A 62011-nucleotide genomic window follows, 5' to 3' on the forward strand; every position below is an offset into this window, starting at 1 on the left:
TCCATGGGACACTTGCCTGCTACAGCAGGGGAAAATTGAGCTGTCTCTCTTGGCAGTAAAGGAAGGTGAAATCAGGAATCACCCCACCAACCTCCTCAAAGTTGCTGTGATGTGAAGCCAGCATGATGAGGATGACCCTCTAACCCAGAGCAAGCAACACGTGTGCATTTTGTTATCATCTATTCACCCTTCAGAGAGCAGCTGGGATTCCCCAGCTGTGACAGAACATCCGTGGAGTTATAACTTTGTAAACTCAGCTCAGCCTTTCAGGAAGAGACTTCTAATTTTATCCAGGCCATTCATCCACCCTTAATTTGCAATGAAAAAAAGAAGCTGTTGCAGGGTTATTATTAACTATTGGCCAAGACAGAATGAACTCCAGGCTTGGCTTACTCCCTCTTTGGTAGAGAGCAAGTGCGCAGACAGCAGACGCATTGCTGTTCTGCTTCCCAAACATTTCTGCTCCTGGGTGAGGATGTTTGATAGCCAAAGTAGCAGGAGAACCTTCACGTCACAGGTATAGCTGCATTGTCCAGGCTCCGCCTCAGCAAACTGGGCTTGGAGACCTTTGGCCAGCCTGCAGTGCTGCTCATAAGTGCAGCACCTTTCAGTGTTGAGCCCTTGCTCTGCTAAAATGAGTGGGAAAAGTCCCCATCAACCTCACTCAGGCTCTGACGTCAGATCTCAGACACAGGGAGGTGGGTTTCACCACCAGCTTGTGAAGTTCACAGGTCTCCACTCCCTTCAGCAGCGTGGTACCTCTGAACACTTGCTGAGGACACAATTTCTTGCAATACAGAAGGTCGTATTCAAACCACTCAGTCAAGCATGTGAGATGATCCTGGGCCCTGGTACAAGGCCAAGGAAGCAATGTGTTAGTCTGCCCCAGGCAGAGATGTAAAATGCCCTAAGCTAGAGACCCAGAGCCAGCCAGGAGAACCTCCAGCTATAGCCTAGCATCCAGTTATGCCATGCCCATGAATCAGCCTGCCTATGATGTGTTTGCAAGAGATGATTAATGACAAGTCTTCAGCTACAGGAAGTTTTTTTAATACAACAGGTAAAGTGACAAACAATAGATGAAAGAAATGGCCAGAAATCCACATCCTTATTAGTTGAGCTGCTAGCCCTAGGATTCAAAAAACCGCTCTTAACCAGGAATGTTGCAAAGGTCATTACCTGTTCCCTAAAGTCTCCTAAAAAAACAGTTACTCTTATGCCTGTCATCACAGGATTTGCCACTTGCTCCCTACTACTTTACCCCAAATTCACCCTGGGAAAAATGTTCTTGCTATCCCAGCAGGTATCCCATTGCTCCACCTGCATTTGCTTGCATTGAAGGAGGACCCATGCAGCACCAAACAGCTCTTCACCATAGACACAAATCAGTTTGCACCCAACATCTACCAAAGAACATCACCCCAGAATTTCCTACCAATCCCCCGCCAAACGAGAGGGGAGACAAACCAGGTCCCAGAAAAATTTACCCTGGACATGGGAGTGTGTAAAGCTGTAAGACAGGGGGACTTCCATGGTAACTCTATGTATAAACAGGACCAAACAGCTTGAAATAACTGCTTTCCTTGCAAGGCCAATGAACAAAGTATCTCTGTAGCTTGGCCAACACAGCAAGCTCCAGCCAAATGTAAATAGCCTGCAGGGCTTTTTGGCACTTTGCACTCTATTTTGCATACAGCTGGTAATGTTTTAAAGGCCAGGCTCAGCCAAGGGTAATGCTTCCAAGAACAGAGCAGGAAACACTTTGTGTACAGAAAAGGCTCTCAGGAGAAATCAGTGAAATCTTAAGACCTTTTGTGTTTTTTTCTCCGTCCCCAAATCAGTGTGTTTCATTTTTACACTAAAAATTTCCAGAGCTCCAGGTAGGCACCCTAGCTGCGTCTGCCATGTTTCGTGCTCTGAGTGCTTGGTGAGAAAGGTATTGGTTTGGATCCCGCAAACACATAAACACTTGCTGTGCGTAGGCAAGTCCTGCTGAGCATACCCATGACGTCTTTCAGGGGAGAATTTGCTGAAGCCGGCTGACGTGAGTGCAAAGCATGAGACATGGCATCAAGGGGGGATCTAGATTGTATCAAAGCATGTAGTGACACCCTTTGAATCTTCTACAACACCAACACCAAGGAAATACCACAATATTCCCAATTGTCTGGATATCATTCAGCCTTTCGGAAGGCATTAGCAGGACTTAGGGCTTAGGATAGGTTGTCATGATGGAGGGAGGCAGTCTCCACACCAAATGCTACTAAACTGCTCTCCAGGGGCTTGTCCTTGTCCGTGGGATGGGATTTCCCTTTTGATAGGGGGCTGAGGAACTGAGGCTCCACTATTTCGTTGGGCTTATCATCCTAGCACAACCATGTAGGGTATGAAAAGGAGAAATCTGGCTCTACTGCAGGCTCTCCCACTCCTGTCTGCTGGAGTAGAGGGCTGGGGAGGGGAGACAGATGGATCGGGCACAGCAGAGCCACACTGAGCATGCAAGGCTGAAACAGGCAGTCACATAGGATTAATACTGCAGTAGAAATTTTATTATCCTTTTGCTATCCTGTGTTTAAAATCACAGTGTACCATCACGGGCATTTTGCCCCCCTGGCCCTCTCCTTTCATCCTTATTGTGTTTGAATGTGTTTGTACATCAGGACCATCGTGTCCTAGAGGAAGACTGCCCTTCTGTTAGCTGTCCCAGTCACTTGATTATTCAGGGCTGAGTGGTGGGTGCTGGCTGAGTTAGCAGCAGTCCTTGAAGCTGGCAGCAAAAGGGAATATGTGTCAATAACTCAGAAAAGGGAAGCAGAGACGACTTGGAGAGGAGTTATCGCTACACACTCATTAAGTGAAATAGAAAGTTCTGTTTATCACAATTCAGTGCCCTTTACTTTGTATCTTACAGATGTCTGTCCTTCCACAGGTAGTTCATATGCGTAAAGCCAGATCACTGCCCTCCAGACAGGGCTGGAGCATAATGGAAGGATCACGCTGCAGAGCAGCCCCTGGGGACAGATGGTGGACTGTGTGCTGCTGTCAGATGTTACAAAGGGCTACACTGTCACGTCTTTGTATTGTGGCTGCACATCATGAGCTGACCAGGGAACAGAGAAATGGGGAAAAAAACAGAGCTGGGATCTACAATGAAAACCATGCATTTGACCTCTCTGGCTGGGGACAAAGTCTAATTCTCATTGTTGGCTTTAAAGATGACAGAATCAGGACCTCTCCGCTCAGGGCTTAGTCCCCTTCCCACTGACCAGCTTTGGCATGAGAGTGTTGGACCTTCCATGGGATGCAGAAACTCTGGTGTTGTCAGATACCAAGCAATCAAACTCTCCTTGGCAGTGGGGATATGATGATGTGCAAACATACACTTGTCCAGTCTGTAAGTTGCAACACAACTGGCTTTAAACACACTTCTTTTCGGCCTTGTTTCCAAACTGGAAAGTGTTCTGGACCTTCTGGGTGAGCACCTATCCTCCTCACCCCAGACCTTCTCCTTTCTTCTCCAGGCCAGACAAGGAACAAATTCCCACTCCTCATCTTGCTTTCTATGGGGGTTACACAGCCTAAATTGAGATCAGGACTCCCAGGAAGAGCCCCATCTCTAAAATGGTTCTAACTCCTTCCCTGAGAGAGAAGGGGTAACAGAGACAGCAGCACAGATCTCAAAAGGACATCCTGGATTAAGGGAAAAACCCGACCTTCTTATACCAAATTTCAAAATGTCCTTCTGCAGTCCCAACAACAGATTGGGACACACATAAATGTGTCTACATGTGTTCTTTAGTGAACCTGTTAGCCCGATGGAGGAGACAGGACACCTCATAGACAGCTACAGTACATGAACAAAGGCAGCAGAGAAATTGATTTCCTGGAACAAATTTGTCCTTAATAATTTTACAAGCCAAAAGGGTTGATTCCTACAACCAGTCATGGTTGCTGGAAAGTCCAAAGTGAGGGAGAAGAGGTGATGGGTTTATTCAAGGAAAATGGGAGCTCTTAATACAGGCAATAGAAACAAAAATCTATCAGGAGATACTAATCCACAGGGAAGCTGGAGACAGTGGCGCTTATAAAACTGACACCTGTCAATACTTACCTTCTTGTCATACATGAAAAGTCAAATTGTGGCATTGCAACTGCAATGAGGGGAAAAGTGGAGCCTCTCAGACATCCAGGCTTGAATCAAGGAGCAAGTCCCTTGTTTACCAGAACAGGTACTTATGGACTGCACCAGTTACAGTTCAAGACTGCTGAGCAGGTCATGTCCCAAACTGCTGAGAGAGGTTGGGCTCAATGCCACCAAGGGCCTGCAGAACCACTTGGCTTGAACCTAGAGGAAGCCAACATACAGGTCGGGTTGGTCCTCCCTGATGCCAAAAATTACTTTAGCCTGGATGTCTCCAGGGAGCAGGAGCAGAGGCACTGCTGCCCAGCATGAGCTGCGATATCAGAATCCAGCCCTTTGCTAGTCTGGGGGATTGGAGGCAGGACGGCCTTGCAAGACAGGCAAGCACAAACGGCTAACAAAGCAAGATAAATATGGGACATAAATATGTGATGGTGCAGGAGGTGGTACCATAAACTTGTTTTATTGCCACTTGTCTGCAAAGGCCAACATAACTCACTCCCTTCGCCTCGCTCTGTCATTCATGAATAATGAGATTGCCCAAACACATGCCAATAAAAACCTCCTCGCGCTCTGCACTGAGATGTGTGAACACTATCCTGGGTAAGGAAATAAAGGATTAGGGATTTTTAATAATGATCAATCCCCTGCTCTCCATATCCTGAATATCTGATGTAGTGTTTACTGATTACAAATACAATACCTGCTATTTCATGTTAGTTCCCACACAGCTGCTCTCTGACTTAATTGACTTAATCCCTATCTTAAAAGGTCCTCAGGAGCTCCTTCAGGAGTCATATGAGTACAGCTGAACCCAGCTCCTGCAGGCAGAGGTCCACAGTGTTTCGTAAGCAGCTCACAGCAAGTGCAGCCCATGCTCTGGGCTGAGCAGGTCTGTGCACATGCAGTCAGCACGATGCCGTTACACAAGCAAGCATCCTGGGGGCTGAATTAGTCTACCCTGCCTCTCTGCAGGGTTAATGTGGCTTTTGACTTGTTTTGGCTTGCCACAAGCTGTGCAGGCATACTTGCAGAGCCAGGCTGTGCCCAGAGGCGCTAACAAGGGCTTGACCCATGCCTCCAGTGGGAGCAGGGAATCTGCCTTGTGGTTTTGGAGATCCATGTTGAATAGCTAGCACCTAGTGCCTCGGGTACTGGCAGATGAGAGGTTAATACTTTCGCTGAACATCAGCTTCTTCTCACCTGCCCCAGAGGACCTTGAATTTGGGTGGTGTCCCCCTACCTCCCTGCCCTGGCCAGCCACATCCCCACAGCCCTCTCCAAGCCCTGTGAAAGCCAACATCCACCAGGAAACGTGACAGGGGAGTCGTGTGTGGGACTGACTGTGCCAGAGCCAGAGGGGAGGGAGCTGGATCAGGCTTGTGGATATGCAAAGCCACGGAGTGAGGTTTCTGCTGCCTGCGGTGGGGCTGTGCTCCACAGCCCATCACTCCGGCGCACGGATGTGTGGGCATGCCAGAGCCCACATCAACGCAGCCTCTGCCTCCCGAGGGGAAAGCCACTTCAGAGACGGGATGTCTCTTCCCCTGCACTCACAGCCCGAGCCCTGCCAAGCAGCCTTCGTAGGAGGCAGAGCCGGGGTCATGCACTCCCTGCCTCTCCCTCTCTGCCGAAGGGCAGAGCAAGGAAAAGACAACGAAACCAGGAACATGGGTCAGCAGAGAGAGCCAGAGCCTTTTTCCAGAGCCCACGAAGGAAAATCACTGTTGCCCCGTGCACAGGATATCGATGGGCAGTAGGATGTGTGCTGTACGATGCACAGGCAGAGAGCTGGTCCCCAGAGCTAATCCTCTTCCCTCCTGTTATGGACTGGCGATCCTGGGTCACCATGGTCACAGGGAAAAAAGAAAGCAGACAGTTCTCGTTGTCTCTACGTTACTGGGTAACAGCAACTTTCTCCAGCTTGCATGGGCTGCATTGGCCAATACCATTGCTGCACTGCTTCACCTGGGCTGAGAGCTGGAAGCTGCAAATCAAGGTGTCTGGTGGAAGTCGTAAGGGGATAAAGCATCCACAGTAAAATCTCTCTGACAAGTAGTCACAGCTGAGATATCACTTGATGAATGGCAGAAAAAACCCCAATGTAAGGCAATGGATTCTCCATGGCTCCAAGCAGCCTGAACTCTCTTATGCCTCAGAGCTTTAGGACGTCTGCCACTTCACCAGGTATGTGTGAGGACATACTCAGCCCAAACCCTACACCACTCTCAGCAAGAGCAGCACAGCTAGCTTTCTCTTCCAGTTGCCTCCAGCTTCACTTTGTCATTAAGCCATCAAGCACAGAGGCATCAGTTTTAGTCTCACCTTGGGCGTTTTGCTCTTCTCCGCTTCCCGGTCCACATAGGTAAAAAAGAAATAGGTATTTTCTTCATCTATCTAGGGTGATTTCTCCAGGGCAGAGCCTACAGACAGTACTAGTCACAATGGGGCCTCAAAATGGTTTAATCTCTCTAGATGGGTATACAATAAATTACAGAACAGTGTTAAAAAAGTGGATAAGCAGGGACCGTGACATCTACACCAGATACCAGGACATGGGGCACTCACCTTATCAGATTGTGTGCCCTAGAACTGGAGCCAACACTTATGCTGACCTCTGTGGCTTCCCAATCCCTCAGGATGGGCTGGTTCCCAGGGATGAGCTCAAGAGATACAGGAGAGAGGTCATGTCCTGATTAAAGCCAAGCACCCCCAGGGTTATTTTCAGGATGGTGGGAATGTCCTCCATCTCCTGGGACAACCTCTAGCCAAATCAGGATGTACAACCATCCTGTAATAAATACTCATCCTCATTTATGACTTGATCATAAATGTTGCAGCAGGAGCTGTAACAGAGAAAATAGTACCAGATATGGCTTGGAAAAAAAATAAACAGGGCTGAGCTTTCCATTTCTCTTTGGTTTCCTTGAGATACCAGGAATTTCAAGAGATGAGGCACATCTCTAACATATCCTGGTACGCTGCATGCTGAGCATCAGCCCTAAGAATTATTGGGCCATGAGAACTGAGGTTGTCATGGGCAGCTTCCCAGAACTAAAAAATTGCATCTCAAGTACAAAACCACTTACAGTATCTCAAAAATAAAATACAGGTGCCTAAATCCACTCAACTGGAGTAGTTATAGGGCTGGGTTTACTTTGTTTGTTGGTTTTCTACCTTGAAACTTTTCAAATAAAATATAAATTGTGGTTTTAGTGAAAGATTTCTAGGGAAATTTGGGGGATTTCGGCAAAGGTTCCTGCTTTTGAGATTTTGTCAGCCCTGTACTGAGCAGGACACTGGTGGTTCTCACTGGCAAAAGGAAACAATACATCGCGGAGTCCATTGCTCATGGCACATAGTTGGGTTGTGTATCTCAGCCCACAGAGTGGGGGAAGGAGCAAAATACAACCCTCCAAAAAATACCACAGCTTCAGACCTGTTCAGACCTGTGCATTGAATGAGCAACTTCGAATAAATGAGTCTTGTCACAGGTAGACCCGAGTTTCCAACACTGCACTATGGTCCATTTTTTTCCCAGCTTCATGTGCCACACAAAACTCAATGGCCTGACCCCTAATGCTCCATCTGGGGGGCACCAGTACCTGGCACTGCCTGGACAGAGAGGTACCACTAGCAGCTTGTTCTTGCCTAGATACAGTACCATGACCCTGACCTAGTCATGTCATGAACATGCCCATGTTGCTCTTATCAGACCCAACATAGAATTGTGTTATATATCAGGGAGGAAGATTCCTGAGGTGAGTGAGTCCTATTTTTCAGCTCAAGATCTCAGTGCTCAGCATATGTGTTTAATGAAAGACAGGAATTTATACAAAAAACTGTTTCTTCTCACAAAAAAAAAAAAAAAAAAAAAAAAAAAAAAAAAAAAAAAAAAGTATGTTTAAACCTCATTTCTGCTTGGAAAAGACCCTGTCTCATTTTGTGACTGGTGGTGGATGATGCATAACTCAAGCATGCTGGAAAACCAGTCTGGCTGCACCAAGGGAGAAAAATGTACGTTACAATTGAGGACTTTCCACCCATATCTCCCTTTCTGCAAGGCCCAGCCACAGAACAGAATATCACTGTGTCATACAATACAGCCACACACCATTCAGAGTCTACATGCTATGCTGAAATTCTGCAAACAGCCAGCACATAGCAAAAGGTTATAATGAACACTACTACACAACAATCCCATTCAGTTCAGTGAGACTTTCCTCAAAGAAAGCAAAAAAGATTCCAGAGATGAAGGAAGAACTACTCAGACTAAGATGACACTTGGATCACGTCCTATTTTAGGTTCTGTTTGCAGCAGCTCTTGGCTGCGATGAGATTCCTCTACACACGCACCACCCAACACGGAACGTGTCTGTCTGACCGTGCAGCCACCTGGGTGTGGATGTGTTAAAAAAGTCTCAGCTGCCTCCAGAGAGGGTTTCATTGTCAGAGCAGCCAAAGCACACAGTGATGAAGGGAACAGCGCGTGCGTTTGCTGTGCCAGGGGTTTGTGTCGCTACAAGTGACCTGGCCAATTCACCCCAAGAGATTCCCTTTGATGTCATTTGGATGAGGTCTTACTTTAGGTTCTGTTTGATGGAGCAGAGATCTAGGCTGCATTGTGTGATGCCCAGATAAAGGACCTTTTGAAGAGCGTGGAAGTCACTGCTGGAGTGCCATGAGCTTCTAAGCGATGTCTAGGAACTACAATAAGTTACCAAGACTCCTCAGCTCTCTTTCCCTCCTTTCCCAGATCAGGACAAACTTTGTAGAGGACTGAACTGACCCTGTACTTCCATCCCTTAGTCTTCAGATCTCACTATGCCCTTCCCTGCTTAAGGTACCAATCAACAGTGACAGCACATACTTTAAGCCAGGGGAAGGGTGACTTTTCCTAAGCATTCTTACTTTCTGAGATTTTATACAGATGACAAACCTCATCAGGATGAAACCCCGGGCTTTCTTGTGCATGACCCGAAAACAGTGCAGGTGGTTTTGAGAGCTACCCCACTAAAGCTCCTTATTTTCTAAACTCATCTGGAGGCTGCCACTTCTACCTTAGCAGGTGGACTAACACCCTCTAGGGACAAAAATACTCCCTGCTGCGGCCACAATAAGAGCTATACAACTGGGAGCATAACAGACTCACATCCCTGGCAGAGGGGACACAGAGGTGGAATTGTTAGCAAGCACCAAGCAGGGGTTAGAGCACTCGGAGTCCTCAAAGAGCCCCTGCTGGTGTAATAGCCACCTCCTTGGTGAACACCAGCTCAGGGAGCTGAGATGCGTGAACATCTAAGACAGGGATCAGCTCAGGCACTCAGGAGGATCTCGGCTGTGCTTCACAGCAGGCAATACTGGAGAATTACATCCTTTTGACAGACATAGAGTCAGACCTGTAATCCAAAAGCTGTCACTGCTACAGAAACTGCTCCACAGGAAAAAAAGTCACGCGGCTGTTACCCTTTAGCACTTAGGCTTTATCTTCACAGTAACTTGCCTTCCTGTTAATATAGATTAGATCAACACTGACAAGGAGCATGATGGAGTCTAACAATGTCAGACAGTTGGAGTGCTGCTCTGATGATGTTTAAACCACCCAGGTCAATGTTCTGGTTTTGGTTTAATGCAGAGGACAAGGCCAACCCAAAGCAAATGGGAATAAGGAAGAGCTGGCAATCTCCAAGCATCTTTACCTATATCTGTATAATTTCCCATGCATTGAAAGTCTGCAGCCAAAGTGGGAAATTTCTAGAAATGCCTTTTACCTTTAACATCTTACAAATGCAATCACTATCTTCACGGTATTTTTGCCTGTCCAGGATCACATCAGCAGCTGGAGTATCTGTAGCTACACTTATATCCCACTGCAGATGCAGACCCGATCCCCTTCAGTATCAGAAAGATTGGCTTGTAACAGTAAATTCACACATACTGCGTACCAAACACAGAGGGTGGTCTTTCCTTTCGTGCATTAAAAGTGTCCTGAGCTCTTTGATGGGATCTGCATCTCCTACTGTAAGTCAAACACTCCAGTGAAGTCAAACAGTTGCTGTCTTCAGAAGGGGTGACTGCAGTAACCAGCCTTGAAGATACAGCTGCCACTTCCCAGATGGTGGAAGAGGTTGTCAGAGATGGTCATCTCTAAAGTGTCCATTCAAGGGGGTTTGCCTGAGCTGGGCTTCTGAAAATGCTTCAATGCTTTCCTTGGACTTTAGACACTAAAGAGAAGATCCAGGTTGGCACTACTGTACTGTTGTTACTGTGCCAGGTGGCCTTGGTAAACTCATCCAACATTTTTTCTGCCCCATCTCATTCACAAGATGAAGATTGGACTAATCTGTCTTTCCAAGATTTGTCCTCTTTCAGTGTTAGGTTTTATTATCGTTGATACTTCTCCTGTATTGTCAGGTAAAATGTTAAAAGGCTACATCTTGGAGAAAGAAGGGGCAAAGTGTGAGGACCCTGATCTTAGGTTTATAACTTCTTACATACTCAACAATTGGTGTAATTTAAATAAAAGATGGAGCTGAAGGAGAATTCCAGCCTAATTACACATTACAATGGTGGTGTGCTGCTTCTGGGAGAGCAGCCAGGCATCTGGAAAGAGGTTCAGCTCCCAGCAGGGGGGAGCTGACAGGACAAAGGAGAGAAGGCTGGGGAATAAGTGGGACAGAAAATACAACTAGAGGAGGGTGGCCCAGCTTCAACCAGGAAATGGCAACATTACGAACACCAGGCAGCATGGACACAGCAGCCACATGGCCAATCTCAGAGGTAAATCTGGGCCATAGCAGTTTGAATCCAGGTGCCTCAGACTGCCCCTTAACCTTGCTGAGAGCCCTACACTAGGAGTACACACAATTGATGGCTGAGCTTCTCAATTGCCATGGGCCACCTTGGAGGCCCTTTCAAAGTGCCATCCCAACATGCTGCCTAAGAGCTCTGGTACCTTTGGGCCACCTTGGAGGTCACGTCAAAGAGTCACCCTGTGGAAGGATATTTACGAAATAAGGGACATGTGAACAATCCAGCTTTTCCAGAGAATCTGAGCTGGGATGTACCGGAACTGCTGAAAGCATAAGCAACTCCCGGTGCAGGGGGCATGAACATCTTACTGGTGCAGGAGAAGAGACAGCCGCCATTAATGACGCGGTTTTAATTTCTTGAAGAAGATGGGTGTGAACATTTGTGAACGTGACTTGAACATGACTCACAATGTGGCCGATCAGGTTGGACTATGGGCCGTTATTTGCGATGAAGCCAATCAGTATTTATTCGGTGTGGTCGAGGGTTATAAATTGCACTGGAAACATGGAAATAAAGGTTCACTTGTTAGATCACATTGATCGTGTCAGTGTCCTCACTCAGCTCCCGCATCACCCCAACAGAATGCCTAAGAGCTCTGCTTCTTCTCCCATCAACGCAACAGTTCTGCACATTCTGTGGGAACAGGCCTTGTCTGCACCTCACTCACTTCCAAGATGCTGTTAAAATCGTCTCCCAGCTTCTTCCTCTTGGGCAGATCACCACTCCTTCTTGCACAAATTCCCAGGGCAGAGGTGGGACTGCAGGAGCACCTTCCCCACATTTCTCCTGCATCTGTGAGGCTTCCCTGGCCAAGAGCAGCAGCTGGGAATGCTTAGTAGACGTTGAACTCATGTCCCTTGCAGACAAGGGGTGGTCTTCTCTTTTTTGGCATACAAAGCAGCAGAGGAGGGTGCCCTGGCAGCTGCTGTTTGAAAACACTGCTTAAGTGACTGTGAAGAGCCAGATGGACTTCAGCCCTGAAGACTTGAGTGCCCTATTTAGCCACAGAGTGAGGATGCAGCGAGTGACTGCAGATTTTGTGTGCAGGCTGTCTCAGTGTTCTCCAGCCCTGGTTTGGAGAACTCCATCCAGGCTTGATGCACAGACCCATTCAGACCTGCCAACAAACTGCCGGAACAAGCTTGGGGAGCTAAACAGCGAGAAGCCAACACATTTCACCAGCCTTCAGATGGTAACAATCCTTCCCAGCCCATGAGCCTGCAAGCAGAGTTGGGGAAAGGCTCCAGATTTCATTCTTAATCCTTCAAGTTATTCATACTACCCCTGTTCCCCAGCATTAGGAAGGGTAACGTTCCCTTATATGGTCAAGAAATAGTGGAGAATATCTGCAATACATTCTCACATCTGCGTTCAGCTGAGCCTGGCCAGGATGTCCCTGTGAATGCAGAGGTCGTAACTGCCAAGAGCTGTGGAGCAAAATGCCTCCGCCTTGCTGTGAAAAGGCAGGCAAGGGGGATAAACAGATACGGGTGGAAACATTGCAAAATGGATTGCATTAAGCAATGCTGTTCATGGGTTTATGGTATCTGAGCCGGGATGTTTTCCTGTGCAAGTCTGGAGCCCAGTGGGAAAAGGCAACTTGCAAATGTGAAAACAACAGTAAGAAAATGCTGCAAGGCCAAGTCCCGGAAAAGTAACTAAAATGGAGCATGTAGACCCCCAAAGGACCCAGAAGAAAACTGGTGCTGCTTACTAAGACAAATAGATGCAAGTTCCCCTAATGAAATTCTCCAACATCTTCCTGCCTGATAGGAAGGTCAAGCTTTTAAACTGTGGAGGTTTAAAAGAAAGAAGGAGGGTTCAGACAGGCTCTTCAGCGAAGAAGGGACAAGACCATTGGGAAGATCCTTTAAACAGACAGCATTAGGGCTATAAAGAGGGAGATGTTCCCACGTTTCTCTACCGATGCACAAGAGCATGACCTATCTGAAAGGTTGCCCAGTCAGTGTTTGTTCGATGATCAAGTTCTTAACCACATTGAATCCTTCCACCTAGATGTCCTACTTCCTTTCAGAAATGATCAGATGTTCAATGGATGGGTTTAGGTTTTGCAGGACCATTGTATGCACATTAAGGAGAACCAAACATGTTTTTAAGTGTCTGAGAGGCCTCTGGCCTAATAAAAAATCAGTCTGTAGTCCTGAAGCCACGGCATATATCGCATCCATTTAGTGAAACCCAGAGTAATGTGGCCACATCCAAACCAGACTCAAGCATTTCCTGGGGTCATGCTACCCCAGGCCAAAACAGTGCCATGGTGCATGCTGCTGATAAAAATGTGCTTAGTTGTGATCTGCTGGTCTTGAAAAAGGGTCTTACCAGGACACAAGATGTCTTGCTCTGCCCTCCTACTACCTCGGCCTTGTCTCTGCAGTCAAAATCCCCCAAGGCGATGGTGCAGGGAGGAGACCATTAGGCACCAGGACAGCAAGGTGGGCCCAAAGACACTTTGGGTTTCCTTCCTGCCTCCCACCTCCAGCCCCACCAGAGGATGATCCAGGCCCAAGGACCAGAGGTTGCCAAGGTTGGACTGGGGCTGAGGAAGGAGGCTGAGGCATGGAGAGGAGGAAACAGTCACAACCTCATCCTGATTGCCCCAAATTTCTTTCTTTTGGTGAACATTTGGATGCAACCTGGGATGAGACAGTGGAGAAGAATGATCTGTTTAAGTCGCTTGTAGCTGGCTGAAAAGGAAGCACACAGTTTCAGAGCCTGGCAGTGCTGCTCACAAGCCTGCTCACCAACTCCAGCCCCAAGAAGCTATGAATGCTCTGGAAATCAGAGCCTTTCTGTGCCAAGCCCCAGTTTTGAAGACCTGATTTTCAGTGGTGCCAAGCACCTTTACTTTCTTTTTCCCCTAATGGCTTTTGTTGCTCCTTTAATACAGAAACACTTTAAAAAATCCTTTAACATGTAATTAGTGTTTGGGAAGCATCCTATTCCAGAGGACAGCTTTACACAACAGAAAATGGTCTGATTTTCAGGAAAGGCGTTTCCTCCCATATAGCAGTTTCTGCAAGACAGGCATCTTAAAAGCATCTTGATTTAAAAAAAAAAATACCAGGCAGTAACTCATCCAATCCCACTCAGTACTCAGAAAAAAAACTACTATCCTAGAGATCATGCAGCCCTAGGAAAACCTGAAGCCCTACTGTCATGATGAAAAAAAACCCAGTGCTTTGATTTTCTCCTGAAGGTTGTATGAAGAGATGTTGCCAGCATCAGGCTCTGTGCCCTTTTCCAGGTCATCCCTGCTCTTGCTAGGAACATTTTGCCCCTTTCTGCCAGCTCTGTAGCAAAAGCAACCCTGTCCAAACAAAAGGAGGAAAAACTGCTTTCCCCATGTTGAAACAGAGGTGATGGGACAAAGACGCACGGGAAAAGCTGGACATGGGCACTGGCTCTGTTTATGAGTAGGTAATTAGGTGCAGTTGCAATACTCCCTGCTCTCATAGCTGTAAGGAGAGACAAAACATGTTCCCATCGCAAGGATGTCGCTTAACTCTGTGGTCCTCTGGGGACAGCCTGTCTGGAAACAACCTTACAGCATCCCTTGAAGGGGGATGAAGGAAGGAAAGCAGACTCACAGGAGGCTACAGCCAGTTCCCAAGAGTGAGTCAACACAGGAAGGGAATATCAAGACTGTCTGTATACCATCACTGCTGTGCAGCTTGGACATCCAGGTCATTGTTCAGATAGCAGGTATGGAGCCCTTGGATATAGCAGACACCTCTTACTGCCAGTGTCTTGATGTTTCTGTGCACTGAAAGTCAGCCTGGAGGTGAGGGGTCCTGTGGTCTTCATCTCTAGAGCATGCCCGGGATGCAGCCAACAGCAGGTAACAACCTTCTCATCAAAAGAACACTAGGGAGAAAGTACCTTTATTAAATGGACACAGACAGGGTGGTTTCCCAGCCTCTGGCAGCCTTCTTACCTGTTCTACCTTCTCCTTGGTGGTGAGGAGACCAGAAGTTTGATAGGCTCACTGCACCCCCTCTGCTGCTGCAGCCTCTGGGGCAGTGAGCACAAAAACTGCCCCCTCTCCCTTCACAGGCTCCCACCTCCTATTTTGAAACCAATTTTCCCCTGGATCCATCAATTCTCAGAGAGGATCCCAGCATGCCATTTTGATATGTCTGTGTTACTCACAGTGAATGATGAAAACCATTGAGGTATCTCAGAGCCAAGGTTCTCTGAGACATCCTCTGAAAATCTACCACATCCTGAAGTGGAGACACCCCCTATTTTGTATGCATAAATATGATTTAATTACTCTGTGGGAGGCTCTGGAAATCCTGCAAGGATGAAACTCCCTTCAGCTGACTGCCTTCCAAACACATAAGGAGACAAGTTCCCCGCTTCAAAGACCTTCACCCAACCTTCTACAGCTGATGGGGCGAAGAGCAGAGAAATGTCTGCAAATGAGGAAATGTTCCCAAAAAGTAAGGTGGAAGCGCCCTCTTGTGTCCTCGGAGGAGGCCAAGTGGGTTTGTCATACGAAAATAAGTGGGTGCACGTTCCTCTTCAGATCGTTTTGCACAAGGTGGGAACACCATTGCTACCTAAAGGGCAGAAGATGGGGGAACAGGGAGGTCTCGCAGCGTGACACCGCGGTCCTGGGAAAAGCTCCATCTCTTGCTGTAAACGAAGTGGGAAAGACCGTGCAGAGGCAACATGGAAACTGGTGCTATCACACCATCAGGAAACCCAGCACAGAGCCCGCCACGCTTCACCGACATGTCCTCAGGCAGAGAGTTTTGGGGAGGAAAATGCCAAATGGAGGACAGCAGTGAAGGGATATGGGAAAATAAACTGCACAGAATGTTAAAATTAACTGGAAGGTTTTTTTAAAAAACAGTGTATTTTTGCCTTCTAGATCCTTTCCAGAATGGGATGCGGTTGAGAGACTGGCTTAGAGCATCTTCCAAGAGAGCTTTTATGTCTGAACAAGCCAAGGTGTTTTGGTGCTTCCCTAGATATTTCCCCTCTGCTTGGCATGATGCTCCTCTGAGGACAAGGACAGCAGAGAAGTGTATGACACCAACAATATCCATCCATGGAAAAGCGCTCCGACCAAGGTGCCTTGTCCCTGGACACACACATTTTTGCAAGTAGAACCCTTGAGCCTGAGAAAAAATATCTCTTGGGCTCTGCCCCCTTTGCTTACCCAACTGTGGGTGAAAAGCACCAGGGTGAGCAGGTAGCTCTGGGAAGGTGGTTCAGGACAACCCCCACAGAAAAAAAAATCTACTTGGAACACAACTATTTGGAAATAATAATTCAGGAGTCACCTAAACCCACCATCCTTCATAGACTGCCTTCTTTGGGCAAAATCCCTCAATGCACTTCGAGTGTACCCTTGGCCATGCCACAATAGACCACTGAAGTCAGGGGAGTAGTGAATGCTCGGTCCTTCAGGGTAAAGGGATTACAGCAACCCATAGGGAAGAAAAGTACTGATTCTGGAAAACACATGCAAACTGCTTGACGAACACAGTATTTAGAGTATTTACCTTCAAAGACGTGAAGACAAGACAGGGAACAAGGCTGTAAACAAAGAAATGAAGCTCAGAAATGCAAAGAGGTCACATGCAAGGAGAGGAGAGAACACAGCAGGGGTTTGAGCCTCTTCAGCTGAGTGTTTATGCACACAACATCTGTCCACAGGTAATCCTGGGCTTGCCGTACAGACAGCAAAAGCAGCTGGTTGAGTAGACAGCAGCATCGCCAAAGCTACCCCCTCCCCACTACCACCACCACGTGTGATCTGTGCTCACTGATTCCTCTCCATCAACAGCCTGCAGTTCCCACGGGGTTTTGACTTGGCAGAGGCACGTTAAGCTCCCGAGGGCACATGCTGTACCTCGCTCACCAACACACTCTTCCATATGTCCCCATGTTGCTGTAGACAGATGACCTCTCTCCTGGTGGGGATGTCCCCAGGGCTCCACGTGTTTGACAGCTGTGGGATGCACACAGGCATCCTTTAATACATCTGAATCCTTTAATACACCATTTCTCATAGCTGGAGATCACTTTCTGTATTTTGAGGAAGTAGTGGTACCATGGGCTGGGAGCTTTCAGGCTTCACAAATCTCTCTTTACAGGAAAAGAAGGGCTGGAAGAGTTCTCTTGTTTCCTTGGGACTACCTTTCCTGCCTTTCAAAGACTAGCAGAAGCACTCCGCTGTTAATAATAACAATAATACTGAATAAATCTCACTCGGATCCCACTTTGGTATGCAAATGTTTCCTCCTTATTTGCATCTTTCCAAAGGATCATTCAGATATGAAGCTAGATCTGCTTCTTAGCAATCACGCCAAGCTGGCAATGTAAAGACTTTCAAGATAAATACATAGGGCTCAGGAACTCAGCTCCTCAGTAAGGACCTGCAGGCACTAAAGTGTAATAAAACTGGTACCCAGTTCACCTACAGCCTGCGAGCCGCAAAAAAAAAAAAAAACGCAGCACATATCTGCACCTTTCAACCTACAGTTCATTCTGGTGTCTGATTTTGAAGGTCAAACTAGGCCTGGTGGGAAAAAAAAAAAAGCTTGTTTTAAGGCTAACAAGAGCAGTTTGGAGTCCTGACACATGCAAGACTGATGCAATTCTGCCCCATTCCCAATCTCCTGGCCCAAAACCCTTTCCCCGCTCCTAACCGCACACCAGGAGGGAACTCAGCCCAGGGACCGAGAGGAGGCGATGACAGCTGCCAAGCGCCCCAGCCAGCTGGAAAGAGGCTGAAGATGGAGCAGGGCTGTCTGGGCTGGGCCCTGGGGAGGTGCCCCACCACCCCCCAGCACCGCTGGGTCCTCATGCAGCCGTTATGCTCCAGATACGCTCTTGGGCCAGACCCCCGGCTGAAAGCGATGGAGTGACACACGTTTTCCTCCGCCAAGAATCGGAGACGAGTAGAACTGGCTTGCTGCTTGCATACAGCGTGGGTTTCAGCAGCAGTGCATGATGCAGGACTTGAGCTGCTTCTTGGCCCCTCACCCACTCTGCTGAGCCCGAAGCAGGGAGTATCTCCCCCTCACCTAGACTAGTACTTGCTCACGTTCCCAAGACAGATCTTAGCAGATTTCCCACGCATCTGCTGCAAGGCTCATTCAGCCGCCTCCCCCTGCGCTGCTCTGCAGTGGTCCCTTTCCTTTGAGTCAACATTTTCAGGTACAAAAGTTTGCAGTGCCAAGAGCCTCTAGTGCAGGCACAGAGAAAAAAGTCACCCTAATGGTCACCAAACCTCTGCACATCTTCCAAATAACCCAAAAATACGCTGCAAAAAGTACATGAGGGTTCATTTGCCAGGCAGGAGAGGGCAGAGATGTTGAGGGCTTGCTGTTGTCTTTTACTTTCCTCTAGCATCAATCAGGGTGGTGTGTATTCTCCAGGTCGTTATAAAAAAGGGGGTAAAGCAGAAGATTTTGCCCTGTGTTATGGCTGCGCCCAGCTCTGATGTATGCCCACAGAGTACAACAGCACAGAATATATACACTGTGTAGTCTGCAGGCACACACAGAGCCCCGCAGTGTCTTAGAGGCAGCCGGGAAATATTTCCTCCTCACAAGAAATGTATTTTTGCTGGTTTTAATTTTCAGAGCTTCCCAGGGGGGGAAAAAAGATACTTTTCAATGAGAAACTGAAGCCTGAACAATCTGCGGTTTTGCATTTTGCTGGGGAGGGTGGAAGAAACATCCACCTCCAAACACTTTCATAAAACCATCATCTCAGGCAATCATCCCCTTTCACAGGGAAAAGCCTGTGAACAGAAAATCTGATCAGCCCAGAGGGACATTGAAGTCCTGTGCAGTCAGAATAGGATGGTTTATACACTACAGATTGAAAAGACAAAGTCTTTCCTTGAAGAAAAAGCAGTGCACGGGACAAGCAGAGTGCACAGGGAGATTCGCACAGCTTTCAGTTGCATGGGCTTATTTGTGTTCAAAAACTAAAGGTAGCTCTAGTTCTTCCCTTTCTTCCTTCCTTCCTTCCTTTCTTCCTTGCTTTCTTTCTCTTTCTTTCTTTCTTTCTTTCTTTCTTTCTTTCTTTCTTTCTTTCTTTCTTTCTTTCTTTCTTTCTTTCTTTCTTTCTTTTCTTTCCCTCCTTTCTTTCTTTCCCTCCTTTCTTTCTTTCTCTCCTTTCTTTCTTTCTCTCCTTTCCTTCCTTCTTTCTTTCTTTCCACCTTTATCCCACTCCAGCATTCACTTTTCACGGCCACATAAATGGGTAGTTTCTCTTTCATGATAAACAAGCGAAATGAAGAGTTAGGGGATATGGCTTGTACCCAAGTCAGGGGAACTTTGGGGACTGTCATTTGCCTTTGAGAGCAGTTCGGGAAAGCCTGGGGCACTGCTCTACAGGCATGGCTGCAATGGTGTGTCCTGCTCTGTGGGGAAAAACTCATGTGCCCCTCCCCAGCATCAGCATGGGGGTTCGATGGTGTGGCCGGTCACATTACTCGGTCCAAGTGAGGTGGAGTCAGCTCAGGATTCCCCCAGATGGAGACAGCTATGGGGACAGGCACAGAATCTGCCTGGGAACATGACAAAGCCCATTTTGAGCAGCAGCATTTTGGGGAGATGAGTCACATCCTAAAGAGGGGAGCTCACACCCCTGTGGTTCAGGTGCACCACAAAAGGCTGTGAGCATTGAGAGGAGCCCATCGAGGTGCAGCATCTGGCCACGGTGTAGATGACTTCAGGATGTTTCATGCAGAGGGGGGTGCTGCAGTGCATCACAGGGAGACCATCATCAAGTATTGCTTGAGGACCGCTCTGCTCCTTGGGGAGGCAGTGGGCTGTGTCTGAGTGCAACCCCTAGCCAGGAAACACAGCCCTGCTGCTACTCCTCAGCTTGGTCCCCTGTGTGTCACAAGACAGTCAGCTCCAGGCAGCAGTTCAGGGTGCTTTCTACCCACAAACCCCATCAGGTTCTACAGGCTATGTCAGTGTTATTCTCAAAATCAGACCCTAAAACCCTCAATGAAGGTCATCAGAAGCCTCCTCTGCTTCTGAGTATGTTGGGCCCAGTGTTTCACTTTCTTACAGTCCAGGGTGAATTTCATCTTCACACACTCTGCAGTGGTGGGTGAGCTTCCCTATGACAATGCTGATGTCCTGAGGGCCACATCTTAACTCCACTGAAGTCCAAGATTTGCTGTGCTTCATGAGAAGGTCTCTGAGAAAGCTGAGGCCAAGCAGGAGCTGGACTTGGCTTTCAATGTCCCTGCACCCTGAGCCCTACAACCTTGGCCATCTCTGCAGCTCAACCTCCACCTGAACTTGAGACTGAATTCTGAAAAACTTCAACTTTTGGATCTTTTTGTTTCCTTAAGGAAACCAGAGGCCATTCTACTTCTTAAAGTGGAAATTATGGAATATCCTGCCATGGTATTTCCAGGCATCACAAAACCCAGCCGCTAGAGAGGTCTCCCAAGAAAAGCCAGTCTCCCCTGCTTTCCGCTCTGAATGTAAAAAATCAGAAAAAAAGACTTGGCAATCTGCAGCAGGGAGGATTCCAGGGGAGCATGCATGCACAGAGGCTCTTGCAGCAGTTTTCCCCCACTTGCCCCTGCAGACCACCCGTTCATGTTTCAGCATGACGGGATGAAACAAGAGCCCCATGGTCCTGGGGGGCACAGGCAGCCCAGGGTGGTGCGCAGGTGAGCCCCCTCCCCAGTACATGCCGATGCTCTGGAAGCTCATTAAAATGGACTGAAGGATGCGCCAGCTGCAATTGCAAAGACAGGTCTTTTCAAATAAGTCCCATTAGTTCCACATGTGCGTTTGATAGATAATTTTTTGGTTACTTAACATGAAACCAATAATTATGGAAATGACTGCAAGGATCCAGATACTCTCCACAAGAAAATGATGGAGAGCAGAGAGAGAGCAATACCAGAGACTTTGCAAGGATTTTTCCTCCCCCAATGCACCCATCCTTAGTAAACTGCTAGTGCAGAGCCCTACCCAGCAGACCAAAGGAAAGAAATTGGCTCTGCCAGCTGCACAGTGCCTTCAGCTACAGGATTAAACACTTGCTACATAGACACATACACAACCCTGATGCCACCCAGGCAAACGCCTCCTTGCCCCACAAAAAAATGGGAAGAACATGCTGTGGAGAGTGTAAAATCTGTGTGTAGCACTGCTTGTAGCCAGCTTGCTGTAAATTCCCTGACAGGGGATCAAATCTAGAGGAGATGCACAGCACAACCAGTATTTTTCAGAAAATCTTTTACACATCAATCTGTTTATAACAAATAACAGATCTCTTCACACCCAGACTGATTTATTCCCTCTCGTGCTTGCTTGTACCCTGCACCATCCCACCATCCCCGCACACAGCCATCTGACAAGCAGGGCACAAATGTGCGTGCAGCAAAGGAGCACAGGATGGGCACATGGCGGGAAAGAAAGAGAAACACACACATTTTTAGTGGGAATACAGCTATCAAAACAACATTATACAACTGGAAAAGGAAAAAAAAAAAAAAAAAGAAGAAAAAAAAATAGAGGTGGTTATGTAAACTGCTGTCCCTGTCTGGTCAGCACAAATCTCATGTGGGCTTAGGTCAGTCCATTTGACACAGCTAGAAATAATTGTCCGTGTTAACTATTAGTAGCTCCCGGTTCAAAGTTCCCCGCTAGCTGCCTCTGTGCCTGCCTGTGCTCCCTACGTGTGCTTCACATGGCTGCCTGCCTCCTGCCTACTGCCCAGACAAGATGCAGGCAGCGTTGCCCACCCCTGCCCCTGTCCATGCTGGAGAGCTCAGCACCTTGGCAGGGTGAGACACCAAACTGCACCTTCTAGCCTGGATGCTCCTGGGTGCTCTGCCCCAGCCAGCCAAACCAAGTGCCCTTGGTGTCCCACAGGGTGTCTGACCATAGCAAACAAAACCAAAAAGCAGACTTTACTGTTTCTAGTGTGGTGGTCAGGAGATATCCTGGGCAGGCAATAATGACTCGTAGTTCCTGGACTAAAATTCCAGCCCCTACCCTGGAGAAGGCCCACATTTCAATCACAGGACAAGGAAGGGTGGATGGCCTCAACAGGTAGAACAGAGGAACATGCCAGTGGCATCACTTTGCTGTCCAGGCCTGTGGAAACATCTGGAGGACTTTCGAGATCCCTTCTCATTTTTTGCAGGGAAATTCCCATTGCTGGAGGGAGAAGGATGTGATTTGGCTGTTTATCACAGTAAGAAGAGAAAGGGAAGCTTGGCTTCTTAAAACATCTCAGCCATCTTCTCACCCAGGGTGAGGCCCCTTGGAGGGGCCCTTGGAATGGAGGCTCACATAAGTAACATGATTGTTCCCACCTTTCTGCAGGAAGCAGAGGAGTATTTGTGGCTGGCCAACACATTTTATTTAGAGTTAAGGACACCTGGAAAGGCCCTTCCAGGAGCATAGTCAGTGCTGAGCTGTTTGCCTCCCTTGGAGAGCAGGAGCAAAGCAGCCAAAACAAAACCTGTGCTTCAAACAAGGCAAATGTTGCTTGAGCTGATGACTAGAAAGAGCATTTGAGAGCCACAGAGCCCCATGAACAGAAGAGTCCTTGCAGCACCTCTTTACCCCATCTTCTCCACCTGGGAAAACTGCTGAAGCTCAAAAATGATGTCCCAACAAAGCTTCTGATTTCTCTTCCAATTTCTCACAAGGCAAGACGAAAAACCCTGAGTCTTGAAGAATAATGACTTCCCTTCCTTGGCTGTGGGAGGGAAAGGTCTTTTGACAACTGGTACATTCAGTCCCTCCATCCTCTAACTAGTCCCGGCTGAGGTGATTTGGTGCCTGGACATAAGTCAACCTGATTCAGGCACCTTTCCCTGCAAAAAAGTGGAGCTACTTACAGCATGAAAATAATGCAACTAGAGGAGAAGCAAGGAATAGGTGAGTTTGTTCCTAGGCAGCAGGGACCAAGAGGGCCAGACAGGGCAGCTCAGCAGTGTGCAGGCATGCAAAGCTCTAACCCAGCAGGTATTTCTCTCTCTCTGGACTGGGATCCACTTTTCAGCTCACAGAAACTCCTCGGAATGAAGAATTCATTCCCATCTTCCCACAGAGGCTTTCCAACAGAGCAAACCCAGTGCACTGCTAATCATGAAGACTAAAATCGCTGTGAGCTGAGCAAGGCCCCCAGCAGAGACAGTAGTGGAAGAACCAGCCTAAGGCACTGTAATTCTGGCAAAAACGATTTCAAAACACGCTTTATCTAGCGAGTGAGCCTTGGAGCTATGCAGAGAATTGTTTCATGCAGCCTTTTTATGGAGAGAGGAGCTGGATAGCAGTAGTCCCCAAAATAATTCACGGGTCTTTTAGCAGACTCTATTACTCACTATCGGATTGACCGCAATGTTCATTGTTTCATTCTGCCAGCCAAATCCTTCTCCTCTAAATCAAATAGCTAGCAAGGATGCATCCCAGATCCATAGCCTTGTTTTGCCCATGCAATTAAAAATCCTTCTAGTCCCATTAAACTCGTATCTTGATAGCCCGGGAGCTACTAAAGTCACTGGTGTTTTCTCATTACGGTGCAGGGTGTCCTACAAAGTACTCCAAGAACTGACTCTTGCTCAGTGGAAAACATCCAGCAGGTCAGAGAGACCCTGGGAGCACAGGAGAAGAGAGAAGGATTCAAGTCTGGCACAAATCTGAGTATGTACAAAGCTGGGGCTGTGTTCTAGGCTGGTCCTTAGGCACTGCTGCAACAAAGATCACTGGTAGCACAGGAAGAGTCTACCATATGAAATCAAAGTCTCTGTACTCACATGGTAGAGAATTAAAATCCTTATTGCTTCTCAGCTACTTTTAGGTGCTAGAATAAAAGCTCAATAAAGAGTTTTTGTTTCAGTGAGGGTTGAATCGGAACACATGGAGAAGTGTAGCTTACTATTTTGTAAAGCAATGACAGAGACAGTCAGTTTGTTTATCCAGATCTCTGCTTTGCCTTAGCTCACCTGCTTCTCGTGTCAAAGGTTTCTTGCTTAGCTTAGGCATTTGTGGGTAAATTATTTTCCAGCTTTTGATGTGAAATGCAGCCCTTCTTGTTCATTATAAGCCTGTTACCTGCTCTTATTTGTCCACTGTCTTTGTTGCTTGGTCAAACTTTCAGCGTGCGCAGAATAAATCCCTAGAAAGGACTTCGTAGAAACGCTGTTATTGTTAGGTGCAAAAGCAGCTCTGTTTGTGGCCATGATGCTTTTTGAGGGGGGCTAAGAGGTTACCTTTGAAAAACCCCAATTTTAATTAGACTTAGACATTGTGTAAATTGGATCCTCTCAGCCAGTCCTGCCTTTCTTGCCCCCAATAGTGAAGTACTTCATTTCATCCAGACCCTGCCTCCCTTAAAGCCTGTCCTGCCTTTCATTTTTGCCAGGAGGAGCAGCGTATTCCCAAGAGCTGTTAACACCCAGGAGAGAAGCTCTCTCCTGCAGCTCATGCAAAACCTCCCCAGCGAAACCACAAGCACAGAGGACCATAAGCTAAGCTGAAAAAACTCGCTGGTTTGGAGGATGAGTACACGAACTGTGCCAGAATCATCTGTTTAAAAATCCCCATGCAGAGGAGCTCATTTCTGCTCCACCTGGGACAAGGTGGGGAGATGGATTCCAGCAGATTTCCAGCCAAATCAGAATCTAGCTTTGGGTCTAGATGACTATTAGTGTCCTAGCTGGGATCTGAACTTACCCGATGCTTTTATGGGGAAGAATGAGACCTCAATAATTGGCAACAGGCTGACAGGAGCAGGGAGGAGGCTTCATCTCCTCCGCTCTTCAGTGCCAGCTCTCCAATTCACACCATCCCCATTTGCACATCAGCTTTTAATATTTAATTGCAGCTTTGCCAAGGGACTTTGCCTCCTGTCTTGTAAAGAAGGGGGAAAGGAAGGAGTCAGAAGCGTGGTACTGAAAAGCCCCAAGGAGACTATCAAATGGCAGATCTCGGGTGGAGGAAAGCACTCTAGCATGTAAGTGATTTTACACAAAAACCCTCCCAGATCACAGAAGATGGAATGAATTAATATCAGAAAAATCCTGCAAACCCTTAGCAACTGGGGGATGCTGTGCTGATTGTGGGAACTGTTCGGGGTGGGCTGAGAAGACTATTTCCACCTACTGCCTGTACTGTATTTAAGGAAAAGGGGGGATATAAATGGAAAATCAGGCAACACTTCCCTTCCAACAAGCTCATTCCATCACAGAGTAAATCCCTCAAGGGCTCTTCACCTGGAATTGTTTATTGTTAGACACTACCGCAAAAATGGGAAACAATCCCTGGACTGTAGGAGGTGGGAGCCTGTGATCTAACAAATCTGTCTTTTCTCTAACATTGTGGGAAATGACCTGGAAAACAAAAAAAGAGTAAAATTCTAAAGCAACTAATGAGAAATATATCTCCCTCACTCTGGTCTTGTTTTCAGATGTCTTAAAGGCATAAGAGGGGAGGCAGAGATTCATAAACTGCTGAATGCCACCCTTATCACCTAGAAAATCTGCCCCTCTTGAGTGCACCTGGAAGTGGACACCTAAATACATGTGGACAATGGCTCTGGGCACAGCCCAACACTCAGGCCAGTGCAACAGAAATCATTTATGAAAAGTATTTTGCAAGCAACGTGGCTTTTAAGACAAGTACTTTCGAAATCTAAATACAAGTATCTAATAATCCCATAGTTTGAATGTCTGTGTCAGTAATTAAAGAGCAATTACATATAACTTGTAGATCCCTAGAGCTCTGCCTAAATTCAGAAAATGAACCCCAGATGACCTAATGTACTTCCAAGTGTCAGATCAGTCATGGCAAATCCAATGCCTGAGACTTCTGCTGCAAATTTCTGAAGCCTGAAAAACAAGAACATTTGTGGCAGAAGAGGCCAAAAGGTGCTTAATTCTCCAGTTACTGCCTGAATTCAGAGCTGGTTCACGTCTATGCAACATTGAAAACCTAAGAAAATTTTAACTAATGAGGCATATAAAAAAATTTCCATCGAATAATTTTTCCATTGTTTAAAGCTAATTGTTCTTTAGGTTCCTTCCCTCTCCCTGTCACAGAGATGAGCTGGGTGATCTAAGAAAATGAGAAAAGTGGTAGGCAGGGGTGGAAAAAACCCATTACCTCCATTAGAAGTAATTTAATTTAAATTCTGTCTTCTTTAACCCTATTTTATTTTTTCAAAAGTGAATTTATGTGATGAGGTTTGCAGATGTATCAGTGAAGACAGCATTTGTTCCACGGCCCTTTACTGATGCACTGATCCCATGAGTGGAGATGGATGCACTAATTGTTGGCCTCTTTTCCCTGGATCATCACATCCAGCACTGTAACCTTTGCTCTCTTGCTCTGATGCCAGCAGACAGTGAACATGGAAAAAACTGGGAAGCTGAGGCCAGCTCAGTCCTTTCCTTTTCTGTGCCATTCTCCAAGGAGCAGTCCAGAGCGCAGAGCAATTTCTCTGAGAAAATCTGTGTCCGTCTCTGAACTGGTTGCCAGGTGGGTGGTTAATCTGTGGTTGCAGTTCCCCTTAGATGTGCGGGGCTTCCAGGGTGGATTCTCCCTCTCCCATCTCCATGACAAACAAATACCACTCAGACAAGGTCTTTCCCCAGCACAGCACCCCAGCGTGTCAGGTCTCAAGCTAAAGGCAAGTACTTTTCTGCTGTAAGTGCTCTTAGCTTTTATATATTTTCAATGCATTATTAAGTCTGGGAACACAAGCCCTGATTTAAAAGCCAGACACACTCAACAAACTTCCCCAAATACAATGACACAGAGGAATTTGCCCTCGACCCCAATGACTGGAGCATTCCCAGATGGATAATTAAAGCTTTTAATCTTGATAGTCTCTAAGGTGCCACAAGGGAAACCCGCAAATGCTGGAGAGATGAGCTGATGAGGAGACAGGAGGGGTACGGGCATCTCATCCCCTCCTGGTTTGTCTCAACTGTCTCTAACCAAAACGCTCCAGGGACAGTCACATTTCAACCCAAGCCCTTTAAGGGCTAATTTCTCTTCTGGTTATAACCCATAACTGAGATCAGACCACAATGCTGCCAAGAGTGAGACAAATAAGATTAGCAACAGAACCCCAAGTACATCTCCCTCAACATAAGAATGACAGAGTAGCTGTCAAGACTGTCTGTCTCCTGAACTTCCCCTTGGGACAGTTTAGTTCCGAATATCCCAAACTTGGTCAGTTTTCACTGTAAATACTCATCTGACAGGGTCTTTAGAGAAATCTGAAACTGCACTCCCTACAGCAAGGAAGAGAAGGGTTGGACTAGATGATCTTTTGAGGTCCCTCCCAGCCCCTAACATTCTGTGATGCTGTGAAGGTGGTTTCTTCTGCAAAGGTCTCACTCATCACTGGTGTTATATTAGGTCAGCTACTGACTAGATAAATCCCTTTACATTAGGTTAAAGCTGAATATATAAACAATGCATTGACCTTCTGGAAAGCCTGACTTCAGCTGCAAGCCACGTATCAGCAAATTGCAGTAATACACCACGTTCAAGCAACATAACCCCCCAGCAAACCCACCGGCAGTGGGGAGATGGGGTGCTCCAGCGACACATCTGCACGGAGCTTGGGAGGAGAGGGCTCAAGCTGGATCTAGTAGCACTGCACTGAACTAATCTTTTAGACCTAAAACCAGTCCTCTTTGGGGATTTTTCACATCTCACTCTTCAAGAATGCTTTTGAAGTCTATTGGGTTTGATATTTTCCAGGTGGTAGGGAAAGGCAGAAGGACTCTGTCTACTATATGGAAAAATACATTCAGACTAAGAAGGGGTTAAGGTGCCATCTCCTGTCTTCCCTGCAGGTACCAGAGTGTCTTGGACTGTGAAAGCAGCATGTCTAAGCAAGAACATCCCAAGGTGAGAGCCAAAGGCTCAGACCAGGTGGAACAGAGCATAACCTAACAACATAATTCTCCGGTTCTTGGCAATTAGAAACAAATTAAAACCTAGCAATTTTTTCAATATCTGGTGCTGTTCTGAGGACATCCCAGGGCAGGTCTGATCCAATTGCCTTTCAGTACGTACAGATGGACTGACACATGTAAGATGCTCCAGGATGGGACGGAAGTTTCATGTATAACATTCAGATTGTCTGGAGTGAATAAATTCTGGGGTTAGAGACTAATAGAAGACCATCAAGAGGTGTAGGAGCCAGCAGAGGATTTAGCACTGGTTAGAAATTGAGGGAAAGATCCAGCCTGAGGCAAAGGCACACAAAGTCATCAAGGCACCCCAGTCAGCCACACTGGGCTGGCAGATACGACACTGAGGCATCTCTTCCCTCCTGCACCAGCAGTTGGAGGTTTTTGAGGTTACCCTGTGTTTCTCAGATGACATTAAGCACCTAGCAAAGAAGGTAGGTGCTTAGTGTCATTTCTGTCATTCTGCCCTCGGGTGCAGCAATCACTTTCTTGGCAGTTTCGACTGTAACGGGACTTAGATATCAAGCTCACAAGTAGATTTTGCTCATTTAGATGTCCACAGTTCAGCGTCCTAAACCAAATTACCCCTAACTACAAGCTGTGACTACTGTTCTTACATCATGGCAAAGGCGCACCTCCCACCTATCAGTGTCCCTTATATCGTATTTTGATTGCAAACTCATTGGCATAAGGTGCAGTTCTCGGCTCTGTGTTTGCATGTTGGGTCCTGCTTTGTGACAAGGGCCTCTTACAACCTGGAATAACAATGATAAAATCACACACTGGAAGCCAGATACTGTGGACTTCATCCCATTTCCCTTCTGAAGACAGGGCTGATTCCCACTGACCAGAGAAAGCTGAATTTCACCTCATTAAAAAGAAGGCACATCTGAAAATATTTATATCCAGTCCAGGTTTTTAAGATGAGGTTTCCTATGAAATGACAGAGAGAGATATTTCCTGGCTATTTGGAAAGACAATTTCCTAGAGGAAGAGGATAGAGATGGGGCTAAAACGATGGTCCAAGAGGGAAGGCAACCAGTCATTGTATTTTTTCTACTCTAAGGCTTCCTTGCATGACCATGGACAAATCAGGAAGATGCACTGGAAATAGGCAAGACCGAAATTTCTTTCACACTTCAAAAAGGGCTAAAGTTTAGATAGTGTCCCTGACATTTACTTCAGAGAACATAGAGGAGAAAGTGATGGGACACTCTTTCATCCCAAAGAGTTAGAAGCTCAACAGATGTGATATTTGGAGAAAGAGCAGGAAATAAAAATTTCAGAAGATTTATTATTGAAGCTTAGATATGAACTTATATTGATGTTTGTTTGGGTTTTTTTAGCTCATGGAGAGAAGATATCTGTCACAGACTAATGTCAGTTCAATGCGGAAAAACTATGCCTTATCTCAAAGCCATCCCAGTGATAAGTTCTCAAGCAAGTCCATGGAGGATCTTCCCATCCCAAACATCAGTGCCCCAACAAGGAATCTCAGAGGACTCCTGGCCAACTTTGACACTCCTAAAGCCACTCCACGGTGTAAGAGTTTACATTTAGCTCCACTGAAGACACCATCTTCCGACGGCATTTTGAGGAAGAAGGAGGCTGATGGCAGAATCATGACAACAGTCCAACCCCTGAGCATGGAGACCAAACCCCATAAAGATTCATCCTTCCCTAACTCTCTTCAGAGCATCCCGAGGAAGGCAAAGTGGAGCCCTGACACCATCAAATGGAAGGAGACTCCTGCAAAGGTTAGTAAGTGCTCTCCTTTGAAAGCCCCTGGCAATTCATTTTCTTTGGGTGTCCAGAGTCATTCTTAATAGCTCTTGGGCTTCATGGTGGTGCTTCATCATCCACTGATGCCAATCCCCAGGAATGGGAGCTTCCCTGTGGAAGCCTAACCTTCTACAGTTAGGAAACAAGGAGCAGGTTTACAGGGGAGCCACGTTGTGACATCAGAGCTACCGTCAGGATAGAGCTTGCTCCAAGATGTAGAGAAGGTGAGCGGCAGAGCTTACCGCGTAAAACCCCTTGGCACATCACCTCCCTGCAGCATGGAAGCCACCTCTCTTTCTGTATTATTAAAAGCTGGCAGACACACCACCAGATCCTCAAAGGCATGCTGGGTCTCCCTTAGGCCAGGTTCTGCAGTGCCACAGCAGTGGAAGAGGGGCACTGTGTGCTGTGACAACTGAAAGATAAACCTGACTCTACTATTAAATACTAAAGCACTAAAGGAGCTGGGAATGGCTGTAAATGCCAATTCTTGCAAGCAGCTAACAATGGCGGGAGCCAGGCAACATCTAAAAGCAAGCACAAATTTATAATCACCTGTGGCTTAAACTTTCTTCCAGCCCTGCTACTCTACCCACACACAACACCACATCTCCTTGGCCCAGTCCTCTCAATCCAGACACCCATATTTCTTTCTGTGTTCCCACATAGGTTATCTCTAGTCCCATCCAGCTCTGGGTGATTTAGTGGTGTTGCGGCACAGCTGATATGTTCAACAAATTATTCCTTGCCACAATCCTTTTTCTGGAGGGACGGAGTTGGTAGGAATGGGCAGCCTGGATTGGAGGGAGACCTACATCAAGGAAACAAGACAGTCCCATGAAGTCATTATCATCTGGAATATTAGTTGTGGATGAGATCCTGTCTGAAATGGTCATGTCCATCCCACCACTGTAGGATACCACCCCAGTGACTGCTGCTCCATAGGAGGCCTCTTGAAAGCCTCCGGTGCAGCCACCTTCCCCATGCTGGGGCTCTGTGAAGTTTCTTTCCTCTATTTATGGGAATTTACCTGTTTTCCCACTGTCATTCCCACACAGGAAGGGAAGATATCCCATGACAGGCAGGAGACCATCTCCTTGGTGCCAGATGCAGCCAAGGACTCAGCCCCAGGCAGAAGCTGTAAGTTGGATTTATTTTGGTTACCAGTCATCATTGCTAATCTACTGCCAGCTCTGTAGTTGCCACTGGGAAGGATCTATGTGTTCCTTGTGTAAATTTCTATTTCCCACATAATCCCATAGCAGAGACTGACTGGGGATCAGGAGGGTACTGCCAGGAGTGTGGCCGAGGATAGGGAGTGCAGAGAGCAGACGACCCCACGACTGCAGCCAGCCCTGATCGGTCCCATTGCACGGAGCTGGCAAATCCCAACACAGCTGGGATCTGGGCCAGTGATAAGTCCACAGAGCCACACTGACTCTTCCTATGCTGTTATTCCAGCATTTAAAAATAGCTGGTATTAAACAGCAAGGCAGAGGTACGTCCATGTTTAGTTTGGGATCAGTAATATCTCCTTGCACCTCAGCCTTGAGGACAGGAAAAGGGAAAGGTTCCTTTGTACCTAACTAAGGAGTCTTGGCTGGGCTCCTTTTTGGATTTGGCAGTGGTGGTGTATCAGACACAGTCATCCCTGGCTTAAGATAGCACATGTAAGTGATCCCTAACGCTATGATATCATCGGGACTAAAGCAGGTCAGGGATATTTCAAGGCAAGAAGCATCTGTGAATAGTGAGAGATCCAAACCGAAGCTTCGCATGGGAAAGGGTTGAATTTTATCAGACTTTGCTGTCAGGGAGGTTTCATGGATCTGGGACAGAAAAAAACAACTCTCCAACAATGCCATAATGACTGGATTTGAGACCAAGGGGACCATCCTGCCAGCTTTGGGCCTGGATCAGGAATCCAGGGATGCCATAGCCCACCTGTCTAGGGTTTGTTCTCTTTCCTTTTTGTTTCTTCCTTTTCTTTCACAGAAGGGGGGGAACACCACACATTGCCTGGATTTGAGATACTATATTTAATTACCCAGCTGCATAAGAAAATAAGTCTTTTATATGACCACACAGACAAATGAAGGAGCTGAAGTTTCCACAGCATTACTGGGATAGTATTTTAATGTCAAAGCATGTGAAGTCACCATTCTATCTTACTAAACACAATCACAGTATTAGCTGCAGGGTGATTTTTACAGCGTGAAGAACATCTTTTCCTCTGTTTGGCGAACGATGAATCATGGTCTATCTTAGAGCCTTACACCACTCTCCAGCTCCTGACTCAAAGACCTTGTAATAGCAAAGACTTCATGTCGTCTTTGGCACTGCTTCTTTGGTAGGGCTGGGCTTCATGTGGTGTGGGGTCCTTCTGGGGAGGCAATTGCAGCCAGGGAGCTGGGAATATGACAGCTACCTCTGATGTCAGTGCTGGATTTGCTCGGAGACAGGAGTTTTAATGCTTCCTAAAAAAGTCCAGCTGTTCCGTCTCTCTTCTGGGACAGGACATATCTGGGACTATACCTGTGCTGTGCTTGGTCATTCCCATGGAGCAAGAGAGACATTAGTGCTCCACAAGCCCCAGCAGTGGCCAGGGCAGGTCACAGGATCCTCCTCAATATCACCCAGGGGCTTCCCCACAGACCTTTCTGAGGACTGAGGAGGGGACACCCAGCCAATGCAGTGACCTGGGATGGGGAAGGCAGAGTGTTGAGCAGTTTAAAGCCACATAACATTGCAACATTAGGCACAGAGCACGGTTCTCAGGTCTGGGACGGTGTAATAGGGAGGACAACCGCTTGGCAGTATGTAAGACAGCTCTGCTGATTGGCATTTGGCTTATCAACAAACACGTGTTCATGCAACAGTTCAGAGCTGAGTAACTGCACATGGCACCAAAGCACCGGTTGCTGTACCTCCTTCCAGATACAGCGTAGTCACTGCTGAGACACTGCTGGAGTCCTGAGCATTGCTTGAAGGGGAAGGCTGCCACACCCGTTAGAAAAGCCCCTTCCCAGACAGCTAAACCAGCCAGGCTACATCCCCAGCCACGCTGACAATATCAGATGATCCAGAGGAAGCTGCCACGAAAGACATCACCAACTAAAGAGGTCCAAGCGGCTGTAGTTAGCAGTAATGAGATTAAACTGAGCAGTGGAAGACTTACACGACAGAACAAAATACTTCCTAGGAAGGAAGATGGTAAATCAAGGAACCGTTTTCCCCGAAGGGAAATGATTGAAAGCTTGAGTCCTTTAATATTAAAGAGGAGAAGGCATCCGCTAGTTTGCTGCAGGTAGAGCCTCCTGAGTACTCTCTGTTTAAAAATTAACAACTTCTAGATGAATTTTGGCAATGAGAAAAAGGAAAATCATGGCCAAGAAAGAGAAAAGAGGGGCATGCATGCCATTCCCTCACCTCGCACACATACATATGCTTGTGCATGTATGTATTAATATATCTCCATTATTCAGTGCTTTCAGCTGAAGGGCACACGAGGATGTTACCTCGGTGCAGTGCAAAGACAAAACAGGAGCCTGACGTGACTGCAAATTACAGAGCAACCAGACAGCCTCCAAAATGCATTTAATTCCCTCCTCCCTCTCCCCTTTTCTATTCTGTATTCGTTTCGACCTTTACCCACAGGGAATTTTCAAAGCGAGGAGACAAAGGAGAGGGCAGAAAACAGTTGGCTCCCCCATCCTTCGTGCAGGAAGACCCAGGCTTGGTTGCAACGCTTGCTTGGCAGGGGATGGTTTTCCCCCTGCTCGCTGTAGCACCCGCACTTTCTCCTGCAAGGGGGTGCGGTGCCATCTAGCGACAATGAAACCGTCCCACTTCGGTTCCAAAATTGGTCTCCGCAAGGATGCTGCCGCACAGCAGCCAACCGGGCACCGTGTCTCAGCCCCAGCGGCGGAGGGAGGCTGTCACCCTCCATCTCTTTATGACCTGGGGCCTTGCAGCCAGCATCCCCCCTTCTGCAGCAGCCTGTTCAACAGACAGGTTTGGGAAAACATCACTGGTGAACTGGAAACATCTGAAAGGCAGGGGGAAAGTGCTGATCTAAGATAAAAGGCTGTGGTTGTGCTACAGACAGCTCTGAGTTCAAGGCAGCTCTGGCGCTTGCAACGATAGAGGCTCTGCAGTCAAAATAATCCTTAAAAGCTCATTTCCCTTTCAGCAGTTGTTTTTCATGAGCATGACAAGCAGGAGTTGAATGTCGGGACTCCTGTAAGTGGCCGATCTGTTCAGCTCTAAGTGCCTTGTTGCTCTGTGACTCAGACAGGAGGGAAACTTGGCATGTTTAAGCGTGAGATCCATCTGCCCCCTGACTTCACCACTCCCACCCCCTGTGACAGCCAGTTGGGGACGCTGGGATCACAGGCACCTTTTTTGGGGCTGCCGTGGCAGCGTGCAGAAGTTCCTAGGCTGTTATGGAGGGCAGCGGAGCGATCTCCCTCTGCTCACACCTGGCCAAGCTCTGCCAGAAGCTGGGCTGGCTGCAGTGGTCAAAGCAGGCAGGCTGGTCCCTTCTGGTTTGCTTTTCCTGCAAGCTCTAGTCTGTGCTCTCACCAGATCTAACTTAAAGAGCTTTTCCCCTGCTGAACCCTTCTGCCCTCTCCTCTTGGGTCCCAACAAGAGTCACCCCATCTCACTCAAGGGCTCAGGGCTGCCCTCTGCTCCAGACACCACACTCCCAGGCTGCTGGTCTCCCCCTCTAACACTTTCTGTGCCTCTCAAAAAAGCCCAAAGCCACATTGATTTTTTTTTTTTTTTTTTTTTTTTTTTTTTTTTCATTTCCTGCTTTCTAACTAGTTGCTATCTTCCAGACAGGAGGAGAAAAATCCTTCCCCAGGGGCTGTGCAGAGAGAGCTGTCAGGTAGCTCAGGTCTTGCAGCCTTGCACAGAGTGCTTGTAGGAGCAGTTTGCAGGGACACTGATGGGGGGACACAAGGGGGGAGTCACAACCTGTAGCAGACCAGCTCCTCCACCTAGGGATGGACAGAGAGACAGCAGGAGAATGAACAGACCACCATGCACGCAGAGAGATCATCCCCTCTGCATGTTATATGTTGCAGCTAGACAGAGACAGGCAAATATATGTTGCAGCTGAAGAGAGAGCTCCATGTAAATATATGCACGCACCCTGTGTGCTCCTGCGGGGCACATGCACTCCACAAGGACACACGCGTGCCTGCCGTGAGCTGCTGACTGAATTGGTATGCTCTGCCCTTCACCTCCTGCCTTTATGTCCCTCCACCCATACAGAGTAAATAAGATACCTCTGTCCCCAGCCTGCCACTGTGTTTGCTGACACCCCTGCCACCCAGTTCGTGCTACCTGAGCGTGTGTTTTTGCTGACAGCCCCTTCCATTTCCAGCCCTCTGACTCACGGGCTGGCTGTTGACCAAAGACCTGTCTATCACCTTTGTAACAACATCCCTTGCTTTTCTGCTCCACATCACAGGGTATACTCAGCAGGGGCCACATCTGCTTAGTGCTGCCTCGCTCACAGCCATCACTCACAATGTACAGTCTCTTCCACAGCACATAGCAGTAACAAGGGTGGCTGTATTTCCCCTCTCCGCAAGGTGGTTAAATTTCAGCCCATTCTAGTTTAGCTCTTTTCTCTGGTCCTCATTTAATGAAGGAAGCAACAAAGAACACAGAGACCATTTCAGAAGAAGGGATGATGATCTTCCTAGGCCCTGGGCTTAACATAGACAGCAGAGGACTGGTAATTTGTAGCCTTGCAGGACGTTTAAGGAAAGTGGGCTATGGTTAGGGAGGAGCTGGGCCCTTCCAGGAGCCTCAGTGAAAGCACATTGTCACCTGGAGCTGGATGGGATGGGATGGGATGGGATGGGATGGGATGGGATGGGATGGGATGGGATAGGATAGGATGGGATGGGATGGGATGTGGTGTGATGTGGTGTGATGTTGGCGAGGAAACCTCATCGCATGCTGAACTGCAGCCAGGTTGATGTGTAGCATCCTCTCCAGGATCTGATGCCTGCAGATCCATAGGGAAAAAGGAGGGATAGCAGCCCATCCAAACACACCTGTAAAACTCCAGCAAAAGTATTCAAGAGGAGGGAACTAAAAAATTTATGCATCTCAAGCTGGAAAATCAACAGCAGTGAGTTGCTTGGCCCTTTAGAACAAAGAGCATGGAGTCCCTTTGGGGACTGGGGTCATACTTCACCAACTCAGCACAATGCTGCTGAGATCTTTATGTGACCAACGAGCTCAGCCGAAACAGAGATGTCCCTGTGATACACACTGTGCAAACACATTGCAGAGAGGCTAAAAGACCTTGGAGAAGTACTCCTACCCTGTATTTCTGACAGTGCGTTGGTGGACAGGATAGCCTCTTTGTTGGCAGATAAAATAGATAAGATTTTTGCCTCAAGACCATCTGGTCCGGCACAGCTCACATCCATGCATCTCTCTGCCCCTTGCTGCAGTCCCATGTTGTCTGGCATTGGGTGCTGTGGCACATGGGCATGGCCTGGGAGGGTAAAAGCAGGGCAGGACCAAGCATGGGTCTCTTGCAGCCCTCGCCCTGTGTTTTGTGATCCTAAGCACCTCTGAGTGAGTGTTTTGTCTCAGGTGATGGTGACTTCTGGTACTGGCATAGCCAACCCACATCCCCTTTCATCGCCACATGGTGATTTACCCAAACGTACGCTCTCTAAAGGTGTCAGAAAAGTGAACCAAAGAGAGCACAGCTGGATCCCCCCCCTCAGCGTAAGACATGATTCTGCTCAAGCGGGTCCAGAGGATGACCACGAATATGATCAGGGGCTGGAGCACCTCCCCTATGAGGACAAGCTGAGAGAGCTGGGGCTGTTCAGCCTGGAGAAATGAAGGCTCCAGGGAGACCGTACAGTGGCCTTCCAGTGCTGAAAGGGGGCTACAGGGAAGATGGAAAGGGACTCTTTACCAGGGAGGGTAGTGATAGGACAAGGGGTAACGGTTTCAAACTGAAAGAGGGGAGATTTAGACTAGATATTAGGAAGAAATTCTTTACTGTGAGGGTGATGAGGCACTGGAACAGGTTGCCCAGAGAAGCTGTGGCTGCCCCCTCCCTGGCAGTGCTCAAGGCCAGGCTGGATGGGGCTGGGAGCAACCTGGTCTAGTGGAAGGTGTCCCAGTCCAGGGCTGGGGGACTGGAAGGAGGTGATCTTTAAGGTCCCTTCCAACCCAAACCATTCTATGATTCTATGACCTGAGTCAAACATTACTGGGTACCTCAGCGTGGTAAAGCTGGACTGTTAAAATAAGCCCCAAAGCCATTGGTTATGATTGTGTTTGTGAATCAGCGTGGCCAGGCTAAGGTCCCCAGCTCTGTCGCACAGTTATTATCCACCATTAACATGCAAAAAATAGCACCCATTGCCCAGCTGAGCTTTGAGGGCATCAAGAGCCCTCCAGGGCAGAGTGCTTTATTGTTATCCTTCTCCAAACGCCTCCCAGAGAGCTACCTGCAGCACCGCATTGCTAACAGGAGGACTGCAAGGATGGGGGCCATTCCCAGCTGACCATAAAGCAAATAGCTCGATCGTCCTTCTTGGCATACACACTTCCCCGCATTTTCCTAAAAGAGTTTTTTTTCTTTCTTGCTTCTAAAATATTGGAACTGATGAGGAAATAGGGAACCAGAAAACATAGCTCATACCTGTCACCTTCCCAGCTTTTCCCTTAAAAATTTGGCTGTGGCCAGAGGTGCAGGGGGCCTGGCCATGCAGATCACAACCCGAGGACATGACAGTGAGTCAGGGAAATGCCTCTTCCCCATTGCACCACTGCCTGGAAGCATCCCCTATCCCATACCAGATTACACCAGGGGTATTTTGAATGAATAAGTTCTGAAAATAAGCCAGGCCCCCAGACTTTCCCAGCCTCTGTGTAGGATTGCTAAAACTTGTGATTGACTCAGACTGGTGGAAGAGCAATTTCACTCTTGCCTAAAAATAGACCAAGTGGTTCATCCTCTCAACATAGCCCAGTGCTCGGTGATAAAACCAGCTGCCAGAGACCACTGGGAGGCAGTGAACAGGACCGAGGGTGTGGGGAGTGGAGCCGGGCTCCTTGTAGGATACGCTAAGGGCTGCCCACCTGTGAGTTTCACATAGATTTTCCACGGGGGGCTGTCTACGTCGTGACACAACTTTTGGGACTACCAAGACCTCCCTGTAAGTAATTTTGGGGTAGATTAGAGCGGGGTGAAATGTTGCATGAATATGAACTCAGACTGATGTTAAACGCAGGGCAGATGAGGATGTTTAGTACCTCCATGAGCAGTGTTGCAGCTCATGGAAAGCCATGGATTTTATTTCGTTGGCCCAGAGCCTGGTGAATCCCACCCTCTGCTGCAGAAGGTGCTGTCTCTGTGTTCCACAGATGATGGCTTCGATCTGGTTTGGCACCGTCATCTAGGGTGCTTGGGTATGTTCAAGGCATAAACGGAGCATTGTACATGTGTGCTTTGCCCCTGTCCTGAAATATTGAAGTTCCTGGCTTTGAGGCTTAAATTCGTGGGGCCAGATCTCAGTGTCTACTTGCTCCACAAAAATTACTGTTATTTACCACGACTTTGGTCACCATAACCAGCAATAGGGGAAAGAACCTGTACAGGATTCAGTTGAGCCAGATGGATGCTGGGGGTGGAGGGGACATCTTCCTGATCAAAACCATGTTCGGGACTGGTAGGCAGCAAAATGTGGACTGTTCAGAGGGAAAGGAGATTTGCTTCATCTTACATCCACAGAGAACAGGAGGCAGAGTAGGATTAGTTAAGAGGGAATTCCTTTTCCTCCCTCTCTTCTCCTGAGCTCTAGGGAGGGATGAGATATGTGGTTGTGACCCTGACCCGAATAAAGGGCTTCAGGATCCTCTTGGGTTGGCAGCATTAATGTGGCCATACCACTCTCTATTTATACTCACATATGGAAAGTAAATCCAAAAAACCTGCATTGTTCTGTAAGACGGAGCAGAAATATACCCCTCTGTGTGCATGTGTGTGTCTCATACCTAATTATCCATCTGCTGAAGCCTTTTAGCTCTAAGTTCTGTGTCATGGCCAGCAGAAGAGAACCAGGTCCAGGACTCAGTGCTGCCCTTCAGTCACTGTGTGTAGGGCCTGATCCCCAACGGCCTGAGCTGAAAGCAGTATTTTTCAGCTCACGCATTCGGTGGTGGTGAACATTTCCTTCTGAGATCCACATCCTGCTGATTGCTGTGAGAATAACAGGAATTCTTTAACTTTCCCCAATTCCCTCCAGGTCTCCAGTTTTCACCCAAATCTTTGCTGAAAAATATGTGAAGTAGTTTTAGATTTTTGTTAGAAAACAGGGATTTGGGGAGAGATAGTTGGAGTTGATGCCTCAGGCACAGATATCACTTGATGAGAAGAGGCAAAATATGAAAGCGCGTGTTCTTGTTCAGACAAAGTGATAGATAATCCACTAGTGGCACTTAAGGGATCCAGCATGGGTGGAAACTTGTAGGAACATCCTACAAAAGCTGTTTTCAGCCCTTAAACAGATGCAATATTTTGCAGGATATGAAAGCTTCCTTTTGGGGGGAAACCAGGCAAGGATGCCCTAATGCAGATGCTAGGAGGATGAAAATTCTCCTTTGGCTCTGGCGAAAAGCCCAGGTCTGAGTCTGAACACGGTAGCAGGAATCTCTGCATTAAGTACTCTGTGACCTGGTATTTGACTCTTTTAAAGCCAACCATTTCTCTCCTCCCCCGTATTCTCACTGACAACTTGCCTCATTCAGAAACACATGGAAATGCCAGGGAAACTCAATAGCTACAAGTGAGTTAGGGTTTTCTCTTTAAAGGATACTGCTAAAGGATACTTTTTTTTGGCTATGACTGTTTCTTCCAAAACAGTATTAAGTTTGCTTGGCTGTCAGTGATAAAGAGCTGACAGCAGCATGGAAACACCATGATAAGAATAGAAAGCAAAGGCAGGGTCTCAACAGCTCCTCAGATCCGCGTGGTATCCGTGCAATGCCCCCACGTAAACACCATGGCATGGCAAATAAATGCTTCAAGACGCACGCCACAGCCCTGATCCCGGCTGTGCTCTGCATCCCAGGCGGGATGTGTGGCCGGCGATGCTCACAGGGCTGGTGCCTGCACAAACATTCCCAAGGTATCTCTTCACCGTGATTAGAGAGGGCTTCCCTTAAAAGGCCTGGTATTCGTGGCACGCTGAGAAGCCCTCTCCCCCGGCAGAGGTTATTCCAGTGGGTAGCTGGGTGTTGCTTTCCCTGGGGAAGGGGATTTTAGAAGGAGGGAAGGTGCTATCATGAATGGTCAACCTGCACTGCAGTCTGTAGGGGCTGAGATGCTGCTCCACGGGAGAAGGTAGAGCACGCAGAGGACACGGAGCCTGGCGGGGGGGTAAGGGATAAAAATAGTCCTGCTCCAGCCGGTGTTCAGGTGAAACAGAGAAACAGGGAAGAAAACCAGCTCTCGCTGGATGTCAAGCAGGGGTGTTTATCACCATTTCAGTGAAAACCCCCTGTCTAAATAACAGATAAAGAGTTACAGGAGGGTACAAGAATGGTGCCGGCGTGAGCAGGGTGTGATACACGATCCCCAGCGTGTCAGAGGGCAGTGCTGGATATCGAGATCCCGGTGACACACCACCCAGGGCAGTGATCTATGAAACGTCTGCTCGGCCTTTGTTAACCCTTTGCAAATAGCAGAGGAAGATGGAGAACGAGGCAAGTCTGAGCAGACAGTCAAGGCTGCGTCTGCCTTGTCTAGGCACTTTGTATCCTAAAAATGTGATGTGGAAGGCCCTCTCTAAGGAAAGACAACCCCACAGCAGTTGGTCCACTCGGGAAGGACACGTCCCCAACCAGCAACGCCACTCGCAGCTGTCTCTCAGCAGAGCTTCTTGGCATTTTTTTGGTACCAGGAATAGAGTCCTCCACATTCCTGGATTTTTGCAAAGCCCAGAAATAGCCCCGAGCTGCCTTGGGGCAGATACTGAGCTCTGCCTGAGGCTAAATTTTCCTGAGTCTTCTCGGGAGCTGTTTAAATTACCTGGGGACTGTGATGTCGCTCCTGCAAACAAAAGTCCAGCTGACACTGAGGAGCCAAAAACATTTGCAGAAGTGACTAAAAATCGTGAACATTTAGTTTAGATGTGCTGGAAATTGTAGAGAGATTTGATTTTGAAACTTAAGTTTCAAACTTAAGGAAAAGGAAACCAAACACTCTTCAGTAGCTGTTTTTTCCTTCACCCCCTCCCACTCCCTCAGATTTGCAAATGCAACTCTATGCATGTGCAAAACGTTAACTGTTTGACTATATTCAGTAGACAATTCTTAAAGCATGAAATGGTATTTTAAATCTTATTTCCTCTTCAACACAGCTTCTCTTTAGTTACATTATTTTATTTTACTTTTTTGTTTAGCACCTTCCTCTGGTTCTGGCCCTTTTCTTTTCAGCCCATTTCCCTCCCCAGAACTCATATATTAGCTCAATGCACCAAAGCTGCTCAAGTGATTGCAACATATATCTTGCAGACAGAGCAAAATCTTTCTTAAACCCTTTCAAAAGAGGGTGATTTACATTTTTTTGATGTGTGTTAGTCATTACGATCTAGACTAGAGGTGCCCCCAACCTCCAAATCAGGGATCTATTGTACATGATACTGTAGAAACTTCTTTGAAAGGACATCTACTCATGAAAGTTTGGAATCAGTAAAAGAGTGTTGTTAAGTTTTACAATTTTTGTTAGCTATTTGACTGTAATCAGTGGTATTGTTCTATACGAGTTGGTTAGGTAAGCATGTGAAAATCTCAGTTCTCACTTTTAAAGGTCAATCCCTAGCCCATGTAGTTCTAAAAAAAAAGATAAGTTGGACCAAAACACTCCGAAAACAGATGACTTCTTTTAAAAGAAAAAAACATTTACAATTGCCACTCTCTCACATAGTTGGTCAATCTATGGCAAAAAGAAAAAGCTTGAATTTCAAATCCCTGCTGTCTTTTGTAGAACTGAAAATGAGAGAAAACACTGCAGTTTGCAAACAGAGCAAAAGAACAAAGTGTGATCCAGGGGTCAGGAGGGAGTACCCATGCGGATATGCAGGATGGTTTATAGCATCACTGGTCCTCACCTCTTACTAGAGGCTGCCTAAAACCCTGTTGATGCTCCCTGCTGCAACCTTGTCCCATCTTTTTTCCCCTTCCTTTGGAAAAAACAGCACGTGACATTTTAACATGCACTAAAGCCTCAAGAGCAGGTCAGGAGGCCAATGAGAAATAGCTAGAGATGCTCTCTGCTCCCCAAACCCTCACCCTCCCTGGACACCCTTCACTGCACACCCTTCACTGCAGCATTCCGGGACCACTCACCCTTTTGGCAGCCTCCGAACTGGGGCAGCAAGGAGCCTGCCTGGCTTCCCGCACATCCTTCGGCATGCGTCTCCTCCGGCAGAGCTTTCCCGTGGACCAGGGCCACTGGCACAGGGGTTGGGGGAAGAGATTTAAACCTTTCCCCGCTGACTGAGCAGCCCCAATGGGCTGCCAGGCTCCTGGATTAAGCAGCAGCACTGGTTTCAGAGCCAGCTTTTATGGGTGCTTACCCACCCATGTAAATTCCCCCAGCCCAGCCATGGAGCAGTGCTGGTATTTAGCAGCCCCTTTTGTCAGAGGACCGATACTCTGGAGGGCAAAGCTGGGAGGAGGTTGGGGCAGGTGCGATTCAGCACATGCAGCTCCCACATTCAGGGACAGAGGCACTTAGAAACGGGGCCCCCATCTGCAGGGATGGGCTTCCAGGAGAGGGACAGTGAGTCGATGAGGTTTCACCAACATGGACACCAGGGACAAGCAGATGGGAAAGGTGACACACGTCCAGCCACACAGCGTAAGTCAGGAGACTGAGCTGGTAGTGACCATCTGATTGGGAGTAACCCACGACCCATCCCAGGCAGGGAGGAACAGCAGAAATGGCCCCAAATTCCCAGGAAACAGCCATCCCAGAGCACCACAAACCCAGGAGCATTTCCACGTCTGTTCACCTCCATCCCCTTGGAAAACAAAGTCACTTTCATAATGTGAAGAAATTGCTGTTTTCCTGCCCTGGTTTCCCTGGTGCTAAGGAGCTCCAGGACATGGGTTCCTTTGCTCCCACTTGCCTTTGAGTATTTGGTGTCGGGTCCTGCACTGCGGGATACACCGAACACCTCACAGCACCCGAGCCGTGGCACAGACAAGGGGTGAGACCATAACATGTCTGTGCTCCACGGCACAGGACATGACCGGTCCAGCAGCCGTCATGGCAAACCCTAAGCTGATCTGCGGAGGAGCAATGTCAGGCAGCCACTGAGCAGGTGATGGAGGATGCTGGATTCGACTGGCTGGGATGGGATGCTCTGCGGAGCACCGCTCCCTTCAGCGAGTGATGGAGGGGGACGGGACCCTGTCACAACTTGCTCCCTCCAGCTCGTGCGAGCCCTGTGTGAGTCCCCAGCTGATCTCAGGCCCCGTTACACAACCCCCAGCTCACGGACTGCCGTGGGGTGCACACGGCGACACAAAGGGCTTTGCTTAGCAGCTGTGTTTGCTCAGGGCGGCTGATTTTGGGAGCAAAGCCGATGACATGTGGTTGGCCAGGCGACCCGGGAGACTGGTGCTGAGCTTGCAGCTTCCTTTTTTAATAGGTGACTCAGGCACTCAGTAGCTCACTGGGGTTGGTGGCAGGATCCGGGCTGCAAAGGAGTGCCAGCAGCAGAGGTGGTGGACACCAACAGGTGGGTAGCGTTGTTTCTCTATAGGATAGAGTGGTTTAAATAGAAAGCAGAGCAAGCTGGACCTGCTGTTACTGGTGAGATGGGGTTTTCTCAGGGGAAGGAGGGGGAAGGGGTTTTGTCAGTGATTTGTTTTGCACTTGTTGGGAGTTGGCTGTCAGATGTAACACAATTACAGTTCAAGAGACCTGTAATATTATCTTCAGCAGGAGACAGAGAAGTTGAGTGATTTATGGGCAATAACTGAAGAGGAAGTGAGTGAATTTTTAGGTGAATGTTTAAGAGTCTTTTTCCCCCTGTTGCCTTGCGGTTTTCCCCCATGTCTAGAAAGATCAGTGAGTACAAATGAATATGAGGAACGATTTTCCCCCATTGCAAGTTTCCAGGTCCTGCAGCCCTCTCTCCCTGCCTGGGGTGCAGTTTATGGGGCAAAGAAGCTGTAAACTGACCCTGAGCTGCACATACATGGGGCAAGGAAAGAGCAAAAGAAACCCCAACAGCTGCTCCCTATGGACAGTCCTAACATTGCAGCCCCTCACATGAAATGTGCAGATTCATCTGGCGCCAGACACTGGCATGAAGGACATTTTGCCAACAAACCCCAGTGGGGAGGAGCATTCCCCTATCCCTCACTTAGGCAGCAGTGCTGTCAGCCGCCGTGCCAGCCGCTGAGTGGGACGGGAGGAGGGGGTTCTCAGGAGCTCTTCTATTTTAGCTCAGGGAGGGGGGATGCTTTAATGTTTGAAGTATCAGGTTTAAAATCCCTGGGGCTGCAGTCAGTGCTAGTCAATCAGCGCCACGCAGGATGCCTCACTCAGCGCTGGAATGGATGCCAAACGTGCCAGAGGAGCCCTTTGGCTCAGCAAGGCAGAAACGTGGAGCCCGGCACAGGTCTCAAACTGGACTTTCATGCCCTCCATCTAATACATGACAAATAACACCCTAAGCCCAGTCTGCATAACATCCTTTGGCTTTGCTTTAGCATCCCCAGCTGGGAAGTTCCCCCCTCCCTCCCAGGGAAAGCTGTGCAGTGGCACCACGCTCGCAACTCTTGAGATGTCCTAGGTGCTGCTTGGATGCCGTTAGCTGCACGCACGTGACAGCTTGGCTTTCTTGTTAGCAGAATGAACTGTTGTTCTTTTGCTCTTATCTATAATTAGCAATTTAGAGGGTGGCAGCAGCCTATTCCGTCAGGCAGAGCCGTGTGGAGAGACCAGACTTCCCGCAAGCGCAGAGCCAGCCGCCCGCCCGGCGGGTTTGAGCAGCCCCTATCTAAGGCAGGCTGTTTTGTGAGAAGCGATAAGAAAACAGAGGGCTGTGCACAGCCTGTGCACTGCAAAAATGTCAAAAAGGAGAAGAAAAAAAAAAAAAAGAAAACAAAGACAGTGATAAGGGGAAGGCTTCAACAAAAGCCTTGTATCTAATTATATCTGTCATTAAAACAGAAGCCCTGTGGCCTTTCATCCATCCAAGCTAACGGATGAAGGACTAGGCAGCACTGAGGCTGTGCTATTTTCCACTGCATGGACTGGAAATCTTCCTTCGGCTTCATTATTCATTCTTGGCTGGAGGGGCGCATTGCTCTTATTTGTGCAGCATCTTGACCCATGGGCCCATGGGCCAATACAAATTATATCAGCTCAGTGGTAAAACCCATAGCCTGGGGTGGGAGGAGACCATTAAACATCACCAGCCCAGCTCTAGGTCATGGGGTTGCTTTTGCTGAACACTTAGCACTGAAATGGTTAAGGGCAGCAGTGCTGTGTCAGCCGAGGCAGGGTCCCTGCCTTGCTGTGAAGTGCTCCCATCTCCTAGAGGTATTTTTTTAAGAGGTATTTTTCAGCACAGCCGTGCCTTTGCCAAGAGCTTGTGTTCACTTTCCCAACCAAAAAGGCTGCGAATCTGTGCTTGGTTTTCTTTCTGATTTAAAGCTATCAAGGCTGACTCTCCCCAGCTCTCCCCATTGCTCTTACTGGGAGGCTTAGCCCAACCTCATTACCTTGCAAGGAAGAAAGCTTCCGTTTTTCCAGACTGATTGTACCCCTTTTGCCTTTCCAGTAGGTAATTCAGCAATGTAGGAGAAAAGGAAATGATTCCAAGACAAGATTTTTCAAAGCCCTCTTCAAAGCTTTCTGCAGCTAATTCAGCACGTGCTTCAATGCTCTTCTCACAGGGTATGGCCATAATAAGGAAAAACCTTGAAATCAGAAGTATCTTTGCTAGAAATTACTTAATTTTCCATTTTTATAAATTAGACCCCTTCAAATGCATGCCTCAAGCCTCCAGATGAAGGGAGAAGCCCACTGCAGCAGACAGAGGGGCTTGTGTGAGCAGATATCATCGGCACCAGCTCCTGTAAAAGTGGTGTCTCAGGAATGCCTTGACCCTCTCCTCCCCATTTCCAAGGTGCTGATCATCTCAAAAAGCCGGGGATGTGGTCGAAGTTTGGAGTCTCTTGAGCAGATGGGGAAAAAGTGGAGCAATCAGAGGGTGGTTGCAACCTAGCAGCCTATCTTAAGGTGCGCCAAATCTGCCGTAGCTGTGCCATCGTCTCCACTGGCTGTAGATGGATGATTCTTTTTGACTCGGTGATTAAGCTGTGGACAGCAGAAATCAGGCAGAGAGGTCCCATATTTACATGGTGACTTAGCAAAAAAAGCATTAAGGAAATATCTTCTGTTTCCTCTCCTGGTGTCCTAGTGACCTCTGGCAGAACTGGGCAGCTAAATATGTATTTCATTCCACTGCTTCCTCATGTATCCAGCCTCAGTTCTGCATCAAAATGCCTGAGCATCTGCAGGAGCATCTGGAACCAAGAACAAAAGAAACCTTGGGGTTTGGCACCTTCCAGCAGCACTCTGGCAAGTTCACTGTGGCCCCTCTGCTCTTATCTTTATGGCTTTTTGGGGCATATTTGTCCCTGTAGGAACTGATATTTCTTTTGAAGCACCAGCTGCTGGAATCCTGTTAGTGTATAACATTAGCTGTTGTCACTTTAGAATAAAAATCTCCTTCAGTGTTCTAGAGAAAAGCTTGAAAATCTGAACTCAAAATGCAGAAAACAAAGAAAAAGGGTCATTAAGTTTGTTATTTACAAAATCCCATGATTTGGGGATTGAGATTTGAGTGCAAAGAATGCTAGAATTGCTGCAGTGCTTCTAATGTGCACATATTAAAAAGTACATCAGCCCTTTCCTGGCTGTGCAATAGCTGGATTTGTGGAGAGAGAGCCCATTGTTCAAACAGAAAGCATTGCAAATACCGCACTAAATCCGAATGCAGCAGTGCAAGTCTGCAGATGAAAGGAGAACCTTCTCGTGTTTTTGCAGTGGTAACAGAGAAATTACAGCCCTGACTAACCTGGAGGACTAAGATTCATCATATAGGTGTAAAGCTCTGTATACATCTGTGATGGGAGGTGGAGATGGCCATCCTGCTCACAGCTAGCAGAGTAATGCAGAAAGAAAACGCACTGCTAGAATTTGGAGTTGCCTCTTTCTTTGAAAACTGAAGCCATCTGCATTACAGCCCTTAGTTTCAACACAAACCTCTCTCGAGGATAGACACAGCTTTCATTCTCAGAGGGAGGGGAAGTCCACGCTGTTTAGAGGGATGAGGACCAAGGGGGACTGAGTATACCAGGTGGGAGTGAGGGAGAATGACCTGAGCATCACCCGAAAATGTGTGACAGCTCCAACCATGTAGTCCCTCTGTGTACACCTCAGCAGGTCTGGCTAATAGATCACCTCCTCCCAGAGCAGCTATTTCTCCATGAAACAGATAGGGACATCCTCAGCTGAAGTCATCTCCATGGGAGGCATCTGAACAAAGGTAGGAGGAATGCTGAACAGCTTGAACATCTCAGCAATGCCACGCTGGACCCCAGTGGGGGCCCCATGGGAGCTGGTGCAGCTCAAAACATCAGATTTCTAAACTAAGAGTAGAGTTCGGTCCTCTGGGTCTGTCAAAGACTACCTGCTACATCCTTGGGCGAGTCTTGTAGCCTCTTCTTCTCTCTATTCCCTGAAACGGGCTCCCAGGGAGGGAGGTAAAGATAAATGGATATAACTGCTTGTAAGGCACGCCAATAGGAAAGTGGTGTGGCCATGAAGCAAAAAAAAAGTGGGAATTTGTTCAAATTGAACATGCATAGCTCCTTCATGTCCTCCAGCTCACTCATGTTTGATGACAGCCTTGTCCAGGGATGCAGGAAGGGGTATAGATGCCACCGGCAGGATGGTGGCATCATGTCACTGCCCAATGCGTTGCTCTCATCCAGGCTCAAAGGCCATTTCAGCCATGAAAGAAGTGGAAAAGTCCATGTTTTCTCCCTGAATCAAAAGGGCATGATGTTAAGTTTGGGGGGACCCGGGTGGGGGCTGCCAGGGAGAGCAGTGTGCAGACGGGCCCAGCAGAGCCCTCGGTAAGCGATGCTCATGCTCCAGGCTGGCCGTGCCCTTGCGCCTTTGGCACATAGCTCACCGCGCACGTCTGTCCCTGTTTCAGATGAGAGGACGCAGTCATTTTTAGCCACATCAGACACCACCAGCCACATACTTCAGCAAGGACGAGGGAGGTCCTCTGCGCCCTCCGTGAAGGAGCTGTCGGCTCGCTATCTCTCCCAGACAGCTGCTGCTGCTGCTCACGCCGGCAGCCCCGCACAGCCGGTAAGCACCACGCGCCGCCGTCCTCCCCCTCCCAAATCACCAGTGGCATCCGAACAATGTCCCGTCCCAGCAAGTGGTTGTAAGAGGGTGAGAGAGAACGTGTCTGGTTCTGTAAATCGGGAGAAACACTGCATTTGGTTTTCCAAAGGTGGCCAGTTTTCCCTTGTAATTTGCAAATATTGCTACCAGAGGCGCTGATATGTATGTATACGAGGTATAAGCTGTGGATACATACACACACACGCATATACACACATTATATTCACACATGCACCCACATACCAAAGGCACATACACACACACCAAACACACACACACATCGACATCCACTAGCCCATACAAACCGTTTATTCAATATGTCAAATTTCCCCTTTATTTGCACGTGTATATTTACACCCATCCATGGAGGAAATATTCAGCACGCAGCAATGCATACATCTCCATGCTATGCACATTCCAGTGCACACACATATATACATCCATATATGTCACATTCAGGCATAACTTTACAGTGCAACCTCCCCGTGTTCCTCTGTTTATAGTCCTTAGCCTGGGATCCAGGGATTTAGTCACTTGCTCCAGGCTAATCATCAGGTCATGGGATAATTCAGGTTATAAGTGTTATGAGGCATGGAGCTACCTTTTTTCCGGCTTCCCCAGCTCCACTGGTGATCCAGGAGTAATGTGGGATGTGATTTCACAACTGGACCTTTCCCAGAGGCGCGTTCATGCTCCCTCCCACTCTTAATTGTTTGCAGGGTCCCTGCCCGGAGATGCAGTCTCTCGAGCGTGTATCAGGGCTCTGTACTGGAGGAGTCTAGACTGAAGCAGTCCCAGCTGAAATAAATGGGAAAATAAATGACTGTAGACTGTAATTGGAAAATTGCAAGTGGTTAGAAGTCTAAGGAAGAAAAAAAAAAAAAAGAAAAGCAATTTCAAAACAATTAATTACATAATCCATAGTGCAATTATAAATGTAGATCAGTTTTATTTTTAAAATACTGTGGTGTAAATGAAAATATAGGTTAAATAAAACTTTGGAGAAATCAGTGCTCGTTTTGTTTTTCCCTCCACTCTAAACAAATGTGTTTGGGGGTTTTGTTTGGTGGCTGAGACTTTTGGAGGCAAATATTTCTGATCAACCTAGAATAAGATTGTTTTTCCCAGCTATAGAGAACTGCCAGTGAACCAAAAAAACCCTTCATCTGTAATGGTTTTCAGGTTTCTGTAGCTGATACATATATATGTGTCTGTGTGTGTGTATATATATATATATATATATATACATATATATACACACACAGATAATTTGTCTTCCTGTGCAGTTTGATGTCATTTTTCCTCCTGTCTTTTCCAGAGTACTGTGAAGGACAACTCCATTCACTCTCCCCAAAGACAGAAAGAAAGTAAGGTAAGAAATGTTAAAGATAAGCACTGTTATCTAACCAAATATTTGTGGACTGCGGTGGAGTGTGATTTAAATACCCACACAAGGCAGCGAGGAGCACTTTCTTACTGAATATAGCTATCAGCTGCTCGGTCGCCCTTCCCCGTGTTCAGAAGTTCTTCACAGATGCCAAAAAAACCCTCTTATTTTAAAAAGCTCATTCAAAGTATCAGTTGGCTTATGTGAAAGATTTGCATTTTACACTTGCTGCAAAATATGCTGATTTTGGTATTCTGGGGTGGGTTTTTTTACTAATGTTCAATACTTATTTTTAGCCAGAACAATCTGCCTGTAACAGAGTGAAATAACACTGCGTGCCATTGCTTTGAGCAACAACTAATAATATTCCAGGCATAACTCTACAGATGTAACTCCACAGGCATGCCAAGGGTCAGCAGATCTGTTTACTGAAAGGAAAGCCACCCGGATTACAGTGTCTTTTAGATAATTATTCTAGGCCTCAGCTACCTTCCCTTTGGATAAAAGCCAAGCCAGCGCAGGCTGCAGGTATTCACTTCAGCAATCGGTGCCCAGGCTTCCCAATCTAAGGAGAAAAAAATGCAGAAAGTGAGGATCAAAGGCAGGCTAAACAACCACAATCCTCCCCATCATGACTGCACCCTCTATTCACTTCTGTACTAACGCTGCTCTGAGTTTGAGCTGAGCTCAGGCTGACTGAGTCCAGACAGGTCTATCTTTCACTGGCCCTCAGCTACGGGTGTTACCTCAACCTCTAGTCGCTCAGCCTTGCTTTTTCCTCCTGACAGAGCACAGAATGTGGCCTGCTAATTCCAGCAGTTTGTAAACCCCAGTTAGCTGCATACCTGTACCAGTCTGCAAGTCAAAAGAGCTTTGTCTAAGTCTCTAATTGTATAATGGTGAGTCTATTCTTATGCAAATGATGACATGGGGTACGCTCGTGAGTCCAACAGAAGGAATCATTAATCAGAAAAATCTCCTTCCCCAAGCCCTCACTCCATGGCAGCTACCAAAAGCCCATCATGCTAGCTCAATATCCAAAAATAGGCTGTCCTCGTCAGCTCAGTTGGACACTTTGGTTTGGTTCCCTCTCCCCATTTTCTTCTTGAGAACTCTTCATAAACCGCTCCTTGGCTTTCTCCTACATCCATATCCTATGTTCCCAGATTCTTTGCAGGTCCTCACACTGCCCTGGACACTTGGGAGCAGGAAGGAGAAGTTAACTTTTAGCTCACTAAGACAACCTTCTTCATGTTATTCTTGTGGTTACTCTCTCGTGCTGACACGGTCCAAACGGGGCATCTCTGTTACGCTATAGCTGGACTGAACCCTGGGGAACTGTAGCCTAGCCAACACACATGCCTGGATTAGAGACCTTGCTTTAGAGCACGTTGCTGTGGAACCAGAGCTAACACCAAGCCTGGAGTGTGTGCAGTGGTGTGATGCTTTGGAGTGCTGTGTGCTACTGAACCAAAGGTATGGAGCTTAGTAGGTGCATGGATTTCCCTTGTTGGCTGGCTTTTTCCTTTGCCGTTCTCACTACTAACGGCCACGGGGTTGGGGGGGGGGGGGGTGTTAGACATGATGCTGACGTTTAAAACTGTTTCCCTAAAGATGTCAGAAGCTCAGAAATCATCTAAAGTTGCCATCAAGAAAATGGAAGATGACTTACCTCCCCCTCCCGCCCTTGGCTCAGTCCAGGTCATCGCTCCAGGGAGCCAGGATCTCAACCCACTCCCTGTGCCTCCTCCAAAGCAAGCCTTCTCCAAGTTCTACCAGCAGCGCCAAGTGAATGAATTAAAGAGGCTCTACAGACACATGCATCCTGAGCTCAGGAAGAACTTGGAAGAAGCTGTGACTGAGGACCTAGCAGAAATGCTTAATACTGAAGATCCCAATGCACAGGCATCTGTGAATCTGGACAAAGTTCTGCCAGGCGAGGTTCAGTCCATGCGCTGGATTTTTGAGAACTGGGCACTTGACTCCATTGGGGACCACCAAGCCACAAAGAAGCTAGCAGAAGAAGAGATCATTCCCGGTGGGGATGTGAAAAGTACTTCCCTGAGGTTTGAAAGCCAGTCAATCAACGGGGACAGTCTGTCAACATCAGCCAAGATATCAGAAACAGATCTTGCCAGAGGGGATGTGCATACTGCCCGGTGGCTGTTTGAAACCCAGCCACTAGATTCATTAAACAAACTGTATTCAGATGAAACCGACTTGCAGGAGGCGGTTCTCAAGGAGCCTGTCCAGGGAGGTGATGTGAAAGGTGCCAGACAGCTCTTCGAAGCACAGTCCTTGGATGCTATAGGACGCTGCTGCTCAGTGGAGGAGAAGAGCATCCTACAACTCAAGTCAGAAATCCAGGAGCTGAAAGGTGATGTTAAGAAGACTGTCAGGCTCTTCCAAACAGAGCCCCTCTGTGCCATCAGAGACAAAACTGGGAACATCCATGAAATCAAGTCTGTGTGCCGAGAAGAAATTCAGAGCAATGCAGTCAGAACGGCTCGCTGGCTGTTTGAGACTCAGCCCCTGGATACCATCAATAAGGACACTTCCAAAGTGCAAATAATCCGTGGTATTTCGTTGGAAGAAATTGGAAGGCCAGACGTTAGTGGAGCAAGGTGGATATTTGAAACTCAGCCTCTGGATGCCATCAGAGAAATCACAGTTGAAGAACAGGATTTCAAGGCTTCAACAGATTTTGTCACAGGGGCAGATGTCAGTAAGCAGCGAATGCTCTTTGAGACCCAGACTCTTGATTCTCTGAAAGGAGAAGCTTCAGAAAGCATTGTAGCCAAAGAACAGGTCATTGGAGGTGATGTGAAATCTACACTCTGGCTATTTGAAACCCAGCCAATGGAAACCCTGAAAGACAATTTTGAGGTAGGGCGTTTAAAGAAAATAGAGCTTTCAGCAGAGGAGAAGGGAGATGTGAAGCAAAGAAAACATGTCTTTGAGACCTGTCCCCTTGGCAGCATCTCCAAGGCATTTGAGGAAGAAATTCCAGCTACCAGCATGGAAGAGGTAGTGAAAGGGGATGTGAAGTCTTTCAAGACCCTGTTTGAGACTCTCCCCTTAGACAGCATTAAGCAGGCTGATGCTGAGTCCATCACCAAAGAAGAGGAGAAGTTTCCAGCTGGCAATGTCAAAGCCAACCAAATCCTGTTTGAGACAACACCTCTGTATGCCATCAAGGATAGCTTTGGCAATTTCCATGAAGTCACCTCTGTAAGCAGAGAGCAAATCATCAGTGGTGATGTCAAGAACTACAAATGGATGTTTGAAACCAGGCCCCTGGACCAGTTTGATGAAAGCACCAAGAAAGTGGATATAATACGTGGGATCACAAAACAAGAGGTGGTGGCTGGTGATGTCAGAACAGCCAAGTGGCTCTTTGAAACTCAGCCCATGGATGTCATTCATCACCAAGCCATGCAAGGGGAAGGTCAACCCCCAGTGAAGCGTGAGATCTCCCAGAGGGGGGATGTGAAGACCTGCAGGTGGCTTTTTGAGACCCAGCCCGTCCACACCCTGTACGAGAAGGCTGAAAAGAAGCAGGAGGAGGATGACAGTATGCCCCAAGCTGATGTGAAGTCATACACATGGATGTTTGAGACTCAGCCCCTGGACTCCCTGAAAGGGCAGGAGGAGCAGTATTTACAAGTCAGTAAGGCATACAGTCAGGAGGAACTACAGGGAGTTGATGTCAAAACAGTCCGGCACCTCTTTGAGACTGAACCCTTGGGCAGCAGTGTTGTTGGTGAAGCTGACCGAAAAAAAACCATGCGGTACTCCAGTCGTGTGGAGATACAGTCTGGGGAAGTGTCCAGAGTGAAGGAGTTCTTCGAAGCTAAGCCCTTAGATACAGCCACCAAATCAACATCCCAGAAGGATGATGGGACAATTGAAGCAGGATCCGTGCACAAGTTCACTTGGCTTTTTGAGAACTACCCCATGGACACCCTGAAGGACAGCTCTGAGGGCATCCAGGAAATCCCTCCAGAGAAGGGTATCAAGGGGGGAGATGTTGGAGGCAAAAGGTTCGTATTTGAGACCTATTCCCTAGACCAAATCCATGACAAAGTGGATGAGACGGAGCTCCAGAAGATCCAGAAAGACACCATGAGCAAAGCTAATGTCAAGTCCTGCACAATGCTCTTTGAAAGCCAACCCTTATATGCCATCCAGGACAAAGAGGGAGGATACCATGAGGTCACCTCAGTGCAGAAAGAAGAAATTATGAAAGGCGATGTGAAAGGCGCCCGGTGGTTGTTTGAAACGAAGCCCCTGGATCAGATCAAGAAGGAAGAAGAGGTGTTTGTGATTAGGGCTGTCACCCAAGAGGACATCAAGAAAGGAGATGTCCAGGCTGCCCGGTGGAGGTTTGAGACAGAGCCTCTTGACACCTTTTCAGGGGGAAAGATGTCTGTGCCCAGAACAGTAGATGATGTGCAGAAGGGTGACGTTCAGTCCAACAAGCAGCTCTTTGAGTCCCAGCAAGTGGGCCAGAAGAAGTATGTGAGGATGGTCAGTGTCAGTGATGTTCAGCGGGGTGATGTGAGGACATCCACTTGGCTTTTTGAAAACCAGCCTGTGGACTCCCTCTATGGGGATGCGGAGAGAGGCTCATCTATCAGTACAGTGCAGAGAGAGGACAGCCAGAAGGGGGATGTAAAACGCTGCACCTGGTTGTTTGAAACCCAGCCGATGGACACCCTTAAGGACCCAGAGGTGACCGTCAGTGCTGGGGCCCAAGAAGCGATCCCTCGTGCAGATGTGAAAAGTACAACGTGGCTCTTTGAGAGCACACCTTTGGATAAACTTAGTGCTTCTGAAAGTAGTATAGAAACAGAACTGAAAGAAAGGACCATGAAGGAGACTTTAGAGACACTCTGTACTTGCCAGGCTATTCAGCTTGATGGGATCCTCATTGAAGCCAATGATACAGAGAGTGTGAAGATGGTGAAGTACCAGCTCAGCAGTCCAGGTGCTCCAGAGATCTTGAAAGAGGAGGTTGTGGGAGGCCATTTGCAAAGGATCATGCTGCAGCTTCTGCACAGAACCAATGTGGAAGCACAGAGTGTGCTGGTGGAGGAGGACAGAGAGGGAAAGATCAAAGTAAGCCCACTGCAGCTACTGGACCAGAGTGAAGCTGTCAAAGGCAAAGAGGACTTGAGTGGAAATGTAGCTAAGGCTTTACAGGGTCTCCTCAGTCAAGACGCTTCCATCAAGAAAGGGATGGTCTTACAGGAGACAAAGTCAGGATCAGTGAAGATGACTCTCTACTCCCTCCTGTTCCATTCTGTGCAGCAGAAAGTTGTCAAGGGGGATGTAAAGTCAACGATAGGAAACCTGTTGGCTTCTTCTCAGGAGCAGAAAGCAACAGCAACCATTAAACGTGAGGACAATGAGAAAGGAAATGTCCAGCTTTTCGCGAGCTGCATTGAGAAGGGAGATCTAGACTATCTGAAGAATCTCCAGCAGGAGTCAGAGATACAATCCCTCATCTCTTCCCAAGCAGAGCAGGGGGCAGATGAGAGTGCCCCACAGGTTGTGCAGGCGGCTAAGATACATATCTTACCAAACAAAGAACAAATAGAGAAAGTAATTGCAGAGGGTGAGCCAGGGGCTATGGTGGGAGCGAAAAATGTATTCACGTGTGAAAGCATGGGCAAAGAGGGTGCATTAGAGAGAGGAGCTATGCATGCAGCGGGTGTGACAGGCACCACTGTGCAATGTCTTGGGAAGTCCCTGCCCACAGTGATGGGAAAGGAAGAAATTCTGTCAGGAGGGCTTAAGGTGACTACAAAGTCAATCCAAAGGGTTGCAGATGTCAGCAAGAAGGCAGAGAAGGAAAAAGCCACCATTGCCAGTTTGAAGGAACCCAAAGCTATAACGCAAGGCAAATTTCCAACCCAAGTGATGGCTCAGAGGGGAGAAGTGGCTGGGAAACAGCAGAGTTTGGTGACTGGGGAAGCCAGCCAGATGCAGCCAGAAGAAAAGGCCCTTGGGGGTGATCTTCAGGCTGCAATGCAAAGCCTGAGGCTAGCAACAGCAGAAGCAAAAAACATTCAGCACCATGTCCAAAGCAAGCTACAGAGGAACAGGGAAGAGGTCCACATGGCCTGCAGGCAGCAGGCAGCCAGCGCACAGGGGACAGTGACCCTTCAATCAACCGTACGCCAACAAAACTCTGCATCCACGGCGCAGGAGAGCACCAGCAGTGCCATCAGGACCACCACCACTAGAGTCCAGGAGGCATCCAAGACACACACAAGCGTGTCTCAGAAGAGCATAGCATCACACAAAAAGGTCAGTGCTTCAGAGGAAGTACAGGGAGGACAACTATTGAGCCAGGAAAGCCAAGTTGTGCCTAGTAGAGATTTTAGCATTAAGGATGGCCTTTATACTGCCACACCCGTGAAAACGTATATAAACCCTTTTGTTGAGTCTGATTACAAAGAGCAATCAGTGCAAGAAGAAAGAGATATTATCAGAGGGGATGTACAGACAGCTATCAGAGCACTGCAAAGTGCCGCCACAGAACAGCGCCTGGTAGAAAAGGAGGACGTTGTCCGAGGTAATTTAAAAGCCACACTTCAGTCGCTGGAAAAGTCTAACGTTAATGTCTCCAGAGGGGATTTTAAAGCCGCTATGATATACAGAAATGCAGGGCAGTCCTATTCTGTGTGTAAAAAGAAAACTGAGACTCAAGTCGTTAGTAACCAGACTGCTGTAGTGGCTTCAGGGTCACAGGCTGATAATGACTTTCCTCCTCCTCCCTCAGTTGCTGTGATGAAAACAGAGCATTGCCCACCCTCAACTAAAGCAACAAGAGAAGGTGCCCTTCCACTACCAACGAGCAAAGATGAAGCCCCAGGATGTTCTGCACCACTCCAGACCCCACTTCTTGCACTCCCTTCTCTGTCCTGCAAACCCAGTGATCAGAGTCCTGCAGAGAAGCCCAGGACTCCTCCAAAACCAGAAATTACTGCTCCACCCAGGAAAAAACCTGTTCCCCCTCCAAAACCTGAGCACCTTTTATACGAGGCACATTCTGTCTCTGCAAATAACAGCGCAAGCAGATCAACCAAACCCATCCCTCCACCTCTGCCTCCGAAACCTCCAGGTCTGTGGGAGATCAGCAAGCCAAAGCCTCCCCCCACTGACCTGGGATTTAGCTGCATGGAGGTCTGTGAACAACCAGGCCATGGGGAGGTTCAGGCAAAACCCTGCACTTTGGAGACATCTGTGAACAAACCTGTCACAGTGCAGGGTATGAGCCCTGAAAGAAAGCTGCAAAAAAACACTACCAAAACCCCTCTTCAAATGGCAGAGGAAAGGTACAAGGCCAGCAAAGGAGGACAAGGAAAGGTGGAATCAGACAGTGCTAAAACTTCAAAGCCAGTAAAAAATGGAGTGGTTAGTTCTGAAGTTGAGCAGGGAATGATGGGCAGGAAAGCAGCAGCTCCAAGCAGATGCCCAGATGAGGTGTTTCAGAGACATATAGAGCCGTGCCAAGATGAGAAGAGGTGCTCTTCAGCATCACATCCAAACTGTTCTGGTAGAGCACAGATATCTAATGTGCCAGGACAGACTGAGCCAAGCACCTCCCCTGTGGGTCACACCACTCCTCCAAAGAGAGGAGATGACACTGCAAAAAATGCCTCATCCAAGGTGGAAAGGGAAAGTGTGTCTAATTCTTATGGATCGTGGGATAGTCAGAGTGTCGTGCAGCAGGTGAATGAGAGAAGGCAAATGTGTCATTCAATGTCCTTCCATCAGCAGCCAATGAACTCCTTTGAGGACCAACAGCAGGGGAATAGTAGGCAATTGAAATGTCCTGATGGGGAGGCAGAGACACCTGCCGAGGAGAAGCCAGTGGTTGTTATGAGAGAAAAAAACAAGAGAGAAACAGAAGATGAGCGTCGGAAGAGGCTGTCAGTACACAAAGAGGAGATCATGAAAGGCAATGTCAAGGAGGCTATGGAGATCTTTGAGAACCTCAGGAGACAGGAGGAGCTGCAAGAGATCTTAACTCGGGTGAGGGAGTTTGAGGAGGAGACAAGCAAAGTGGACGTGAAAGCTCTGAAGAGCTTCTTTGAGAAGGTCCCTGACTGGGTTGTTCAGCAGAAAGTCCACCAGACCAAGCAACAGGACAGAGCTGAGACAATGGCAAAAGAAGACACTGACAGTGTCTCCTCAGTGCAGCTGGTTTTTGGGGACCTGGAACGAGCGAGTGCTGAGATTACCCACCTGAAGGAGCAGACACTTGCCCGGCTCCTGGACATCGAGGAGGCCATCAAGAAAGCTCTTTATTCTGTCTCTAGTCTCAAGTCTGAGTCAGACATAGCTGGGCTCTCGGGGCTGTTCAAGGAGTCTCTGGGGAACACCCAAAGTTCTGTGAGCAGTAGCAATATCCGTAAAATCAGTATTGTCTCAAGTAAAGCCAAGCAGGAAGGAACCACACTTGAGACAGGGCAAGCAGCATCTGTGGAAGGTGCAAAGGTGGCAGAAAAGACCGAAGTATCCAAGGCAGAGCTAGAGGTCCCCCGTCTCATTCAGTCTCGCGTCAGCTCTCCCTCCTCACCTTCCTACATCTCCATTGAGTCTGCTGCGAGGAAACCAGCAGAATCACCCAGGACAGCACATTGTCCCTGGGATGTCCCTTCACCAGACTGTCATGACACTTCAGGAAAGAAGGATGCTTTTGCTCAGAACAGCTTTAGCTCCTTTAACCATCCCTCAGCAGGGTCTACTGCTCATGACATGACTCCCTTTGAGAAGAGACTAGAGTCCACCCAAACAAATGTTGGGCTGAACTCAATCAAACAGCACACCCTTGGCAATGCCAACCATCCCATCAGTGAGAAAGAGAGGTGCCCTCTGGACACCTCCAAAGGCAACTGCCACTGTGGGATGAAAGGAGGCTTTTCAGACTACTGCTCCCTGAATGCCCCCAGCCCACAAAATCCACGGAGGCAGAAAAGCATCTTGGAGCTGCAGACAGGGCCTGATGGGTCCAAACTCTATGGAGCCACCCGGACTGTCATGGAGCAGTATGAGGAAATGGACCAGTTTGGAAACAAAATCATCACTTCGTCCACCACAGTCACCAAGCAATCTGAGACACAAACATCTTCCACGTGTGATGTGGCCTCTCATCCCCAGTATGAGGTAACTGCCTCACCCGTGTTTCGGAGGTACTTGAAGAGCCCAGGCGAAGACTTCCACACCAATGGCAGTTTTCAGGAGCCAGGAGTGGTCTTTGTCACCTTTGGCAACTCCAAGCCAAAGAAATAGGAGATTCTATAGAGCAAGAGAGAACTGTGTAAGACAAAAAAGAAACTCCATGACAAAAAAATCTCCTGGTTTATCCACGCTACACACAGGGATTCACATCTACACCCTAAGGACTTCTCAGGGTCATCGTCTTGGTGTTTGCATACAGACAGGACAAATGCAGTCTGCCTTGACATTGGAGGAAAACAGCCAACCCAACAGACTTGGTGCTGCACCACAACCCAGAGCTCTGACACTGTTAGAAGCACAAGGGAAAAATCCATCCATGGGCACCTTAGGGTAGCTTCTTCCCCCTAGACTGTTGGGGGTGAGGATGGGGGGCAGGGGTTGTATCGGGCTTCTCTGAACTAATACAGAAGAAAGGATAGGTAGGATCAATTAAGGAACCAACCAACCTGCTCATAGGCAAATACCTTTAAACCACCTTCTTTTTCTAATTTCAATACAGATTTTCCAAGAAGGGCATCCTAAGCACATATGTACACATGCTCATGTTGATGGGTGGGTTGGATAGGTTTTATCTTAGCCATTAATGAAAGAAAAGGAAAAAAACTTCTCAAATTGCTGTCACTGTTGGGGTTGAGGGAGATATTTGTCAATTTATCTTTGAGTTCCTGGAAAGTACTCAATGCTACCGAAAATTGACAAGCCAAGACCAACAGCTATTATCAGTGCTGTTCCCCCAAAGAAAGATGCTATGAAAAATTCTCTTCTTGAGTCAGAATGGTTACTGCTTTCCTTCCTTTATTTTTAGAATTGTAATTTATTATTCAATATATACAAAACCCCCCTATTTTAGATTTTCCATGCTTTCATACATGTTTACTGTTTAAATTCATCTTGCGACTTTGTAAAGCAATTTTCTTTTTATTATGACTTTGTTTTGTACATTCTCAACTCAAGATTTTAGAAATTTTGTGGCTTTTTTTTTCAACTTCTATTGCTGCGTTCTGAAGGTAAACATTACCTCTAAAAATACTTTGGTCTGGTTGAGTTTCTTTTGCTGAGTGCTTGTTTCCTTTCAAAGTACCTAGAAATCGCCTTTGAATGAACTAGTTGAATCACGTACTGAGAGCACTCTAAATCACTGGGAGGATTCAGTCTACATCTTCTTTACAATGTGGGTGCATTAACAGCCCTGTGGCAAGCAGCGTTCATACTCTTATCTGAAAACTGAGTTGAGTCCAGGGTGATTATACACCACTTGATCCAGGGTCCTGTGGACACTGGGTAGGATGTGTACCCAAGAAAGTTCTGAACACTTGCCTGTACCCATTTCCTCCACGTGAGAAGGCGGCAGAGGTGGTGTGCCTCCGTAAGCCTTACAAGGAGGGGCAGTTGATGAACCAGCCGTTGCTCAGTGCTGTGCCTCAACTCTCATCACAGGCTGGCCTCAGCTTGGGAGCGAAGCGAGTGAGCGTGGCCTTTGCTTCAGGTGTGGGAGAAGGTGAGGAGCCTACAGAGTGACTGGATGGTTTCTCGGGGAGCTGTGCCCTACTGCCTGGCTCAGACTTAGGCTACTGACCCCTGGGTCTGACCTTCTGGCTGGTCTATGGCAAGCCACCTCATCTCTCAGTGCATCAATTTACTTTTCAGCAGAAGGGGACAGTAAGCTTATTCAAAAACCCACCATGTTTCAGTAAGATGTTGTGGTTGATTCTTTTTTTCTTCTGAGGGAAGAGAGTTCACACTGATGACTGAAGAGCAGGACACTGGGGAGGAAGGGAGTGTTTCAGAATCCACCACTTCATATCCCTGAGTCCATAGCTAAATCTTTAAACAGCAAAGAACATCTCACATCATGCAATACCTTGTTCAAGGTATTGTAGACCAAGTAGAAGTTCTGTTTCAACCCACACAAAAGCAGACACATACTCAGAGCTCTTTGGTTTGCCTCTAGGACCCCATAAATTTTAAAGTGAGATATGCCAAAAGAATATAATTTTAAGTTCCACCAAAGAATACACCAAAAGTTGAGGTGGAAGAGCAGATCATCATAGACTGAGCATATTTGCTTTCAGGGAATCAGAAAAAATAACTGCCTAGATCATCCCAATCATTTTAGTAGAAACAGGGGAGAATTAGTAATTTGGAGCTGCTCTTCAAGATTTTTCAAACGCTGCTTTCTTATTCTTGATTGTTTCTCATCTTAACTCATTTCAGGATGCCCATAACACGTTTGTTTCATTTCTTTTTAAGCACAGTTGCAAAGCAGTTTTAGTAAGCTGCAAATAAGTTGCTTGGGCAATGAAAATGATTCCACAGTAACTCAAATAAACCCAAATATCCTGCACTGCCAGTGGGCTTAAAAATACTGATCTTATTGTTTGTGTTTCTGGTTTTATAGGATTTCTAAATGTCTCAATGAGCCATTTATGAGGCTACGATCATTTGAGATGTGTTTCTTTCATGGTATTTCCATCAGCTGGGAACTGCAATACCATGAAGGGACAGATGCTGCATTATTTCAGGACCATACATGGCTCCTTGAAGCACTGAAAGAGCTGCAGCAAAAAACAAATGCAAAGAGTTGAAACTCAAATACAAGCTGAAGGATCAGCTCATATTCTCAGACCTTGAAATAATAAACCAGTAGAGCACATATAAACTTTCAAATCCCGAATGAGTTGTCACAGTTTTTCTGTGATCTTTGGATATAAGACATGACATTGTTCACCATTCTTCATGCCAGTGGGTCGCTACATGCTCACACAGTGCTAGGTAGATATTCTCAAGAGCAAAATGGCTGGGAGAATTACCCGGACCATGGGACAGAGGACAGATGGCCGTGTCTTAACGATACCTCCTTGTGCTCAAATTCAGCTACAGACCTGGTCCTCTTGCAGCAGTAGACATGAAATGCTCCATATTGGAAGTGCCTACATCAAGCAGTACCCTTCCCAGCTCTAATTTAGCCACCAGTCTCCCTAGGACTACACAGTCTTAGGTCAGAAATCTTTGTGCTCACCATCTTCTCCACCTATCAATAACACAGGCATTTGCAGGTTAACCCCTCCTGCTGTAAAGGTTTGAATTCACGTAGGGGACAAAAGGCAACAACTGATAAGCCATAAACTAGCTTCAACTTTCAGTACGGCAGTAATCAGCAGC

The 62011-nt window shown here is 47.5% G+C and overlaps 1 protein-coding gene across 1 annotated transcript; it reads left to right on the plus strand.

Moving 5' to 3' along the window:
• The first annotated feature begins 26341 nt into the window (after positions 1 to 26341).
• Positions 26342 to 58900, plus strand: XIRP1 (xin actin binding repeat containing 1). Its single transcript, XM_086467081.1, has 7 exons — positions 26342 to 26469; positions 27801 to 27855; positions 29267 to 29677; positions 30761 to 30842; positions 48008 to 48168; positions 49526 to 49579; positions 51209 to 58900. The coding sequence occupies exons 1-7, from the start codon at positions 26342 to 26344 to the stop codon at positions 58898 to 58900; spliced, it is 8583 nt and encodes a 2860-aa protein (XP_086323207.1).
• Positions 58901 to 62011: the final 3111 nt, after the last annotated feature.

Source organism: Leptosomus discolor, chromosome 6, assembly GCF_034619465.1.
Source record: "Leptosomus discolor isolate bLepDis1 chromosome 6, bLepDis1.hap2, whole genome shotgun sequence".
In the NCBI taxonomy this organism is placed as follows: domain Eukaryota; kingdom Metazoa; phylum Chordata; class Aves; order Leptosomiformes; family Leptosomidae; genus Leptosomus; species Leptosomus discolor.

Excerpts from the sequence above, each read along its gene's own strand:
- XIRP1 (XM_086467081.1), top strand. The coding sequence starts at position 26,342 with ATGGAAAAAACTGGGAAGCTGAGGCCAGCTCAGTCCTTTCCTTTTCTG. Across the intron at positions 29,678-30,760 it reads GGAAGGAGACTCCTGCAAAG|GAAGGGAAGATATCCCATGA; the intron begins GTTAGTAAGTGC and ends ATTCCCACACAG. Across the intron at positions 48,169-49,525 it reads CCGGCAGCCCCGCACAGCCG|AGTACTGTGAAGGACAACTC; the intron begins GTAAGCACCACG and ends TGTCTTTTCCAG.